At 44.7% G+C, this 72,089-nt stretch overlaps 1 protein-coding gene across 1 annotated transcript; it reads left to right on the plus strand.

The window, feature by feature from the left end:
* Positions 1-4,857: 4,857 nt before the first annotated feature.
* LOC139831479 (uncharacterized) lies at positions 4,858-27,445 on the plus strand. Its single transcript, XM_071820760.1, has 2 exons — positions 4,858-7,387; positions 26,730-27,445. The coding sequence occupies exons 1-2, from the start codon at positions 4,858-4,860 to the stop codon at positions 27,443-27,445; spliced, it is 3,246 nt and encodes a 1,081-aa protein (XP_071676861.1).
* Positions 27,446-72,089: the final 44,644 nt, after the last annotated feature.

Raw genomic sequence — 72,089 nt, forward strand, 5'->3', positions numbered from 1 at the left:
CCCCTGTGCAGCCCGTTTAGTTTCCCGCCTAAAGCCCAAGATTCAAACTAGGATTTTCGAATTTAATTAATTATTCCCTGATGCTGTTTTCAAAATGAAATAGAATAAAATCCACTAAACCAAATTTGACAAATTTTATATATTTGGAAGCTTGGTGAAAATATCTACAAAACTACACTGGTCCCAACCCTAGATTATTTGTAGAATAAATATGACAAAATAAACAAGGCAGGGCCTTTTTCCACTTCAATTAATTATTAAAAATTAAATAAAAATGCTTTTAAGTTGAAACCAACTCTCAAAAATCATATTTCACCATATCTATCTAAATATGTAAAAATATTGCATAGTTGTTTGTATGATCATGGCTTTGTTTAAAAATTGGCCCTATGGCTATTTCTAGTTCTTTTTAAATAAACCTATCATTTATTAATATGTATGAGAGCTTCTCTCTCATTTAAATCTTGTCTCAACTAAGTTAATATGAGGTAGAGACCATGGTCAATTTAAACTCATATTAAATTAGTTGATGATATTAAATCATTAATCATGAGTTATTAAAAGGCATGAGGTGATTTACCTCATTTAAATCATTTTCCCAAATAATACTTATGAAGAGGTTGACCTTGGTCAACCTAGGTCATATGATATTAATTGAGGAAATTAAATCTTAGTAAGATTCAATGAGAGGAAATTATTTTTCTCTCAAGAAATAAATAGAAACTCTAATTAATATTTACAATGAGAGGAAATTATTTTTCTTAAGAATAAACTTAAGCCAACTCACATAATAAGCATGTTGTGATGATAGCTTAGTAGGAGTGATTCATGTGTGTGCTTAGTCTAGTACTTAAGCTTTGTGTGGTGATTGTGTGTATTATATTCGTATTTAGACGCTAGTACCGAGGAGTACACCGAGGAGGAGGAGGTCTACTTCCAAGGAGAGGAAGACCACTTTGACCAGTACACCACCCAAGGCAAGCTAATACCCTTGCAAGTGCAAAGCTCTCCAAGAGCAAAGCACCCCCACACTTTACTTTATGTTTACTAAGCCTATCCCAGTTTTTATTACAAGCTTTTGGTTTCAAGTTTTATTGCTTTATTTTATCAAAGTACTTTTTGATTCATGATTCACTTGGTCTAGAGTAGAACAATATCATCAAAGTTAGTCTATGGCAATCAAGCTAGTTAGCACCCCTCATGACTAGTGGCTAGTGCTAAATAACTAAAATTGACTACTCTAGATGGGAACATTATGAAATGAAATGACTTGGAAGGTTTTGAAGGTGACTATGACTGGAATGAAATGAATGACTTGGTGAAATTGCTCAAAACTAATGGTTGGGTTCGGATGCGATACCTTTCCAATATACAAGTACCCCCACAATACCTGATTATGGGTAGGGTCTAACTAGAAGTTTATATGTCTTAGTATGGGTTCCCTCTAAACAAGCGTCATAGGGGTTATGCCGAGGCTGCCTCCGAGAAATGTGAAATGACGTGAATGAGGTGAATTGTCCGGCCCAAGCCATGTGCAGTTCCCGAGTTGACGGTTTGTTTTCACCGGGAGGCCAAGCTCATGGGGAGAGGTGCCTATACTAGGATGTGTAAGTGAACGGTTAGAGTTGATGATCCGCGTACTGAGTTACGATTATTCAGAGTTATCTCTGACGGATGAAATCAAATGTTGTGGCACAAGTGTGCAACCTCTGCAGAGTGTAAAACTATTCGAATAGCCGTGTCCACGGTTACGGACAATTGGAAAGGCCATACTGTTCCGTCATTAGAAATTTACTTGAGAAGGATGGTTGAATTTGAAGTGGTGACTTGAATTTGAAACACAACTAAGTTGTGGGAATGACACTAATGTTCTCCCTTGAGTTAGTTACATTATGATTAGTCTTTATGAAATGCTTATGAACTAAAACTGGCTTTATGCAAACAAAACTAGAGCTTAGCACCCCCTTATTAAAATTGATCATGGTTACATTAGTTTGCGAGTACTTCAAAGTACTCACGGCTGTGTCCCTGGCTATTCAAATGGCCAGAATATGAAGAAGAGCAGCAGTATGAGGACGACGGTCAGCAGGACGTCTACAACAACTAGGAGTCGCCTAACGTCAAGCGTTGGCCTGTGGAACTAGATAGTCCACTAGATAGTCCACTTCTTTGGGGGAGTTTGCTGGGCCAAGGGTGGCTCCGGTGCGATCGGTGGGCCTGGAGGAGGACCAAGGGACAGGCCCAAGGTGGCTGTGGATGCCCAGGGGTTGCACCACACCCTCTTTAGGGTTCCCGGCTCGGGCAAGTGAGGTAAATCGGCTTCACCACTTTGCTCGCACCCTTCATCGCATCCCTGAGCCGCCGCCTCTCACGCGCTCGTTTGCGGAGGTGCTGATGGAGAGGTACGGGGGAGACGGCAGTGGTGGGGACGGCAGGAACAAGCGGCGCTACGGCGATGGAGAGGGGCGGCGCCAAGGTGCGGGCCGCCAGGACGGAGGGCAGCTGGAGCAGGGCAGGCACGACGGCGGCCGGGCGGACCTGGGGCGCAGGGACGACGGCTGGAGAGAGGGCGGCAGGCGCGGCCGCTTCGACGAGGATCCTCGGCCGCGCTACGGGGAGCAGCGCGCGTCGGACCAGGAGCGGGGCGATTGGGGCCCCCCGCCTCCTTGGTGGGAATGGGAGCAACAGCGTCTCCGGGAGGAGGAGGCGACCCGGGCCAGGGGACAGCTACCCGCGGCTACTGGAGGTCGCGGTGGTGGCTCGGGCGGTGGCGGCGGCGGAGGGCTGCCCGGCCGGAGCAAGAAGGGGACGGGCCAGGGGCCCCCCCAACCCGAAGAGTAAGGGGAAGAACAAGGCAGCGGCCGGCGGCGCCGCCGGGGCGCTGAGGGGTGAGTGCTTCCGTTGTGGAAGAGAGGGGCACTTCCAATCGGAGTGCCCCAATGCGCCGGTGTGCGTGCTGTGCAGCCGGGAGGGTCACGCTTCCGCGAACTGTCCTACTCGTGGACGACCGATGCTGCAGCAGCAAATGGGACATGCCATTACCGGCGGCGGGTTCTACAATATCGAAGTGGAGCCGCTCGAGGGGTCGAGCCAGGAGGAGGTGTTTGAGGCGGTCATCCACTTCGATGTGGCGCCACTCTCGGCGCTTCAGCTCGCGGAGGAGCTCAAGAACCTCCTTGATGGCTCATGGGACTGGAAGGTGGCCAAGGTCTCCGAGAAGGAGTTCTCCGTGCGCTTCCCGTCTAGGGAGACGCTGCGCATGAGTACGCGAAGGGGCAAGATTTACCTCCCTCTGAGCAAGCTTGATGTGGACATTAGGGAGGCCTTCGTCAACCCCAGGCCGGGCAAGGCCATGCCTCCGGTCTGGGTGCAGCTCACAGGCCTGCCTGGGGACCTCATGGAGAGGGAGCGCCTCATGGCGGCGCTCACGATGGTGGGGAGGCCGATCGACGTCGACGAGCTGTCTGTCTAGAAGTGGAAGACCGAGCCGGTCCGCGTGAGGTTCCAGTGTCGCTTCCCAGAGCGGATCAAGGGGACGATCGCGCTCTGCGTCAACGGGGAGCCTTACACTGTGGGGGTGCAGGCCAAGCTGGGGGCTGCCGGGGCTGGGGGCTCCAACCCGCCTCGACCGCCGCCGCCGGGGGACGACGATGACGTGGATGATCTGGACTCGGAGGACCGGAGCACGGACGGGGAGAGGTGGAACCGCCACCGCAAGAACGATAAGGCCAAGGCTGCGGCTGCCTCGGCGGGACCTGGGGCTGGGAGCGGCGGCGGCGGCGGCGGCACGCAGCGCACGGCCGCGGCGGGCTCTCGCAGCGCCCCCGCGCTCGGGCGGTTTGAGGGACAGTACGGGTCCAATGTGGACCTCATGCCAGCACTTGCTAGGGGAAAGGCGGTGCTGGACACCGTGGTACAGGACCGCGGGTGCGCTGACGTACTGGGAGGATGCAGTGGCGTGGTCTTCGGCCCGGAGGAGCTCTCGGTGGCCTCGGGCGAGACTTCGTCGCAGGTCACTGACCCGGTGCACTCTTGGCTCCTGGACAGCCCGCTCAAGTCCGGGGGCCTGGAGGCGGGACGGGCAGCGTCCAAAGTGCTGCCCGTGCTGGAGGTGGAGATGGGGGTCGTGGAGGCTGGGGAGGCGACGCCGGAGCACAAGGGACAGCAGCCTCTGGCGGACCTTCGCTCGGCCGCCACCGCGGCGGCGCCGCTGGCGCAGGGCAGGAGGACCAGGACGGAGGTGCACATGGCGCCCATCAAGGTGATCAAGAAGAAGGTGCCGGCGGGCTCGGTGAGGAAGAGCGCACGGCACGGAGGCGCGGCGGCGTCCACGGCGATGGAGAAGGCGCAGAAGCTCGCGGCGGAACGGAACCTCGACCCGGCCACAGGTACGGACCCCGATCCCGATCCCGATGACTTCTCGATCCTCGATGCTAGGTCGGATTCACAGCTGGGCGCGGTCCTTAAGGATAGCTGCATCCTCTTTGTTCCATCGGCGGGGACACCGGTGGAGGCCATTTCCCTTCTTCGTGCGAAGGAGGAGGCGCAGGCGGCGCTCGCCAGGGTGGCGGCGTCCCAAGCAAAGGAAAGGGCGGAGCGGGAGGCCCGCGAGGTGACGGTGGAGACTAGGACGGCCGCCGGGGAGGCGGCCTCACCGGGGCACCAGCTTGGTCAGCCCGACAGAGAAGGGGGGACTTCGTCGCAGGTCGACGGGCGACCTGAGGCCCAGCCGGGCTCGTGTTCAGAGGACGGGGCCGGGGATGGCCCGCCTTGCACTTCTGGGAGGCCGTCACGAAGGAAAGGACGGCGGTCCACGCTCACGATGCGCAAAGGGAGAGGGCGACAGACGGTTACAAAATGAGGGCTCTGATTTACAATATCAGAGGGTTCGGTGAGCAGGGGCGCCGAACACAACTTAAATCCTACATCCGAGGGGAACGGGTGGACATCATTGGGCTTCAGGAGACCATCAAAGCAGATTTCTCAGCGACAGAGCTGCGGAGCCTGGAATTCGGGGGTCAGTTCGCTTGGAACTGGCTACCGGCGGAGGGCCATTCCGGGGGTATGCTTCTCGGTTTCCGTGATGAGTGCTTTGATGTTGGTGCTTGGAGGCAGGGGACCTTCTTCATCTCGGCTAACATACTCCAACGGAAGAACAATATGAAGTGGGGCTTCTTCCTGGTGTATGGGCCGGCGGATCATCGACGCACGGATGAGTTTCTGGGAGAACTTACCCACGCGGTGGCAGGGTGCCAATTTCCGGTGGTCATTGCTGGGGATTTTAACCTCATCCGGACAGCTGATGAGAAGAATAATGACAACATCAGCTGGCCGCGGGTGAGACGCTTTAATGAGGCTATCGCCGATATGGCCTTGCGCGAACTGGAGCGTACCGGGGCGCGCTTCACTTGGACCAACAAACGTCTCCGGCCGACACGGTGTGTTTTGGACCGGGTGCTCGTGGCGCCGGCCTGGGAGGCGGCGTTCCCTCTGTGCTCGCTTACGGCAATTACGAGGATTGGCTCGGATCATACGCCTCTCTTACTATCTACCGGGGAAGAGACAAGGCGCCCACCGCCGAGATTCTTCTTCCAGACTTGGTGGTTTGGCGTACCGGGCTTTGGGGACCTCCTCAAGGCCAAACTTGGCAGCTTTATCCTGGAGCGGGGAGCGCACAGGTGTAGCATTGACCAGTGGCAGTGCGTGGCGCGCAACACTCGTCAATTCCTCAAGGGATGGGGAGCCAATTTGGGGAAGGAGAAAAGGGACTTCAGGGCTAACCTGCTCCTGCAAGTCTCTGAGTTGGACAAGGTGGCGGACGCCACTGGCCTGGATGAGGACGGCTGGGCGCTTAGATATCACTTGGAAGACCAGCTCTCGGCCTTGGACAGGGCTGATGAGGAGTACTGGCGCCAGCGCAGCCGGGTGCAATGGACTCTCAGGGGAGATTCTTGCACGGCCTACTTCCATGCCATTGCGAATGGGCGTAGACGGAAGTGTTCGATACCGCGGCTGATCACGGAACAAGGGGAGGTCCATGAACAGCGAGAGCTCATGGAACACATATACGTGTTTTACCAGGGCCTCATGGGTTCGGTTGGGGAGACCAGGCGGTTTTCTCTGGGACACAACCTTTGGGAAGGGAACCAAAGGGTGTCCCAGGAGGAAAACCATGATCTGGAACTTACATTTACTGCGGACGAATTAGACGAAGTTCTGGCTAGCATGAAGCAAGACTCGGCGCCAGGTCCTGACGGTCTACCAGTCATTTTCTTCAAACGGTTCTGGGGAACTCTTCGAGGTCCACTCCTACAGCTTCTCAACGACTTTGCCCTAGGGAGGGTTGACGTTGCGCGGCTCAATTATGGGATCATCACTCTTATCCCCAAGGTTAAAGGGGCGGACCATATTAGACAGTTTAGGCCGATTACGCTTATTAACGTCATTTTCAAGTTTTTTGCGAAAGCCTACGCGATTAGACTAGCTCCCGTTGCGCATAGGGTCATCGACCGATGTCAGACGGCCTTTATTAAGGGGCGATGCCTACACGAGGGGGCGCTGGCCTTACATGAAATTGTGCACGAGCTGCACGTCAGGAAGCAAAAGGGTTTGCTCCTGAAGCTTGACTTCGAGAAGGCCTACGACAGGGTCGATTGGGATTTTCTCCAAGAGATCCTCCTGCGGAAAGGCTTCTCCGCCATGATGGTGCACAGATTGATGCAACTGGTCCGGGGTGGCCAGACTGCGATCAATGTTAACGGGGAAATAGGGCATTTCTTCCGTAACGCGCGTGGAGTGAGGCAAGGGGACCCACTCTCGCCGATCCTCTTCGATTTTATGGTGGACGGCCTGGCCGCGATCATCTGCAAGGCCAGCGCGGCAGGACACGTTAGGGGGCTAGTGTCACACCTGATTCCGGGAGGGGTTACTCACCTGCAGTACGCGGACGACACCATGATACTTTTGGAACCCACAGGGGTGGGTATCGCTAATCTGAAAACCCTGCTCCTTTGCTTCGAGAATATGTCGGGTTTGAAGATTAACTTCGACAAGAGCGAGGTGGTGGTGATGGGGGCCACCCCGGCTGCACAACAAAGGGTAGCCAACCTGCTCAACTGTCGACTTGGCAAATTCCCTATCACCTATCTGGGCTTGCCAATTAGTGATAAGCCGCTGAGGGTGTCAGATTGGGGATTTTTGCCAGAGGTCGTGGCTCATAGGGTTGAGCCATGGCAGGGCCTGTACTTGGGGGCTGCAGGAAGGCTGGAGCTCACAAACTCTTGCTTGTCGAGTCTGCCTTTGTTCGCCATGAGCAGGTACCTGCTACATGATGGCACCCACAAGGCGATGGACAAGCCGCGCTCGCGTTTTTTCTGGGAAGGCGTGGGTGACATAGGCATCCCAAATGGGCCTGCCGAAGATAGTACCCGGGGTTTATTGGAGGCCCGCTACCCGAAGAATAAGAAGATTCGGGAGTCCAAGATATATTAAGGAAGTTGTAATAGGAAGTGTTATTTGTAATCTGGCGGGGTGAGTTAGAAACCGTCCCGGACTCTGTAACTTGTACAAAACGAAACCCTCGGCTCCACCTCCTATATAAGGGGGAGTCGAGGGACAAAGAAAGGATCGAATCTACTGTCAACATAACCCTAGTTTTCACAATCGTCGAGTACTTTTCGCCTAAACCTTCGAGATCTACTTGCCCTCTACTTCTAGCAAAACCCTAGTCTACAATCTGTAGGCATTGACAAGTTAATCGTTTGTCAATTGGCGCCGTCTGTGGGAATTAGAGGTTGCAAGGAGCTGATCTCGATGGCACGTTCAAGATCTTCGACATCGTCAACAGCAAGCAACGCGATGGATCGAGGTAACAAGGGAAAAACTGATCTATTCAATTTTATTCCTCACCCGCCCTCCCGTATGGATGCATGTGCCTATCTGGAGGAGCCCATCACCATGACGTTCGGAGAATTCCGATTTGGCGTCAACAAGGAAGGATCCTACCGTCTCGAAGTTCCGATCTCGTCGGAATTTTCAGCGGTCGATTCTAACTTTTCGTCGAGTGACGAGGAGTTTTCGTCGCCATACTTCGTCGACAACAAGGCAAGCGGAAAGCTCGCCAAGATCTTCAGCAACACATCCTTCGAGTCGTCTGCGGACTCCTTTATAAGCAGCGACTCCGACAGCGTCGACAGCTTCAACTTCATCGACAAGTCTGCTGCCATCGGAAAGGTCTTCACCACTCTATATGATGGTGTCACCAATCCTGATAAAAATCAATGCGCAAAATAACATCAAATCTATGTGGTAGAAGGGGCAGGCACATCAGAACCGCAAACGTCAGAGGCTTTCGACGAATTGGGAAATCCATACTTTGATCCCGCTGATCTCAGACATGGCTTAGGCACTAAATATCCTGGATCCTCAACTCGCGCAAGAGTACAGCTCCCGCAAGAAGCGTGGGATAGGGCTGCGAAAGCGATGGACGGTTCAGAACCTATGACCACCACCGCTACTGTACAAGAACTACAAGCATATCAATATAGACTTGCTCGAGTAAGCAGAGAGTTGGAAAAACAGACAGCATCCTTGAACAGGAGGAAAGAAGCAGCTTCTGCATCAAGCAGACGCCGAGCAGATTTAAGTCGCCTTTCAGGAAATACGGGAGATAGTCACAGAGAAGCTCGGAGGAGAGCAATGTCTCGACTGCAAAACATACCCGAAGCAGAAAGAGGAAACATAATTCAAAATCTCGACATGTCCTTTATGTCGATTGATGAAAGAGGAAATATCATCCCAAAAACGCCAGAGGCAGGTTACATGGCAACACAAGCGTATATCCTTGCGTCGAGACCACCTCCTGGGGACCCGAGAGAACCATTGTTCAATATGGCGATGGCTGGAGTAGGAGTAATGGGAACAGCGTTTGCAGCAACGCCTCCCGAAGAAAATCCCAGGCAAAATAGTCCACGACCTAACACAGCAGTTCAAGATCCCCCAAGGACAAGTGGAGCGAGAGACACAGCAGTCCAAGTAAGGGTGGACAGAGCACGACAAGAAAGAAGGGAGCGTCAGCACTCGCCAGAGCTTGCCGACGAAGATATGTGTGGGCTCCCATGCTTTACGAGAAGAGTTCGAAAAACTCGAGTACCGAAAGGGTTCAAGTTACCCGAGAATTTCAAGAAGTTCGACGGCCTGCAAGATCCCGAGGATTGGCTCGTGGATTATCTCGAGATGGTAAAGCTGGTAGGAGGAACCAGAGCAACAGCTATGCAAAGTATCCAAGTTCACCTAAGTGGTGCCGCGAGATCTTGGATAAAGAAACTCCCCCTAAATTCCATCGACAGCTGGGACAACTTTGAGGATATCTTCGTGAAAAACTTCCGATCCACCTGCAAGAAACCTGCGTCGTTGGAAGAGCTGAGGGCATGTCGACAAAAACATGACGAATCGATGAGGAAATATATACAGCGGTGGAACATCATAAAGAATTCGGCAGAAGATATATCTGATGAGAGGGCAATAGATGCGTTCGTGGCAGGAGTTCGCCGAGCAGATTTCATCGAGGACTTAGGGAGAACTAACCCTAAGACCATATCAGCACTTATGGAGATAGCCAACAAATGGGCAGATGGAGAAGACGCAATATACAACAAGCGACACAGGTCGCCAGAAGAGGATCGTGGTCGAAATTATCAAAATAGAAGGCGATTTTCTCGCCAGTTCTACAACAACGATGCTCCCGGCCATATATCGGCTGGTTTTCGGGGAAATCCTGGAGGAAATAGTCGAGATGATTATCAAAGGAGCAACGAGCAACAAGGCGACAATAGAGGTGATTTTCGCGGCAACAGGCAAAATAGTGGACCAAGGATTCAAAGACCTTACGTGTCTCCCGAGGAGATGATGAACGGTCCATGTCAAATGCACTTTTACCTTGACAACAATGGAAAAAGCGAGTCAGGACATCTCCAGAAAGACTGCCGTAACTTTCAGGCAATGCTACGAGCCGCAGGAATTGCAAATGCTCAAGCAAACAACAGAAACCCCCGGGAGCCAAGGAGCGAGATCCACCTTCCACCTCCTCCCGCAATTACCGACGAAAATCGACATCAGCTCAGAATAGCGGCAGCACCACACCCACCTCCATATGTTGATCCTAACTCTAACGGCGTGGTCTCGATGATTCAGAAAGCTAGGCCATCCAACAGGGCGCAGAAGGTAATCTCTCGACAAGTGTTCATGGCAGAGAAGATGCCTCCACCAACAGTCGAGTACTTAAATTGGTCGGGGCAAGACATCGGCTTCACAATTGCAGATCATCCGCAGCAAGTCCCTCGACCAGGACAATCAGCACTCATCTTACCCGCAGTAATCGCTGGTTTTGATGTGTCGAGAGTTTTCATAGATGGCGGCAGCAGCTTAAACCTCATGTATGCAGATACATTGAGGAAAATGAACATATCCCTGGCAAACCTGAAGCCAACTGATACACGTTTCCATGGGATTACACCAGAGAAGCCAAGTTATCCATTGGGCAAAATCAACCTCGACGTTCAGTTTGGAACCCGAGAAAACTACAGGATAGAGAATCTGGAATTCGAAGTTGTGGATTTCCCGTCGCAATATCACGCTTTGTTGGGACGACCAGCGTATGCCAGGTTCATGGCAGTGCCACATTACACATATCTGTTGTGGAGGTTGCCTGGACCTAAGGGACCTATCACAATCAAAGGAAGTTTCGCGTTATCTGATAAATGCGACAAGGACTTTCATCGACTGTCAGAAACCTTCGGGATGCAAGCAGAATATGCGGCACCACGGTTCACCGATTATGATGTACTGCCAGAGGTAGGGAGATCTTCTAAGGAGCCAACTTTCAACACAAACAAGGATTCGAAAGAGGTACAGATTCACCCGACAGATCCTAAGAAAACGACGTCCATTGCCGCAAACATGGATGTCGCATAGGAAAGCGCGCTCGTCGAGTTCCTCCGTGAGCACTGGAAAATCTTCGCATGGTGCCCAGCTGACATGCCAGGAGTACCCAGGGAACTCGCCGAGCACCACCTCAATTTGGATCCTCTCGCACGACCAGTCAAGCAGCCTTTGCGGCGTTTTTCGGAACCTAGCCGCAAAGCCATGTTATCAGAAATAGATCGACTCAAAGACGCTGGTTTCATCAGAGAAATATCTACAGAAGCCACATGGGTAGCTAACCCAGTGATGGTGCCGAAGAAACACACAATAGTCCTTCGCATGTGCGTCGACTTCACGTGTCTCAATAAACATTGTCCTAAGGATCACTTTCCCCTCCCAAGGATCGATCAAATCATCGACTCCACGGCAGGATGCGAACGTCTTTCCTTTTTGGACGCATATTCTGGTTATAACCAGATCAGATTAAAAGAAGAAGACGAAGCCAAGACAGCGTTCATCACACCTTATGGCGTATTTTGCTACAAAACAATGCCCTTTGGTCTGAAAAACGCGGGAGCAACATATCAGCGGATGATGCAGAAGTGCCTAGCAACACAGATCGGAAAAAATGTACAAGTCTACATCGACGATGTCGTAATAACATCAAAGAAAGGGTCAACTCTGATCGAAGACTTAAAGGAAACCTTCGACAACCTCGACAAGTTCTGCCTCAAGCTAAACCCGACGAAATGCTCTTTTGGAGTTCCCGCAGGAGAACTTCTCGGGTTCTTAGTATCAGCAAGGGGGATTGAAGCTAATCCCGAAAAAATACAGGCCATCGTTACTATGAGAAAGCCAACAAATCTGAAAGAAATACAACAGTTAACGGGGCGAGTCGTAGCTTTAAGCAGATTCGTCGCCAGGCTAGGGGAAAAGGCGCTGCCGTTCTACGCATTGATAAAACAGGGGGAAAAATTTCAATGGAACGAGGAAGCAGACAGAGCCTTTGAGAACCTCAAGCGAACAATTTCGACACCACCGATATTGGTGGCGCCAAAAGAGAAAGAACCTCTCCTCTTGTATATTGCAGCTACACCTCAGGTGGTCAGCATGACCCTAGTGGTCGAGAGGGAAGAAGAAGGCAAGCTTCATGGAGTTCAAAGGCCAGTATATTTCATCAGCGAAGTACTGTCGCCGTCAAAACAGCGGTACCCGCAATATCAAAAACTAGCATATGGAGTATTCACGACAGCAAGAAATTTGCGACACTATTTTTCGGCGCACCCGATAATAGTAGTCAACGAGGCTCCTTTATCAAATATACTGAACAACCCAGAAGCTACGGGTCGTGTCTCCCTTTGGGGAATAGAACTTTCCCCTCGGGACATCACGTATGAAAAAAGAAAAGCAATAAAATCGCAGGTCTTACCAGATTTCATTGCAGAGTGGATGGAGCTACAAAACACGGGACCCCCAGATTTATCGAGAACTTGGACCATGAACTTCGACGGGTCCAAAAGACTGGAAGGTGCTGGAGCAGGCGTGATATTGGTATCACCTGAAGGCGACAAGTTGAAGTACGTTTTGCGGATGACGTTCCCAAACGCGTCTAACAATGAAGCAGAATATGAAGCTCTCATACACGGGATGAAGATGGCGAAAGCTTGCGGTGCAACCAAATTTTCGGCGACTCACAGTTGGTGGCACAATGATGTCTACGTTCCCCCTCCTTTCCTGTAGACAGTGTTGGGCCTCCAAGTGCAGAGGTTTGTAGAACAGCAGCAAGTTTTCCCTTAAGTGGATCACCCAAGGTTTATCGAACTCAGGGAGGAAGAGGTCAAAGATATCCCTCTCATGCAACCCTGCAACCACAAAGCAAGAAGTCTCTTGTGTCCCCAACACACCAAATAGGTGCACTAGTTCGGCGAAGAGATAGTGAAATACAGGTGGTATGAATATATATGAGCAGTAGCAACGGTGCCAGAAAATAGCTTGGTGGCGTGTAGTTGATGGTGGTAGTATTGCAGCAGTAGTAACACAGTAAAACAGTAAACAAGCAGTAGTAACTCAGCAGTATTTAGGAACAAGGCCTAGGGATTACACTTTCACTAGTGGACACTCTCAACATTGATCACATAACAGAATAGATAAATGCATACTCTACACTTTTGTTGGATGATGAACATATTGCGTAGGATTACACGAACCCTCAATGCCGGAGTTAACAAGCTCCACAATAATGCTCATGTTTAAGTAACCTTAAGTGTAAGATAGATCAAAACGACTAAACCAAGTACTAGCATAGCATGCACACTGTCACCTTCATGCATATGTAGGAGGAATAGATCACATCAATATTATCATAGCAATAGTTAACTTCGCAATCTACAAGAGATCATGATCATAGCATAAACCAAGTACTAACACGGTGCACGCACTGTCACCTTTGCACACATGCAGGAGGAATAAAACTACTTTAATAACACATCACTAGAGTAGCACATAGATAGTAGTGATACAAAACTCATATGAATCTCAATCATGTAAAGCAGCTCATGAGATCATTGTATTGAAGTACATAGTAGAGAGATTAACCACATAGCTACTGGTACAGCCCCGAGCCTCGATGGAGAACTACTCCCTCCTCATGGGAGCAGCAGCGGTGATGAAGATGGCGGTGGAGATGGCAGCGGTGTCGATGGAGAAGCCTTCCGGGGGCACTTCCCCGCTCCGGCAGGGTGCCGGAACAGAGACTCCTGTCCCCCAGATCTTGGCTTCGCGATGACGGCGGCTCTGGAACTTTTCTCGTATCGTGGGTTTCTCCGTAAGGGTTTTTAGGTCAGGGACCTTTATATAGGCGAAGAGGCGGCGTCAGAAGGTCGAAGAGGCGGCCAGGGGGTAAGGCGGCGCGGGCCAACCCTAGGCCGCGCCGGCCACCCTCCTGGTGGGCCTGTGGCCCCCCTCTGGTCCTTCCCGGGTGTTCTGGAAGCTTCGTGGAAAAATAGGAACCTGGGCGTTGATTTCGTCCAATTCCGAGAATATTTCGTTACTAGGATTTCTGAAACCAAAAACAGCAGAAAACAGGAACTGGCACTTCGGCATCTTGTTAATAGGTTAGTTCCAGAAAATGCACGAATATGACATAAAGTGTGCATAAAACATGTAGGTATCATCAATAAAGTAGCATGGAACATAAGAAATTATCGATACGTTGGAGACGTATCAGCATCCCCTGTTAGTTCTTCGTCATTCCAGCGAGGTAAAACGATAACAAAGATAATTTCTTAAGTGACATGCCATCATAACCTTGATCATACTATTGTAAGCATATGAGATGAATGCAGCGATCAAAACAATGGTAATGACATGAGTAAACAACTGAATCATAAAGCAAAGACTTTTCATGAATAGCACTTTCAAGACAGGCATCAATAAGTCTTGCATAAGAGTTAACTCATAAAGCAATAATTTAAAGTATAGACATTGAAGCAACATAATGGAAGATTAAGTTTCAGCGGTTGCTTTCAACTTGTAACATGTATATCTCATGGATAATTGTCAACATAGAGTAATATAAAAAATGCAATATGCAAGTATGTAGGAATCAATGCACAGTTCACACAAGTGTTTGCTTCTTGAGGTGGAGAGAAATAGGTAAACTGACTCAACATAAAATTAAAAGAAAGGTCCTTCAAAGAGGAAAGCATCGATTGCTATATTTGTGCTAGAGCTTTTATTTTGAAAACATATAGAGAGCATAAAAGTAAAGTTTTGAGAGGTGTTTGTTGTTGTCAACGAATGGTAGCGGGTACTCTAACCACCTCATCAACCAGACTTTCAAGAGCGGCTCCCATGAAGGACGTTATCTCTACCAGCAAGGTAGATCATCCCTCTTCTCTTTTGTTTACACATGTACTTTAGTTTAGTTTTTCTTTATTTATGGATGACACTCCTCCCAAACTTTTTCTTACACAAGCCATGGCTAACCGAATCCTTGGGTGCCTTCCAACATTCACATACCATGGAGGAGTGTCTATTTGCAAAATTAAGTTGCTTACTGATGAATCAGAGCAAAACATGTGAAGAGAATTATTAATGAAAGTTAATTAATTGAGGCTGGGAACCTCATTGCCAGCTCTTTTTGCAAAATTATTGGATAAGCGGATGAAGCCACTAGTCCATTGTGAAAGTCTGTCAAAAGTAAATGACAAGATCGAAAGATAAAACACCACATACTTCCTCATGAGCTATAAAACATTGACACAAATAAGAGGTAATAACTTTTGAATTGTTTAAAGGTAGCACTCAAGCAATTTACTTTGGAATGGCGGAGAAATACCATGTAGTAGGTAGGTATGGTGGACACAAATGGCATAGTAGTTGGCTCAAGGATTTTGGATGCATGAGAAGTATTCCCTCTCGATACAAGGTTTAGGCTAGCAAGGTTATTTGAAACAAACACAAGGATGAACCGGTGCAGCAAAACTCACATAAAAGACATATTGTAAACATTATAAGACTCTACACCGTCTTCCTTGTTGTTCAAAACTCAATACTAGAAATTATCTAGACTTTAGAGAGACCAATTATGCAAACCAAATTTTAGCAAGCTCTATGTATTTCTTAATTAATAGGTGCAAAGCATATGATGCAAGAGCTTAAACATGAGCACAACAATTGCCAAGTATCACATTATCCAAGACATTTTACCAATTACTACATGTAGCATTTTCCAATTCCAACCATATAACAATATAACGAAGAGGAAACTTCGCCATGAATATTATGAGCTAAGAACACATGTGTTCATACGAACCAGCGGAGCGTGTCTCTCTCCCACACAAGGATGAACTTATTCAGAGAACTAAGATAACAAAACAAAAATAAAAGCACACAGACGCTCCAAGTAAAGTACATAGGATGTGACCGAATAAAAATATAGTTTCACTAGAAGAAACCTGATAAGTTGTCGATGAAGAAGGGGATGCCTTGGGCATCCCCAAGCTTAGATGCTTGAGTCTTCTTAAAATATGCAGGGATGAACCACCGGGGCATCCCCAAGCTTAGACCTTTCACTCTTCTCGATCACATTATATCACCCTCTTCTATTGACCCTTGAAAACTTCCTTCACACCAAACTTCAAGCAAACTCGTTAGAGGGTTAGTGCATAATCAAAAATTCACATGTTCAGAGGTGACACAATCATTCTTAACACTTCTGGACATTGCACAAAACTTCTGAAAGTTAATGGAACAAAGAAACTCATTCAACTTAACAAAAGCGGCAATGCGAAATAAAAGGCAGAATCTGTCAAAAACAGAACAGTCCGTAAAAACGAATTTTAAGATGGCACCAGACTTGCTCAAATGGAAAAACTCAAAACTAATGAAAGTTGCGTACATATCTGAGGATCACGCTCGTAAATTGGCAGATTTTTTCGAATTTTCTACAGAGAACTGTGCCCAGATTCGTGACAGACAGAAATGCTGTTTCTGCGCAGCGATCCCAAATATAACATCAACTTTGACATAGAAACTTTACTTGGCACAAAAACATGATAAGGAGAGGTTGCTACAGTAGTAAACAACTTCCAAGACTCAACAAAACAAAAATTGCTGTAGTAAAATAAACACATGGGTTATCTCCCAAGAAGTTCTTTCTTTATAGCCATTAAGATGGGCTCAGCAGTTTTAATGGTGCACTCGCAAGAAATAGTAGTTGAAACAAAAGAGAGCATCAAGAGGCAAATTCAAAACACATTTAAGTCTAACATGCTTCCTATGCATAGGAATCTTGTAAATAAACAAGTTCATGAAGAGCAAAGTAACAAGCATAGGAAGATAAAACAAGTGTAGCTTCAAAAATTTCAGCACATAGAGAGGTGTTTTAGTAACATGAAAATTTCTACAACCATATTTTCCTCTCTCATAATAACTTTCAGTAGCATCATGAGCAAACTCAACAATATAACTTTCACATAAAGCATTCTTATCATGAGTCTCATGCATAAAATAATTACTACTCCCAACATAAGCATAATCAATTTTATTAGTTGTAGTGGGAGCAAATTCAACAAAGTAGCTATCAAATATAGGAGGTATATTGTAATCATAATCAAATTTATCCTCCATAACAGGTGGTAACAAAAGACTACTATCATTATAATCATCATAAATAGGAGGCAAAGTATTATCAAAGTAAATTTTCTCCTCAATGCTTGGGGGACTAAAAATATCATGCTCATCAAAGCCAGCTTCCCCAAGCTTAGAATTTTCCATATCATTAACAACAATAGTGTTCAAAGCATTCATATTAATATGTTCCATGGGTTTTTTAATTTTCGCATCAAACCATCCATGTCTTAAATCAGGAAATAGAATAAAAAGGTCATTGTTGTTCATTATGCCTAACTAGTGTAAACAAGAAACCAAATGTCGCAATTGCAGAGTCTAAAGGAAATAGCTTCGAGTACTTACAATGGCGCCGGAAAATAGCTTAGTAGCCGAGATCCGGAGTGTGAGTACCTTTTACCTTTCCTCCCCGGCAACGGCGCCAGAAAATTAGCTTGATGTCTACGTTCCCCCTCCTTTCCTGTAGACAGTGTTGGGCCTCCAAGTGCAGAGGTTTGTAGAACAACAGCAAGTTTTCCCTTAAGTGGATCACCCAAGGTTTATCGAACTCAGGGAGGAAGAGGTCAAAGATATCCCTCTCATGCAACCCTGCAACCACAAAGCAAGAAGTCTCTTGTGTCCCCAACACACCAAATAGGTGCACTAGTTCGGCGAAGAGATAGTGAAATACAGGTGGTATGAATATATATGAGCAAGAGTAGCAACGGTGCCGTAAAATAGCTTGGTGGCGTGTAGTTGATGGTGGTAGTATTGCAGCAGTAGTAACACAAGAAACAAAGAAACAAGCAGTAGTAACTCAGCAGTATTTAGGAACAAGGCCTAGGGATTACACTTTCACTAGTGGACACTCTCAACATTGATCACATAACAGAATAGATAAATGCATACTCTACACTTTTGTTGGATGATGAACATATTGCGTAGGATTACACGAACCCTCAATGCCGGAGTTAACAAGCTCCACAATAATGCTCATGTTTAAGTAACCTTAAGTGTAAGATAGATCAAAACGACTAAACCAAGTACTAGCATAGCATGCACACTGTCACCTTCATGCATATGTAGGAGGAATAGATCACATCAATATTATCATAGCAATAGTTAACTTCGCAATCTACAAGAGATCATGATCATAGCATAAACCAAGTACTAACACGGTGCACGCACTGTCACCTTTGCACACATGCAGGAGGAATAAAACTACTTTAATAACACATCACTAGAGTAGCACATAGATAGTAGTGATACAAAACTCATATGAATCTCAATCATGTAAAGCAGCTCATGAGATCATTGTATTGAAGTACATAGTAGAGAGATTAACCACATAGCTACTGGTACAGCCCCGAGCCTCGATGGAGAACTACTCCCTCCTCATGGGAGCAGCAGCGGTGATGAAGATGGCGGTGGAGATGGCAGCGGTGTCGATGGAGAAGCCTTCCGGGGGCACTTCCCCGCTCCGGCAGGGTGCCGGAACAGAGACTCCTGTCCCCCAGATCTTGGCTTCGCGATGACGGCGGCTCTGGAACTTTTCTCGTATCGTGGGTTTCTCCGTAAGGGTTTTTAGGTCAGGGACCTTTATATAGGCGAAGAGGCGGCGTCAGAAGGTCGAAGAGGCGGCCAGGGGGTAAGGCGGCGCGGGCCAACCCTAGGCCGCGCCGGCCACCCTCCTGGTGGGCCTGTGGCCCCCCTCTGGTCCTTCCCGGGTGTTCTGGAAGCTTCGTGGAAAAATAGGAACCTGGGCGTTGATTTCGTCCAATTCCGAGAATATTTCGTTACTAGGATTTCTGAAACCAAAAACAGCAGAAAACAGGAACTGGCACTTCGGCATCTTGTTAATAGGTTAGTTCCAGAAAATGCACGAATATGACATAAAGTGTGCATAAAACATGTAGGTATCATCAATAAAGTAGCATGGAACATAAGAAATTATCGATACGTTGGAGACGTATCACACAACAAGTCATGAATCAATGCGATGCAGTCAACGAAAGTATGATAGCATACAAAGAGGTGTACAATGAGCTGGAAAAACTATTTGATAGTTGTGAGGTAAACCACATCAGCAGGATGAGCAACGATGAAGCCGACGTTCTTGCAAACATCGGGTCGCAATGCCTCGCAATCCCTCCAGGCGTGTTCTGGGAAGAGATCAGTGAGAGATCAACAAAACCAGCAAAAACAAAGAAGGAGAAGAAGGAGAAACCCTCGAGTATCGCCAAAGACACAGCAGAAGAAGAAGAAGAGCAAGAGTTAGTCATGATGGTGCAAACTCCATGGATGCAGGTTTACATATCATACATCCTAAGGAAAACGATACCCGACGATCCAGTTGAAGCAAGGCGAATAATCAGGAGATCAAAAGCTTTCACTGTGGTTAAAGGGGAGTTGTACAAACGAAGTATTTCGGGCGTGCTACAGAGGTGCGTCACACCCGAAGAAGGAAGAATCATCCTGAAAGATGTGCACGAAGGGATATGCGGGCACCACGCGAGTAGCAGAGCTATCGCGGCTAAGGTTTTCAGAACAGGATTTTATTGGCTCACAGCAATCGAGGATGCAAAGGAAATAGTGCGCACTTGCGACGCGTGTCAAAGATTTGCGGCAAGACCTCACTCACCAGCAGCGGAACTTATGCCAATCCCACTGTCTTGGCCCTTTGCTCAATGGGGTCTCGACATGGTGGGTAAATTGCACAAAGCTTCGCCAGGAGGATATGAGTACTTGCTGGTGGCTGTCGACAAATTTACCAAGTGGATAGAGGCGAAGCCAATAAATTCACCAGATGCAGCATCCGCAATAAAGTTTGTGAAGAGCATTGTCTTTCGCTTTGGAGTACCTCACAGCATCGTCACAGATAACGGCAGTAACTTTACTTCCAAGGAGTTCAAAGCATATTGTGCAGAAGTGGGCATAAAACTAAGTTTTGCGTCTGTCGCACATCCACAGACCAATGGTCAAGTCGAAAAGGCCAATGGCATCATCTGCAATGGCATCAAGAAGCGCCTGCTAGGACCTTTAGAAAAAGCTAGGCATACTTGGCCAGAGGAGCTACCAAGTGTTTTGTGGAGTATCCGAACAACGCCAAATACAGCGATGCAGGAAATGCCGTTCTTTTTGGTCCACGGAGCTGAAGCAGTCTTGCCGATAGAAATAGAACACGATTCTCCACGAGTCGTAGAATATGACGAAGAAACTTCGAGAAAAGCTTTGGAGGATGATGTCGACGCACTCGATGAAGCTCGAGACGAAGTCCTGTCACGAGTTGCCAAATATCAGCAGGACCTGAAAAACTATCACAGTCGACGATTGCGGCCAAGATCTTTCCAAGTGGGTGACCTGGTTTTACGACTCAATCAAAAAAGCCATGAAAAACTCGAGTCACCGTGGCTAGGACCATACATCGTCACAGAGGTAATAGAAGGAGGAGCATACAGAATCAAAGACAAAAAGACAGGGATTGACGAGCCAAATTCCTGGAACGTGGCACAGCTCAGGCGTTTCTACGCCTAGATGTCGAAAATATAGTCCCCCTTTGTAAAGCTACAATGTACTGAAACGCCCGCGAGTTTTCAGACGCACTCTTTTCCTTTTTCGGGGCACCGAGTGGGGCCGGGAAAGGTTTTTAATGAGGCGGACTCGCGGTGCTGCAATATAATAAAGATAGTGGAATCATATATCTTCTTCCCAACAAGACCAGGGGTTTTCCCTACATGATACAATATATATATATAAACACAGTGTCGACAAACGCAAAAGAAGCATCTTGCCTTGGTAAAAATACCTCGCCAAAACAAAAAGAGATATAGACAAAATAGTGATCAACAAAAGGCTCGGGGGCTTGCACCCACAAAAATAGTACACAGTGTATATTATCTTGCCTTGGTTTAAAAACCTCGCATTATACAAATACAGCGAATAGCCACCGAAAATACTCGGGGGCCAGACAAATATAGAAATATGCTGTTTGCTTCACATTAGAATCATAATCATGATTTACAAAGGAGAATTATCTACCAAAGGAAAATATTTAGTCTTGATTCAATATATCATCAAGGGTCACTCTGTTCTCTTCAGGAGCAGCGCCAAGAAAATCAGCATAATGACCATCTGCAAAAAAGTCGGCATCCATCCGAAGAAGGTCTTCAATCATTTCTTCAGCTATAGGTGAAACCTTCGTGTTAATACGATCGACACCAACTCTTCGGCGCCGTACCTTCTCGTGAACTTTCTCAACAACTTGGGTCAGATCAAGCTTTGAGTGGCAGATCTGAAGCATTATAAGGGCAAATCTGGCGCCGGCCACCAGTTGAGCTCTGACAAAGTGATGGATCCTGTGGGCATCCTTAAATTTCTCCATTAACTCGGGAAGAGTTTTTGGTTGAATGTTCCGAGGAAACATAGAGTTATAAACCATTGAGAGGGTCTTGGTACAGAAGTCAAGATACCCGCGAACCTGAAGCGCGCGATCTTGAAATCTCACGATTTGGCGAGTCCGTTCAGGCGTGCCCCAAAAAGTCGACCCATGTTCACGGGCAAGCCGAAGAAGAACATTGGAACGAGCCTCGACACGTTCATCTTCAGTAGCAGTATCCAAAAAAGCACCTATTGTTTCTTACAACAGGTCAGTAGATAATGAGGAGGCAAGCAGCAAAGAAAAAAGAAGCGCGACAAAGATAATCAAACATACCCGCCATATCCAAGCTAGCATCTATTAGCAGCTGGAGCATGGAATTTTCCCGAGACACAGCAGCAGCAGCTTCAGCAACAGCAGAGTCCTTTTCAGCAAAGGCAGTTTGAGCTTGATGGAGTGCAGTTTTTTCTCTTTCAGAAGACTCTCGAGATTGTTCCATGAGTTTAAGCGATTGTTTCTTCGTGAACTGAAGTTGCTGTCGAAGTTCTTGCAAATCTTCCGACAAAGGTGTGCTTGAGGGACCTTCACGGAAATTGTCATCGGTTTCTACTTTCTTCGACAAGGAAGATGCAGGAGCAGCATTGGGAGAGCAAGGATTGGTCGAATAATTGTCAAATATTAACTGGAAAATAAAATCTTTGGATCAATGACAGCACCAAGAGGAATTTCATTACTTCTAAAAAGTTTACACCGTCATTACAAAAGAAGTTCTCCTAAGGGACTAGCAGGGTAATTGTCGCCAAGGCTACAGTGACGACAATAGCAAAAGAAGTAAAGAAAGCAAAAAAATAGAAAAGACAGAGGCATGCAACTAGACCTCCGGCCTCGATGAACTAGGAGTCGAAGCTGGCTTGACCCCAAGATACGCCAGGATTTTCTTCGTGTTGGGTTTCGCCGCCTTGACCAAGGATCGCCACTTGAGTTGCTCAATTTGATCCGTGTCGCCAACTTTGGTCCAGTCAATAGTTTGTTGACTGTCAGCAACCAGGGCAACAGTGCTCTCAACAGCAACCTTCTGGTTTTCATGGCGCATCTTCAGCCCAAGATCTTCGGGAGGATTAAAGCACTTGGCTAGCTTAAGGAAAGTTGCGGGTGCCTCTTTCTTTGGGAAGAAATAGGGGAAGAGCCGCAACAGTCCTGCTTTAGCTTCGTCGATACCTTCACGTGCTTCCGTCCCGTGAAACTCGAGGAATGAAACGGCGTCAAGCAGAGGATCATTATCGGGATCCTCAAGCTCATATTCTTGAGCCGTTCTAGCTAAAACAATGAACATCCATTTAGCAACAAACGAGTAATGGAAAGAAGATCCAAAAGATTTGAATTGGGGCAGATACTTACTGACAAAGCGACGATTTTGGGTCCTTATGCGCTTAAGGATGGCTTCTTCGCGAGCAGATTGAGCAGTTATATGTTCACTCAGCGAAGTTTCGGCATTGTGAAGTTTCTTCCGGAGATCTTCGGCACCAGCAGCATCAGCCTTGGCCTTATCAGCCTCTGCTCGAGCGCCAACAGCATCCGACTCAGCCTTTTTGCGAGCCTTTTCACTTTGCTCTAATTGTTGAGCAAGTGTGTTGGCACGTTCATTGGCTTCCGCTAGTTTTTCTACCAAGGAAGATAAATATAGTTAAAAATCTCGACAACAAAGGAGCAAAAGAAAAGAAGCAAAAGGAGTAAAGCATTACCTTCAGCTTTACTAGCATATTCACGGTACCCGACAAATTGGGTACCGATGCGAAGAAGATCCTTTATCATAGGCTGTTAAAAAAAGGGGATAGAAGGAAATGGCGGTATGAGAAAAATATAATGGTACATAGAAATCAACAAAGAAAACATAAACAATGACAAGGAAGTTAAGAACATACATCCTCCAAGAGAGGGTTAGAGGAGCTACTCAATTGGAGAGTAGGCTCCGGGATGATCTCCGTCCTCGCCCTTTTCGACAAAGGGGCTCGGGGGCTTGAAGGAGGAGTAGCAGTGTCGACGTTCTGTCGAGGAGGCGAAGTTTCTTCTCCTTCAACTGGCGTCTCCGAGGCAACTAATGTATGTGACGTACTCGTTCGAGCAGCCACATCAGCGGTTGGTACCTCTTCTTCCTCATCACTACAAGTAAAATGTCGACAATATAAACAGCAAGATAGACACGAATGTTCAAATACAAAAAAAAGATAGAAAAAGGACTTACGAACTGATGAGGGTCCCGAGATACGGATCATAAGCTGCCTTCTGCGACGAAGGATCAGCTTCTTCGGGTTTAGAAGTCCCGGAATCTTCGACATCATCCCTCTTCCTTTTGTTCTTTGGAGAAACAGCAAGAGGAGGAGATTGGGCCGATGCAGTGCCTTCAGAGGCAGCGTCCTTTTCAGCAGATCCCGCAGATTTTCGAGAATATGCGGGTTCATTCACAAAAGAGGGGGCCTCTTGGTTATCATCAGAGATAACGGCCCTTTCTTCGACTTCCCCACCTTCAGGAAGAGGAGGAAGTGAAACAAGATTTGGGTGGTCCTGTATAAAAAGAGGGAAGGATATCAGGAAGGAGCACACAATGCAAAAAGCAAGGCAATAAGAAATTACGCGACAATGTTTACCTTAGGAAGTGCATGGGCTGCGCTGTATGGTTTCACGCGACAAGAAGAAGGGATAGAATCTTTTTTGCTGAGGGAGGTGATTTTTCGGACAAGTTTTTCCAAGTCCTTCACCTCCAAATCTGTCGACAGCCGATCCATGTCTTCGTCGCCAGTATATTTCCAAAGAGGAAATTTGCGAGCTTGAAGAGGCTGAACTCTACTCTTAAGGAAATACACTATAATCTGGATACCTGACAATTCTTTGCCGCGAGTATTTTGCAACTCGCGGATGCGAGTCATCAAGGCCTCAGTTGAAGCTCTTTCTTCTTCGGTAGCCTCTGCATCCCAAGAACGGCGATGAAGAATTCTTTCGTCACCATCGAACGGAGGGATGTTGTCCTCTGCGCATCCATGGTTTTCCTCACGAATGTACAACCACCTCTTACGCCACCCTTGAACGGAGTCAGGGAGTTTGACGTCGAAGTAATTGGCAGTGGAGCGGATAGAGATAACAACGCCGCCTATATTATAGGCGACATTGTGAGAGCCATTGCGGCGACAGAAGAAAATGTGCTTCCATAGCGCCCAATTGGGCGAGACGCCAAGGAAGGCCTCGCAGAGAGTAATGAAAATGGAAATATGGAGGATTGAGTTTGGCGTGAGGTGGTGAAGTTGAAGACCGTAGACAAAAAGCAATCCACGGAGAAAAGGATGAATGGGGGCGGATAAACCGCGGATGAGATGGTCGACAAAACTTACCCGGTACCCCATTGGAGGGGCTGGGTAGCTTTCTTCACTAGGGAAGCAAACCGCTTTGGGTTTCTTGGTGATCCCCAGCTTCTTCAGGAGATTCAGGTCCTGGTTCGTGACCTTGGACCTCTCCCACTCCACGGCTCCTAGATCCGCGGCGGCCATTGATGAATCAGGCGTGCTGTGGCGAGTGAGACGCGTGCGTGGTGGCATCAACGGCAATGGACAAAGCAATGCTTGGGCGTACGGAAGATCAAACAGAGTTGGGCGCAGGGGAAATTTTTGCAGAGGGGAACAGATGTGCGGCGCAAGCGAAGGACTGGACCGAGGTTGAAGAAAGGTTTATATAGGATTCGGACGAAGCAGTGCACCGTTGGATGAAGAAATCGTGTGGTGAAAAAGGATCTCGTAGATACAAGGGTAAAAAGGTATTTTTACTGGGAAGGAATGGAACAGGCATTACTGTACGTGCGCCAGGAAAAGCGGAGGACGTGTGTCCCCCACTTGCACGACGTGTCAACGTGGTGGGAACAATGGACCCACAAGGCAGAAAAAATCCCAATTATTGATAGAGATGAAGAGAATTTGACAAAGGAAAATATGTCGACAAGAAAAAGAGAATGGCGACAGGGTAAATCATTTGAATACTTTTGGAGCCTTTGATCAAATACAAGTTTTTGCCCAAACGCTCGGGGGCTACTTTGGAAAAATAGAAAATTTCGAGTATGACAATATAGAAATGGCGAGAGCCTATGACCAAATCCAAGAATTTGTTCATAGCCTCGGGGGCTACTCCCATCGGGAGCGCTGGTCGCGCACCCGATAAATATAAAAATATCGAGAAGGATTATAAATATAGCGGCAAAGGATACTAATCTGTGGAGCCTACACCCAAGCACAAGTTCTTGGCTGTAGCCTCGGGGGCTACTCCCATCGGGAACGTTGTTCGCGTGCCGAATGAATTTTTTCAAAAATAGAGAAACAGAAGTGAGTATATTTCGAGTTACACAGATAACTCTACATATACTCCCATCGGGAAGACAAAATAAAGTCATCAAATATGACTCGATAAAATGTGCTATTCCAAAGGCGAAAAGCACTCGACAATATATTCTCAGAACGCCAAAGTTGCGATCAATTTCTGAATGCCGCAAATTTGCGAAGGTAAGACCCCAGATCCGTTCTGCTGGGCGTGGCATCGCCAAAAACTGCGCTCTGCTACTTTTATCCGTATCAACAGATACGAAGAAAAATCCTAACGGACGCGTTAGGTACCCGATAAATTTGACTGGGACTCGACAGAATGGTAAGACCTTAAGCGGCACCTGTCGAAGTTTGCACCAGTATCCCGAGATCATGTCCAGGGACGTGATCTTGAAGTAGGTTTTTGCGGATTGCCACTAGAGCAGTTAACTAGTACCTGATCCGTCAGATGAACTAGCCCCAACTACCATTATCCCTGTACAATATAGAATTTTGTGTGAAGGAGTATGGATAAAAGTTCTCGAATAAAAATAAACAGTAGAGATTTTCCCTGACTCTACGATTCAAGCAAAATCTCGGGGGCTACTGACATAGGCATCCCAAATGGGCCTGCCGAAGATAGTACCCGGGGTTTATTGGAGGCCCGCTACCCGAAGAATAAGAAGATTCGGGAGTCCAAGATATATTAAGGAAGTTGTAATAGGAAGTGTTATTTGTAATCTGGCGGGGTGAGTTAGAAACCGTCCCGGACTCTGTAACTTGTACAAAACGAAACCCTCGGCTCCACCTCCTATATAAGGGGGAGTCGAGGGACAAAGAAAGGATCGAATCTACTGTCAACATAACCCTAGTTTTCACAATCGTCGAGTACTTTTCGCCTAAACCTTCGAGATCTACTTGCCCTCTACTTCTAGCAAAACCCTAGTCTACAATCTGTAGGCATTGACAAGTTAATCCTTTGTCAGTGGGGGACAAGCGCAAGTACCACATGGTGGATTGGGCCACGGTGTGTAAACCCAAGGCGTTGGGGGGCCTAGGGGTCATGAATACCAAGGCCATGAACATCGCTCTCATGGTCAAATGGATCTGGAAGCTGTATCAAGGTGCTGAAGGTCTATGGGCAGACCTGATTAGGGCTAAGTACCTGCGGGGCAGGGACCTCTATGCGGGAGGGGTCCCAACTCATGGCTCCCAATTTTGGAATGCAATACAAAAGATTAAGTGGCATTTCAAAATGGGGGCCAAACATAGGGTGCGGAACGGGAGGAGGACTTACTTCTGGACGGACTGGTGGACGGGCAACGGTCCACTAAGGACGAGATTCCCTAGGTTGTTTAGTTGCTGTGAGTCCCCGTTCATCACCGTCGAGGGGGCGAGGGTGCACGCCGGGGCGCCAGGGGAATGGCGCCTCCGCTTCCGACGCCAATTGGGTCTTGCAGAGCGGGTCGAGTGGGATAATCTCTCTAGGGAAGTACAGGGGCTTCCCACGGACCAGACTGAAGACGAGGTGTCTTGGGCCTTAGAGCCTTCGGGCGCTTTCTCGACTAGCTCAATCTATGTTCGCCTGGCGCAAGGGGCGGCTATTGCATCGTTCAAGGATGTATGGCGGACCAGAGTTCCACCTAAGATCAAGGTGTTCCTCTGGCAACTGATTAGGGGGCGGCTGCCCTCGGGGGAGTAGCTGCTAAAGCGCCATGGACCGTCCAATGGACGGTGTGCGTTGTGTGGTGCCTGGGAGCACTGCAACCACATTTTCTTCACCTGCCCAACCGCGAGACTGATGTGGGCTGGGGTGAGGGAGCTCCTTGCGTGCAATTGGAACCCGGCGGGGGCCGGGGACTTCATTGCACTTGCTCAGGGCTTGAGCAACCCCCTCCGAAGGCTGGCTTGGTACACGTTTGCGGCGCAATGCTTGACGCTGTGGAACATTCGCAATAAGCTAGCTATAGAGGGAAAGATGATCGGCAACCCGGCTGACGTGTTCTATCAAATGTCTATTCATATGCAGTGCTGGAGGGTTCTGGTCAGACCGAGGGACAGGGACTTGCTGGACTTGGTGGTGGGAGACGTCAGGAGGCTCTACTCGCGGACGCGGTCTGAGGAGACCTGAGGACTACATCTACACCTTGAGCGGCTACATCGAGCTTTCAGGACATTAGGAGTCTCGTGGTGTGTGTTAGGTCCTGTCGTCAGGAGTTGGGAGCTTTGTATGAACTTGTATGCGAACTTATCCTCTTGGGTGTGTGGCTGGGGTTGTGTTGTATCGTAACTTATGCTTGTGTGGCTTTATCTATAAAGCTGGGCCGAGGGGCCTTCTATTTAAAATTACGCTTCCGCTACTATGTTGTTCGTTGATCAATAGATCAACTATTTGTGTAATATTGGATCATGTGATCCCCTTTTGTAAGACAATGACGGTTTGTAATGAATGATGACTTATGGTATCAACTGTTATGTCTCGCAACAACAATATTCCTGGGATTGCGATGAATGACATAATAGGCATCCGGACTTAAAAATTCGGGTGTTGACAAGTTGGTATCAGAGCCATTGTTTGACCTTAGGAGACCTTAGTTTAGAATGGACGTTCTGAAAAACTTTAGTTTCTAAAACAATGGAAGTAAATATTTGTGAAAAACTTACTCATGTTCTTCTCTATAAGATCTTTTCAAAAATGATAAGTCATGCTCCTCCTTATAAATCCATCTAAAATTTTGCCACACTTGTTCACATCTCTAACTTACTTATCTATTTCACTTTCAGATGGAGCATTACGCCCAGACAGAGTCCTACCAGCTGGGGAATGGAGGAAGTTTGGTTTTCGAGCGAGACTTGGACATGGTGTCCGAGAAGCTTGAACGCCCACCTCCCGAGTTTCACGGAGTCCGGATCCACAACACTCCCGGAGGGGAACAGGAGTGGATGATTACCGCTGACTTGAAGGGAAGTACGGAGCCTCCCATGTCGGAGAGGATCCTTTTCTCCTTCAAGGCAAGCAACTGGGTGGACGGGCTTGCTCATGCCCTTCAGGAGGGACTTGCTCGGGTGTGCGGACAGAACATCGCTACACTCCAGGGGACCCGCTTCGCCCACTTCGCGAGGCATGACACCATGGGAGAGCCCATGGCACTCTCTTCACACCCGGTGCTCAAGCATCATGTGAAGCATCTGGACTTTATGCTTCACGAGACCCGGAAGGATCTGGAGCTTACGCGTGTCCACGCCCATCGTGCTCAGATGGCTTTGGCTCATCATGCCGACACCATCAGGCTACTCGCCAAGGACCGCAGGTCACTCCGCCTGCAGCGCGCCAAGAAGGACGCTACTATCGCGCGTCTTCGCGAGAAGATACACACCTTGGAGGTAACTGTCTGGACCCAGCAGGACCAGATCCAGGAGATGGAGGAGGATGGAGAGGACATCCAGGGAGGCGAGGACATCCTGAGTGACGACAACGACTTTGAGGAGGATGAGTTCACTTAAGAGGAGGACTATGAGTTTCTGGAGTCTGAGGAGGATGGGATCATTCCCATCGATGTGGATGAAGACGATGAGGAGTAGTTGCACTAGCTTCACTTATGTAGGTGTGAGTGTATCCCGCACCATGTATCGTAGCTTGGGGAAGAAGGGTTCTTAAAACCCTTAGTGTTTTAACTTGTAATGTGTGATGTTTGTCATGAATAAATAAATGTGTGTTATGTTCATCATCAAAAGACTTCAAGTTTTAAGTTTAAACTTAAACTCAAAATAAGCCATAGAAAATTCCCTCTTATCTCATGATCTATCTACCTGTTCAGATGGCCCCTCCGAATCGCAATCAAGATGCAATGATGCAATTGCTGCAAACACTTTTGGCCGACAGAGAAGATGAAAGGGCTGAAAGGCAAGCCAACATAGCAGCACTGCAGCAGATCGCCAATCAGGGCCATGGAAACCATGATCATCCGGGATCCAAACTTAAGAATTTCCAAAACACCAACCCACCTGTCTTCAGCAAGACGGAAGAGCCCTTAGATGCAGATGATTGGCTGCAAACGATGGAAAACAACTTGGAAGTAGCTGGAGTGGATGAGAATGAGAAGGTGCTGTTTGCTACGCACTACCTTGCCGGACCAGCAAGAGCTTGGTGGACAAGCGCCCGTGCATTAAATGCCGGACAAATGATGACTTGGGCTGACTTCAAGCTCAAGTTTAGCAAGTACCATGTGCCACCAGGTTTGATCAAGAAAATGAGGGATGAATTCCGTGAACTGAAGCAAGGACGGATGTCGGTGGTAGAATACCGCGACAGGTTCCTCACCCTGTCAAGGTACGCCCCCGATGAAACTGACACCACCGAGAAAAGGAAGGAGAGATTCCTCAACGGTCTGCACGATGAGATGCAGACAGTCTTAGTCAACATCCCCTTTGTCGATCTCGAAGCCCTAGTGGACTCTGCCATTCAGATGGAAGGCAAACTGCACCAGGCAAATGAAAACCGCAAACGCCGCATGATGCATCAAAGTGGGCCCAGCAATACCCCACGGTATCGCCCTAGCTCAAGCGGTGGTTTCAACCCCAGAAACACCAAGCCCCAGAACCAGATGTCGCGCCCCGGTTTTCAGAACCGGAGTGGAGGAAACCCAAGGCCCGGAGGCCCCCACCACAACAACAACAACAACAACAACAGCAACTACAACCGCGCTCCGCAGAGAGCCCCTGCCAACAACAACCCCAATAACTCCAACACAGCCCCGAGGACCGGGAGCAATGCTATCACCGTCACTCCCAAGGACAAGGCCACTATCACCTGTTATGAATGCGGCATAGTGGGACACTACTCCAATGAGTGCCCCAAAAGGCTGGCCAAGCTCGCCGGAAACACCTCTGCACCAGCTCAGCAGCAGCGCCGTGTCTCCACCGGCAAGAAGTTCGCCCCCAACAACCCGAACAACCGCGGAGGTCGCCTCTACCACATGAACGCCGAGGAAGCCCAGGAAGCACCAGATGTGGTGCTGGGTATGTTCTTTGTTAACTCAATACCAGCAAGAGTGTTGTTTGATTCAGGAGCATCGCATTCATTTGTTACTGAAGATTTTGTGTGCACTAGTAAGATTCAACCAATCAGCTTGAAACATGTCATGATAGTTCAAATACCTGGATCAACAACTAAAGCTAGAAAATTTTGCAAAGAAGTACCCATCAGAATTCAAGAAATAGTTTTTTATGCAAACTTGATTGTTCTGGGAACAAAAGGATTGGAAGTAGTACTGGGTATGGATTGGATGGCGAAACATCATGGATTGATAGACTACGCCAAGAAGGCCATCACCATGACTAGTAGCACCGGAATAACAATAGAACATGTGTCTGAGAAACTGCCCAGAAATTTCACCTGCAACCAAAGTATAGCCAAACCAACCTTGGATCAGATCAGGGTCGTCTGTCGATACCCTGATGTGTTTCCAGATGATCTACCCGGTATGCCCCCAGATCGGGATATCGAGTTTATCATCGAGTTAATCCCTGGAACAGGACCTATAGCCCAGAGAGCATATAGTATGAACCCAGCGGAGTTAGTGGAGCTGAAGAAGCAACTGGATGATATGTTGTTCAAAGGTCTGATTCGACCAAGTGCGTCGCCTTGGAGATCACCAGTTTTGTTTGTGGATAAGAAGGATGGTGCCAATCGGTTATGTACGGATTATCGTAAACTTAACAATGTCACCATCAAAAACAAATACCCCTTGCCAAAAATAGAAGACCTGTTTGACCAGTTGACCGGTGCCACCGTATTCTCTAAGATTGATCTTAGAACTTGTTATCATCAACTGAAGATCCGTGCATCGGATATCCCCAAGACTTCCTTTACCACCAGATATGGGTTGTATGAGTACAATGTCATGTCGTTTGGATTAACCAATGCCCCGGCTTATTTCATGAACCTCATGAATAAGATTTTCATGAACTTCCTGGACAAGTTTGTCGTTGTCTTCATCGACAACATCCTTATCTACTCCAAAACCGAAGAGGAACATGAGCAACATTTGGAGGTTATCCTAGAAACCCTTAGACAACACAAGTTGTATGCCAAGTTCAGCAAGTGCGAGTTTTGGTTGAAAGAGGTAGGATTCCTGGGACACATCTTGTCTGCAGGAGGAATTGATGTAGATCCCGCCAAAATCAAAACCGTCGAAGAATGGAAAACCCCAACCACACAGACCGAGGTCCGTGCATTTCTTGGATTAGCAGGATATTACCGCAGATTTGTTGAAGGATTTTCCAGCATTGCCAGGCCAATGACACAACTGTTGAAGAAGGACAAGCAGTTTGAATGGACTGATAAGTGTGAAGCAAGCTTCCAACAGCTTAAGACAAGACTAACCACAGCCCCCATCCTAATCATGCCGGACATCACCAAGCCCTTTGACGTCTATTGTGACGCATCTAAGATTGGTCTTGGATGTGTGTTGATGCAAGAAGGAAAGGTGATATCTGATACGTCTCCAACGTATCGATAATTTCTTATGTTCCATGCTACTTTATTGATGATACCTACATGTTTTATGCACACTTTATGTCATATTCGTGCATTTTCTGGAACTAACCTATTAACAAGATGCCGAAGTGCCAGTTCCTGTTTTCTGCTGTTTTTGGTTTCAGAAATCCTAGTAATGAAATATTCTCGGAATCGGACGAAATCAACGCCCAGGTTCCTATTTTTCCCGGAACCATCCAGAACACCCGAGAGCCGCCAGAGGGAAGCCCTGGGGGCCCCACACCACACCCTGGCGCGGCCAAAGGGGGGGCCACGCCGCCCTATGGTGTGGTGGCCCCAGGCCCCCTCCGAGGCTGCCCTTTCGCCTATATAAAGCCCCTGCATCGAAAACCCTTACGGAGGAAGCCACGGTACGCGAAACCTTCCAGAGCCGCCGCCATCGCGAAGCCAAGATCTGGGGGACAGGAGTCTCTGTTCTGGCACCCTGCCGGAGCGGGGAAGTGCCCCCGGAAGGCTTCTCCATCGACACCGCTGCCATCTCCACCGCCATCTTCATCACCGCTGCTGCTCCCATGAGGAGGGAGTAGTTCTCCATCGAGGCTCGGGGCTGTACCGGTAGCTATGTGGTTAATCTCTCTCCTATGTACTTCAATACAATGATCTCATGAGCTGCCTTACATGATTGAGATTCATATGAGTTTTGTATCACTATTCATCTATGTGCTACTCTAGTGATGTTATTAAAGTACTCTATTCCTCCTCCACGTGTGTAAAGGTGACAGTGTGTGCACCGTGTGAGTACTTGGCGTAGGCTATTATTATGATCTCTTGTAGATTATGAAGTTAACTATTGCTATGATGGTATTGATGTGTATTATTCCTCCTACATAAGCATGAAGGTGACAGTGTGCATGCTATGTTAGTACTTGGTTTAGTCGTTTCGATCTTTCATGCACTCTAAGGTTATTTAAATATGAACATCTAATTGTGGAGCTTGTTAACTCCGGCATTGAGGATTCGTGTAATCCTACGCAATGTGTTCATCATCCAACAAGAGAGTGTAGAGTATGCATTTATCTATTCTGTTATGTGATCAATGTTGAGAGTGTCCACTAGTGAAAGTCTATTCCCTAGGCCTTGTTCCTAAATACTGCTATCACTGCTTGTTACTGTTTTACTGTGTTACTACTGCATGTTTACTTCCCGCAATATTACTACCATCAACTGCACACCAGCGAGCTATTTTCTGGCGCCGTACTACTGCTCATATTCATTCATACCACTTGTATTTCACTATCTCTTCGCCGAACTAGTGCACCTATTAGGTGTGTTGGGGACACAAGAGACTTCTTGCTTCGTGGTTGCAGGGTTGCATGAGAGGGATATCTTTGACCTCTTCCTCCCTGAGTTCGATAAACCTTGGGTAATCCACTTAAGGGAAACTTGCTGCTGTTCTACAAACCTCTGCTCTTGGAGGCCCAACACTGTCTACAAGAATAGAAGCACCCGTAGACATCAAGCACTTTTCTGGCGCCGTTGCCGGGGAGGAAAGGTAAAAGGCATTCATACTTCGGTTCCAGGTAACAGTACTTTTCTGGCGCCATTGTGTGTGTGCTCGAAGCTATTTCCTTTAGACTCTGCAATTGCGACATTTGGTTTCTTGTTTACACTAGTTAGGCATAATGAACAACAATGAGCTTTTTATTCTATTTCCTGATTTAAGACATGGATGGTTTGATGCGAAAATTAAAAAACCCATGGAACATATTAATATGAATGCTTTGGACACTATTGTTGCTAATGCTATGGAAAATTCTAAGCTTGGGGAAGCTGGCTTTGATGAGCATGATATTTTTAGTCCCCCAAGCATTGAGGAGAAAATTTACTTTGATGATACTTTGCCTCCCATTTATGATGATTATAATGATAGTAGTCTTTTGTTACCACCTGTTATGGAGGATAAATTTGATTATGATTACAATATACCTCCTATATTTGATAGCTACTTTGTTGAATTTGCTCCCACTACAATTAATAAGAATGACTATGCTTATGTTGGGAGTAGTAATTATTTTATGCATGAGACTCATGATAAGAATGCTTTATGTGATAGTTATATTGTTGAGTTTGCTCATGTTGCTACTGAAAGTTATTATGAGAGAGGAAAATATGGTTGTAAAAATTTTCATGTTACTAAAATGCCTCTCTATGTGCTGAAATTTTTGAAACTACACTTGTTTTATCTTCCTATGCTTGTTACTTTGCTCTTCATGAACTTGTTTATTTACAAGATTTCTATGCATAGGAAGCATGTTAGACTTAAATGTGTTTTGAATTTGCCTCTTGATGCTCTCTTTTGCTTCAAATACTATTTCTTGCGAGTGCATCATTAAAACTGTTGAGCCCATCTTAATGGCTATAAAGAAAGAACTTCTTGGGAGATAACCCATGTGTTTATTTTACTACAGCAATTTTTGTTTTGTTGAGTCTTGGAAGTTGTTTACTACTGTAGCAACCTCTCCTTATCATGTTTTTGTGCCAAGTAAAGTTTCTATGTCAAAGTTGATGTTATATTTGGGATCGCTGCGCAGAAACAGCATTGCTGTCTGTCACGAATCTGGGCACAGTTCTCTGTAGAAAATTCGAAAAAATCTGCCAATTTACGAGCGTGATCCTCAGATATGTACGCAACTTTCATTAGTTTTGTGTTTTTCCATTTGAGCAAGTTTGGTGACAGCTTTAAATTCGTCTTTACGAACTGTTCTGTTTTTGACAGATTCTGCCTTTTATTTCGCATTGCCTCTTTTGCTATGTTGGATTCATTTCTTTGATCCATTAATGTTCAGTAGCTTTATGCAATGTCCAGAAGTAAAAAGAATGTTTGTGTCACCTCTGAACATGTGAATTTTTGATTATGCACTAACCCTCTAATGAGTTTGCTTGAAGTTTGGTGTGAAGGAAGTTTTCAAGGGTCAAGAGAGGAGTATGATATACTATGATCGAGAAGAGTGAAAGGTCTAAGCTTGGGGATGCCCCGGTGGTTCATCCCTGCATATTTCAAGAAGACTCAAGCGTCTAAGCTTGGGGATGCCCAAGGCATCCCCTTCTTCATCGACAAAGTATCAGGTTCCTTCTCTTGAAACTATATTTTTATTCGGTCACATCTTATGTACTTTACTTGGAGCGTCTGTATGTTTTTGTTTTTGTTTTTGTTTGAATAAATGATTGTTTGGGGGAGAGACACGCTCCGCTGGTTCGTATGAACACATGTGTTCTTAGCTCATAATATTCATGGCGAAGTTTCCTCTTCGTTAAATTGTTATATGGTTGGAAACAGAAAATGCTACATGTAGTAATTGCTAAAATGTCTTGGATAATGTGATACTTGGCAATTGTTGTGCTCATTTTTAAGCTCTTGCATCATATACTTTGCACCTATTAGTGAAGAAATACATAGAGCATGCTAAAATTTGGTTTGCATATTTGGTCTCTCTAAGGTCTAGATAATATCTAGTATTGAGTTTTGAACAACAAGGAAGACGGTGTAGAGTCTTATAATGTTTACAATATGTCTTTTATGTGAGTTTTGCTGCACCGGTTCATCCTTGTGTTTGTTTCAAATAACCTTGCTAGCCTAAACCTTGTATCGAGAGGGAATACTTCTCATGCATCCAAATCCTTGAGCCAACCACTATGCCATTTGTGTCCACCATACCTACCTACTACATGGTATTTCTCCGCCATTCCAAAGTAAATTGCTTGAGTGCTACCTTTAAACAATTCAAAATTTATCACCTCTTATTTGTGTCAATGTTTTATAGCTCATGAGGAAGTATGTGGTGTTTATCTTTCAATCTTGTTGGGCAACTTTCACCAATGGACTAGTGGCTTCATCCGCTTATCCAATAATTTTGCAAAAAGAGCTGGCAATGGGATTCCCAGTCCCAAATTAATTAACAAAAATAGACACTCCTCCATGGTATGTGATTGTTGGACGGCACCCGAAGGATTCGGTTAGCCATGGCTTGAGAAAGCAAAGGTGGGGAGGAGTGTCATCTAAATAAAACTAAAATAAAAAGGCACTCCTTCATGGTATGAGATTGTTGGCAGGCACCCGAGGATTCGGTTAGCCATGGTTTGTGAAAGAAAGGTTGGAAGGAGTGCCACCCAAAAATAAAATAATTCATGGGAGCCTCTCTTTGAAGGTTTGTCTAGCAAGGGGGTTAGAGTACCCGCTACCATTCGTTGACAACAACAAACACCTCTCAAAACTTTATTTTTATGCTCTCTTTATGTTTTTAAAATAAAAGCTCTAGCACAAATATAGCAATCGATGCTTTCCTCTTTGAAGGACCTTTCTTTTACTTTTATGTTGAGTCAGTTCACCTATCTTTCTCCACCTCAAGAAGCAAACACTTGTGTGAACTGTGCATTGATTCCTACATACTTGCATATTGCACTTGTTATATTACTCTATGTTGACAATATCCATGAGATATACATGTTATAAGTTGAAAGCAACCGCTGAAACTTAATCTTCCTTTGTGTTGCTTCAATGTCTATACTTTAAATTATTGCTTTATGAGTTAACTCTTATGCAAGACTTATTGATGCCTGTCTTGAAAGTGCTATTCATGAAAAGTCATTGCTTTATGATTCAGTTGTTTACTCATGTCATTACCATTGTTTTTGATCGCTGCATTCATTACATATGTTTACAAATAGTATGATCAAGATTATGATGGCATGTCACTTCAGAAATTATCTTTGTTATCGTTTTACCTGCTCGGGACGAGCAGAACTAAGCTTGGGGATGCTGATACGTCTCCAACGTATCGATAATTTCTTATTTTCCATGCTACTTTATTGATGATACCTACATGTTTTATGCACACTTTATGTCATATTCGTGCATTTTCTGGAACTAACCTATTAACAAGATGCCGAAGTGCCAGTTCCTGTTTTCTGCTGTTTTTGGTTTCAGAAATCCTAGTAACGAATTATTCTCGGAATCGGACGAAATCAACGCCCAGGTTCCTATTTTTCCCGGAACCATCCAGAACACCCGAGAGCCGCCAGAGGGAAGCCCTGGGGGCCCCACACCACACCCTGGCGCGGCCAGAGGGGGGGCCGCGCCGCCCTATGGTGTGGTGGCCCCAGGCCCCCTCCGAGGCTGCCCTTTCGCCTATATAAAGCCCCTGCATCGAAAACCCTTACGGAGGAAGCCACGGTACGCGAAACCTTCCAGAGCCGCCGCCATCGCGAAGCCAAGATCTGGGGGACAGGAGTCTCTGTTCCGGCACCCTGCCGGAGCGGGGAAGTGCCCCCAGAAGGCTTCTCCATCGACACCGCTGCCATCTCCACCGCCATCTTCATCACCGCTGCTGCTCCCATGAGGAGGGAGTAGTTCTCCATCGAGGCTCGGGGCTGTACCGGTAGCTATGTGGTTAATCTCTCTCCTATATACTTCAATACAATGATCTCATGAGTTGCCTTACATGATTGAGATTCATATGAGTTTTGTATCACTATTCATCTATGTGCTACTCTAGTGATGTTATTAAAGTATTCTATTCCTCCTCCACGTGTGTAAAGGTGACAGTGTGTGCACCGTGTGAGTACTTGGCGTAGGCTATGATTATGATCTCTTGTAGATTATGAAGTTAACTATTGCTATGATGGTATTGATGTGTATTATTCCTCCTACATAAGCATGAAGGTGACAGTGTGCATGCTATGTTAGTACTTGGTTTAGTCGTTTCGATCTTTCATGCACTCTAAGGTTATTTAAATATGAACATCTAATTGTGGAGCTTGTTAACTCCGGCATTGAGGATTCGTGTAATCCTACGCAATGTGTTCATCATCCAACAAGAGAGTGTAGAGTATGCATTTATCTATTCTGTTATGTGATCAATGTTGAGAGTGTCCACTAGTGAAAGTCTATTCCCTAGGCCTTGTTCCTAAATACTGCTATCACTGCTTGTTACTGTTTTACTGCGTTACTACTGCTGCGTTACTACTGCATGTTTACTTCCCGCAATATTACTACCATCAACTGCACGCCAGCGAGCTATTTTCTGGCGCCGTACTACTGCTCATATTCATTCATACCACTTGTATTTCACTATCTCTTCGCCGAACTAGTGCACCTATTAGGTGTGTTGGGGACACAAGAGACTTCTTTCTTCGTGGTTGCAGGGTTGCATGAGAGGGATATCTTTGACCTCTTCCTCCCTGAGTTCGATAAACCTTGGGTAATCCACTTAAGGGAAACTTGCTGCTGTTCTACAAACCTCTGCTCTTGGAGGCCCAACACTGTCTACAAGAATAGAAGCACCCGTAGACATCAATATCTTATCTGTCCCGGCAGTTGAAGCAGCATGAGCAGAACTACCCAACCCATGACCTCGAACTTGCAGCCGTAGTGTTAGCCTTGAAAGTTTGGCGTCATTACCTCATGGGTAATCGATGCGAGATCTATTCGGATCACAAGAGCCTGAAGTATATCTTCACACAGAAGGAGCTGAATATGCGGCAAAGAAGATGGTTAGAACTAATCAAGGACTACGATATGGAAATTCACTACCACCCCGGGAAGGCCAATGTGGTAGCGGATGCTTTGAGTAGATAGCCGTGTCAGCTGAACTCCATGATAGCAGCAGAACAGCCTAGCCTGCATGAAGAGTTTGAACAGTTTCGATTGGAGCTAGTTAGTGAAGGATATCTAGCCAGCATAGAGCTGCAACCTACTTTGATTAGCCAAATCAAGGAAGCCCAGAAGGGAAATGCCAGCATTGACAGAATCAAGAGTCAAATAGCAGCAGGAAAGGCACCGGAATTCGCCGAAGATGAAGAAGGAGTACTTTGGTACAACGGTCGCCTATGTGTGCCGTCAGATTCAGAATTGAAGCAAGTCATACTGAAGGAGGCCCACGACACCCTATACTCTATCCACCCCGGAGGTACCAAGATGTACCAAGATTTGAAGGAACAATTTTGGTGGCATGGAATGAAGCGAGAAATCGGGAGCTACATCGCCAAGTGTGATATCTGTCAGAGAGTCAAGGCAGAACATCAACGACCCGCCAGGCTGTTGCAACCCTTACAGATTCCGGAATGGAAGTGGGACTCAGTCGGAATGGACTTAATCACTAGACTGCCCAAATCTAGCAAAGGAAATGATTCTATTTGGGTAGTGGTAGACAGATTAACCAAGGTAGCCCATTTTATCCCTATCAAGACCACCTATCAAGGCCCGAAGCTAGCAGAGTTGTACATCTCAAGAATAGTCGCTCTGCACGGAACCCCGAAGTCAATAGTGTCAGATAGAGGATCACAGTTCACCTCAAGATTCTGGCAGAAGGTACATGAAGGACTTGGAACCCGACTGAATTTCAGCACCGCCTATCACCCTCAGGCTGACGGACAGACTGAAAGAGTCAACCAGATACTCGAGGACATGCTGAGAGCCTATGTACTGGAATATGGATCCAAGTGGGAAGACTGCTTGCCTTACGCAGAATTCTCGTACAACAACAGTTACCAAGCCAGCTTACAGATGGCCCCCTTTGAAGCCCTGTACGGAAGGAAGTGCCGTACCCCTCTGAATTGGTCGGAAGTCGGAGAAAGCCAAGTCTTTGGACCGGATGTTCGTCGAGAAGCCGAAGAGAAGGTGCACAAGATCCGCGAGTACCTCAAGACTGCGCAATCAAGACAGAAGAGCTACGCCGACAAGAGACGCCGATAATTGACCTTCGAGATTGGAGATTTCGTTTATCTCAAGGTGTCACCCCTCAAAGGAATGCAAAGATTCCAGCTGAAAGGAAAGCTCGCGCCCCGATATGTCGGACCCTTCAAAGTTCTAAGTCGCCGAGGAGAAGTATCTTATCAACTGGAACTACCGGAAGAAATGGCGGCTGTGCACAATGTGTTTCACATCTCACTGCTCCGGAAATGCCTGGAAGTACCGGAGAAGACGGAAGTGTTCAAGAATATTGATCACAGATCGGTGGACATCAACTCAGATTTGACATATCGCGAAGTGCCTATTCGCATCCTGGAAGAAGCATACAGAACCACCCGCACCCGGAGTATCAAGTTCCTGAAGGTTCAATGGAGCAATCACACCGAAGAGGAAGCCACCTGGGAGCGAGAAGAGGACATGAAGAAGGAATACCCAGATCTCTTTAGTACCTAGTTTTCTTTAAGATCTCGGGACGAGATCTTTTGTAAGGGGGAAGGGTTTGTAACATCCCAAAAATTCAATAAAGAGATAAAGAGAGAAATTCCCAAAACCCAAATTTGAGAACCAACAAAAACTTTTTCACAACACCAGTGCTTTGCATATACCCATATTTTATTTTGTGCTAAGTGTGCATATTGCCATGATGATTGTTGATGTGTGTGCCAATGTGCCCAAAACCCTAATCACATGATCACTTGATCACCCCAACTCAAGAAAAAGAAAATAAGAAATAAAAGAGAAAAACCCCACACACTCACATAAGGTTTTGGCTAATTATGCAAACACTTGATCTAGGCCATAATGGCTTGCACCATTAGTTGTAGATGGTTACTAACAACAATTAAACACCTTTGGAATCAAAGAAACTCAAATTGAATCAAATTTGAATTCAAAAACAACTCACATGCAATGATGGTCAAATTGACCAATTATAACCTGATGCCTACTTTGAGCCCTGTGTTCTCAAGTTTTCAAAACTAAACTTTGCCCAACCTTTGCACCTCATCCAAGACAACATAAAAGTGAACAACTTTGGTAAAGCAACCACATACAAATTCCTTCTGGATTCAAAGATAGGATCAAGCAAAGTAAGGACCTTGAAACAAATTTAAGATCATATGCATTTTGGATTTTTGCACAACACTTCAAAATTGACCACCACCACTACCAATCTACTGCAAATAATGTATGATTCAAACCCACCAAAATTCATCCAAAAATTTGCAAAAAAGCTTCTTGCGGCCATTTGGTCGAACCGGTGGTGAGCACCAATCTGCCAACCCCATGCATCAAAGAAACCAGTGGTTCTTTGCCTCTCTCTTCAACCCTAGGTCATCCTCTATACCCTTCTGACCCTTCTATACTTTGCCAAGCACAATGGACAAGAATTGGTACACAGGGATGTCACCATGGTGACCAAGACATGCCATGCCGTGGCATGGCATGGCCTCTCCATGCCATCCCTCTCTCTGGTCAACCCCTGCTTGCACCACCATGTCCAGCGTGTGCTCCTCACTCCCCTGCATCGATTGGTACACGCCCACGATCGATCAGTGCATCACATCCCCCGAACCAGGCGCGCCCAGACACACCCAGATCATGCACGCGCGCAACAGAGCGTGCACGGGCGCGCTCCAGAACGCGCCCGGCCACGTCGACGCCAGGACGCCTCCGTTGACCCCTGCCCTTGCTCCCTGCGCCAAACGCTTCACGACGACACCGTGAGCCGCCCAGACACGGCCATTGGCCCGCGGGAACGCCGTATGCCCCGCCCACACCGACGACGTCCGCCACGGACATCCAGCTCGCGAGGACGATGACGAGCTCGCCTGTGCCTCGTTTTCAACGCAATCATGCTTCACGTCATCGCCAGGACATCGCCTGCACGCCTGCGTCATCGCCAGTCCATCCCCACCGATGTAGCGCCGTCGTCGACGACGACCTCATCCGAGCGCTCCGGCCACCTCCCGCCACTATAAAAGGAGACCTCCCCGTGCCCAACTCTCCACACCAATCTTGCTCTCCTCCCTCTTCTCAAGCTCCTCGACCTCACCCCTTGCTCGATTCACCACCATAGCCAGTCAATTTGATCATCGGAGCCGCGGAGGTGCTGAGAAGGGCGCCGTCGATCCAGGCCGCCGTTGGAGCCGCCACTGCTACCAGGAGGTTCATCGTCATCGACAACGTCGCAGCGCACCCCTCCGACGATCGCCGGAGCTCCGACGTGCTCTCCGACCCCCTACTGCCGCTGCCCGTAAGCTCCCTTCTCGCCGGAGACGACAACGCCTTTCGTCCGTTCGATCTCGCTCTGATCCTACGGCTCACCATCAGCGTACCGTTTCGCTGGGTTAAAACCCACTGACGCATGGCCCCCACGCTGTCAGGCGGCCCGCTGCGCTGGACGCACTGCTGGGCCGGCCCATTTTTCCTTCCCCTCTGCAGCCCGTTTAGTTTCCCGCCTAAAGCCCAAGATTCAAACTAGGATTTTCGAATTTAATTAATTATTCCCTGATGCTGTTTTCAAAATGAAATAGAATAAAATCCACTAAACCAAATTTGACAAATTTTATATATTTGGAAACCTGGTGAAAATATCTACAAAACTACACTGATCCCAACCCTAGATTATTTGTAGAATAAATATGACAAAATAAACAAGGCAGGGCCTTTTTCCACTTCAATTAATTATTAAAAATTAAATAAAAATGCTTTTAAGTTGAAACCAACTCTCAAAAATCATATTTCACCATATCTATCTAAATATGTAAAAATATTGCATAGTTGTTTGTATGATCATGGCTTTGTTTAAAAATTGGCCCTATGGCTATTTCTAGTTCTTTTTAAATAAACCTATCATTTATTAATATGTATGAGAGCTTCTCTCTCATTTAAATCTTGTCTCAACTAAGTTAATATGAGGTAGAGACCATGGTCAATTTAAACTCATATTAAATTAGTTGATGATATTAAATCATTAATCATGAGTTATTAAAAGGCATGAGGTGATTTACCTCATTTAAATCATTTTCCCAAATAATACTTATGAAGAGGTTGACCTTGGTCAATGTAATATCCCAGGTTTAGAGGCTATAAAATGAGAGAACACCAAAGTGTGCATTGCATTCATGCATAGAAAATCCGGGGAATTTTCGCGCTTTCAAATAAAACTTACCACAGTAACTGAAGTTTCACTTGACTTGCTGGAATTGAAGTAGATCATCAAGTCAAGCGCTATAAACTTCACTGTGATCTTTGCTAAAACCTTGTTTTGGGTAGAGATGATTTGATCTATGGGCTAGATCAAATGTAATTAGTTTTACAACAAACAACACCTTATGTAAGGGTCAACTAAAAGATCATATAAAAGATCTCAACATGACATTCCTTACAACAACACATGAATAATTATTCAACCATAAATCAAAGAACATGAATAATTAAGAAACTACTCTTTACTTATCTTTTCCATGTATTTTACTAAATAAATGTTTCTACCATGATTCTCATGGTGTACCTTCAACTACTTTTGTGTGTAATATAATTCAATGCTAAACTTATTAATAAATAAGGTAAATCATAGGGTCTAAAGTGCATAAAGGCCACACATTCTTATTTAAATCATAACTTATTAAATATATGGAATATCATAAAACTGAATCCATTTACATTACAAATTATAGTTCAAACTATTTGAATAAAACTACTCATGAGTATTTTGAAACTCATATGATCATGCCTTGGTGCAATCAAACACCAACTATTCAAAATTGAGGAATAACCTTCAACCTTGACCTTTTGACCAATATTATAATGTAAATTAAATCAAATATGATATAGTGACTCATCCACCATAATAAAACCATCCACAAGATATTTAGTAACAAATGCCACTTGGCTATCTGAAGATAAATCATATGAGAGGATAATGATCATGCCACATAGGATGAAAATATCTACATGACTTGCATCCCAAGACTTGCCACCTCATGCTCAAAGGATTGCTATGGATGAGGGCATGACAACCAAGCACCTTACTCATCAAACCAAAACAAGAGTCACCCACCTATGTGTCATGACACTAGAGCTTGCCCAAGCCTATAAAAGGAGCCACACCCTTCATCCATTTGATCACCTTGTAGCATGATACAAGGAAACAAACACATAGAGCCACTCCATACATTAGCTAGGATTAAGATGAAGAAGCTAGGAGGTGGAGGCATACCACAAGATGCAGGTTTATCAGATTTCCAGAAGAACAAGCTACATAAAATACCAAGGTAGAATTCCTAGGCAAACCATATATTTAGAGGATCATATCATCATCTCCTGAGTAGGACCTTAGGTTATTAAAAGACATTGAGAAGTGAGAGAGATTATAGATGCTAACCATATCCATGTCTATCCTAGAGAATATTAGAGTAGTATTAAATCCTACTTGTTCAAACCAACCTTTAATCTTGGAAGTGAGAGCCATCTTCTATTAGTGAAACATAACCAAAACTTTAGACCACATTTGGATTTCAATCCAAGTACCACTTGTGATTATAAGTAGAACCCTGCCATGCCTCATGCCTATTTTATACTCCAATTAGTGAAGCATCACCAAAGCTCTAAACCTTTCACATAGGATCCACCCCACATAGAATATTATGCCCTACCTTGTGTATCATGGATCACAAGTAATAAGCCAATCCATATATACCTAATGACTTAATTTCATTTGGGTGAGTAGAAGGAAACCAATATCCTATTCTACTTTGCAATTCAAATACTTTGCCTAAGTAAACCAAATGAATAGTATTTTATAAAATAGCATCACCTCAACAAGAGAGTTAATCATGCTGCGTTTAGGATTCATTTTAAATAATTCAAGCAAGAGTTTGCTAAGCAAGATTATTTAACATAGAGTTAAGTCAACCATTTTCCTAAACCTTGGAAACAATTCCCTACATAAAATCATGCACCAATCCCATTCTCATTACCACTTATTTTAAACTCTAGCCATAATTAAACTACATGTGAATAACCACTATTGTTAGCACTAGAAAAATATAATGTGTTCATCATGCCTAGGTTATAAAATTCAAATCACCTAAATACATTTGGTTCCTAAATTAAAAGGAACTAAAATAAAACAACATAGGTCTATGTCTATTTTAATTAACCTTCACAAAGTGTCACTCTAATAAAAATTTCAATATTTGTTTAAACAACAAAACCATGCAGTAAACATGACTATCAAATTGTTTTGATATTCAAATAATTTAGAACCTGCAAAATCCAACAGAATTTAAATTTGAATTCAAATAACAAAATAGAAAACAGAAATATAAAACAGAATTTGAAAAGAAAGAAAAGAGAGGGAAACTTACCTGTTCTGGACCGAAGCAGCCCAGCAACAGCCTGTGTCGCCAGCCCAGCCCACGAGTGAAGCCAGCCCAAATCACCTCGGACCGTTTCGTCGCTGTCAAGATACAAAGGAGGGGCGTCGTCTTCCTCTTCTTCCCTGCAGACGACACGACGCCGGCGAGCACCTTTGCCACGTCCTCGTTGGAGATGAGCACGCTCTGGACGTCGCAGGCGACTTCTGAACCTCGTACAATCATCTTCGCGTCCGCCTTATCCTCGGTGCGTCCCGATTCGTGCCCAAGTCGTGCAAACCACGCACCGACGCATCCCGGCCGTCTCCGGTGAGCTGTCGTCGTTCCCGACCTCGCCACAGCCTATAAAGGCACGAGGAGGATCTCCTGGAAACCCTAATCCTCCTCCACCCTTCCATTTCCGACCAGAACCCCTCTACCTCTCATATTCTTCCACAGCACTTCGCCGGGGTCGAGGACGAGTTCGACGGAGGAGACCACCCCGGAGTCCATGGAGTAGCTCGTTGGATGCGCCCGACGCCGTGGACCCTTCTGGCGGAAGTAATCGAGAGGGGAAGCTCGGAGCGGTGCTAATTTTGCCGTTCCCTTTCTTCGGCCATCGTCGGGAATGGCGAGATAGGGCTCGCTCTCGTCCACAATCGACGAAACCAAGCACTCCAGTCGCATCTGGGTGAGAGTGCGCACCTATACACTCCTCTATTTCTTCCTGGCATCATCTGTAGCTCCCGATTGGGTTCTCGCCGGAGTGCACCCCCACGGGACCTGCTCTCCGACGTGTTTCCGGCGACCCTTAGTTGATTCCGCCACCACCAGATGGTTCACCATCGTCTCCTGGTCCGTGCGGTAGAAACCGCGTGTCCGCGGAGGCCCTGTAGCGGCGGCGACGCCCTCAGCAGACCGCCGGCGGTTAAACGCCGGTGAGGTCAAACACGCGGTCAAGGTTGACCGGTCTTTGCCGCGTGGCTGCTGAGGTGGACACGCAGGTCCCACCTGTCTGTCCCTCAGACTAGAAACGAACCGGTATGTTTAGTAATTATCATCTGAATTAAAAACCAGTAAATAGTGGAAACTTTGCAAAATTCTAGAAAATTCATATCAACTCAGAAAATTATGAATAATATATCAAAATGTTCACAAAAATAAACTCTATTCAAATAAAATATAAAACAAAAATGTGTGTCAAAATAAAAATTCATTTATTTTTAACTTCTTTAATTATGCTCTTTCATTTATTTAAAATGCAAATTGAATTCAATAAATAATTAAGTTCCAAACTTAAATTTTAACTATTCAGTAACTAAGTAAAATGTTAAGATTAATTTTATTTACCATATTTGCATTAAGTTAATAATTAGTGGTAATTCATAAACCCTAATTTGCAAATTACTATATTTATTTTCTTTAAATAGTAATAACTCAAGAAAATAGTAAAAGCCAATATCATTTTGGTAGCTCAACAATTATTTACTTAAACATTCTTAAGTTAACAAGTTAAATACTTTAAACCTAACAATAACTAGGAAACCCTGATTTCTAATTAAACCCTAATTAGTAATTATTTTAATTCTTAAACCCTCTAAAAATTAATAGCATGTTAAAATTATGAATAACTCTATTTCAAGTACTTAATCACATTAGTTCTAGTACCAAGTATTACTTTAAGAATTGGATCATAATTTAGAAACCTTAGTTTTATTCTAAGTTAGAAACTGGATTCCATTATTTTATGTGTTCATCCTAAATAGTTGCAATCCTAAAACCCTAGGGGTTTAGCTCATGTAATCATATAAGCTTCATCTATACCTATAGAACCCTAGTAAGAAACAAATGAATGCATGCTTATGATCCACTAGCATAAACCAAGTTACATGGGATTACCATTTCATGTTCCTATTCTTAATTAAAACCTATATGAATAACTAGTATCACCTAGGTATAAACCCTAACTTGCTAATTGGATTAGTACCATTGATCACCACTCCTATATACCATACCATTAGGATCAATCTCAACCATCAAAACCTAGTAGAACTATAATGATGAACCCTAGTATCAACCTTGTGTAGTAATTCACATTACATGCTCCTATCCAACTAAACCCTATTAAAGAAATGATAAATCATTTAGTTTAGAAACCATTAGTGATTACTAATGAAGCAGTTGTGAAACCATAGTAAACCTTAATAGCTAATTTATAGAACCATCTTGACCATCATCCTTTTATATGATGCTTAGAAGAAACCATAGCAATAAACCTACCAATACTTGCTATATAGAAACCCATTCCAAGTTAAGAACCAACTAGTTCCTATTAGTGAAATTAAATGAACCCAATAGTAAACCCTAGAGTTACATAGCTCCTATGTATAGTAGTTCATATCCTTATTTAACCTGTTCTTCAAAAGTTATTCTTTTGAAGTACAAATGTCAATCAAACCTTAGAAGCCCTAATCCTTCTTTGAAATACTAAATATTTCTTAAACAACATGTTCTTCAAAAGTTATTCTTTTGAAGTATAGTAGAAGTAATCATCAACCATGTTGTGTAGAACTTAAAATTGACGATTGTTCTTTACATATTATTCCACCACTATTCTTTATGTGTATGATTGTTATGATGTCTTATATCACTTGGTTATGATGCTAATATAACCAAACCTAATACGAACCTTGTTTGAGAACCATTCTAAAAGTGCAACCAACCCTAAAGAAATCTTTACAACTCATACATCCTAAATCATCGAGGTTAGGTTACGCTCGGGACGATTGCATCTCATACTATGTATTATAGCATTTTTGCCAGTTCTTTAAACATTGTCCTTACCGGACGATGATGGTATTTCAGCATTTGGAGTTCTCACGTATCGAAGCTTTTGCCTGCATAATCTTGCAGTCAAGAAAGGCAAGTTCATCGCTTGCTCATGTCATTTGATTAATTTTATCAAACTATATGCAAAGTACTATACTTATCACTCCTGCATTGAAAAGCAAAGTATTATTTTACAATTATGAATATGACTATGTGGTGGGCAATGGAACCATGGTATGTGTTGATACGGTGGAGGTTCCATTGAAAGGGTACTATTCATCTAGGACTAAGTACCAATGCCGTCCAGTGATTCTAGCGCCGTACATATCGCGTTGACCATAAGATCTATAATGGCTCTGGGGAAGCCAGCTGTATCTTTTCCCTCCTGCACGCCAACGGACTTGATAGAGCCTGGCGGGGTGCTGGAGGCACTGCCGTAGGTTGGGATAGCCTTTAAAATCCCCATCCGGACGTTTGGATGAGAGGCTCTACCGTCTATGAAGGATTGTCCGACGTACACCGTGGGTAAAGCCGTATGATCGGGAGATGTCTACCGGGGGTGTATGGATGGACAAAAGGGTGGGTTTGCAGGGTCGCGGAGAAGGCGGTGTGGGCTTGGTTCTTATACCTGACCTCACACCAAAGGAAGTGTGAACGGGAACGATCGCCCGGTTGGCAACAAGGTTAAGTTCTCTTATGGGAAAAGTAACGCACCTCTGCAGAGGATACTGAATTGTGACTGTCACTCCCTGTTCCGGGAAGGGAACTGCGAACGCAGCAGGAAAGGAACTCCATGAAGTTCTAGTCAACCTGTGAAGACTGACGGGCATAGTTTTCAGAATAAAATAAACCTTTTGAAGAAATGTTTATGAAAACTTGCATTTGCCTATGACTTTCTGGTCTGTGGCTGTAGCTAGTGCATGATACACCTATTTCCCTAATATGAACTTGCTGAGTACGCTCGTACTCATCCCACTCTTAAATCCCCTGCTTAGCTATGGAGGCACCGAAGGAGAATCTACCGTGGAACTCGAAGACAAAGGAGTCAACTGCAACAAGATGAAGAATCCGAGCAAAGAAGTAAATGAAGTCAACTGCTGCAGCAACTATAGTGGAAACTTAGACTAGTAATAGAAGGGAGCCTTTCCCTAATCCTAGCACCTAAGTAGCTAGATTTCTATAGAAAGCCTAGTAGCTCTTAAGCTTGAGTTAGCAATAAGTTAGACTACGAGTCGTTCTTCTGGAGCTTTATTTGAAGTTTTACCTCACTGTAAAGTAGGAGGCTGTGTGATCTTCTGTAAACATGTTATGTATCCTTCTATAGACATACCTTGGACTCGCATATGTTTCTGTTGTACCACTCTGAGGGATGTAATATGAGTGGAACAGTGTTTCACTTGTGTTATGTCAACGACTTGTGTACTACACCATGCAGTGGTACGCTGGGTCACCACAGCTGGTATCAGAGCAAATGCTTTGACCCTAGGATTAAACCCCTTTAAAGGATACCTATAGGTTTGGTAGTGTCTATAGGAAGTTGTATTAGCTAAGACAACTATGCTAAACAAACTATTCTTATGACTTGAGATGGGTATTCACTTGAGAATAATCCTGACACACTTGAGTCAATCTTTCTTATCTATCTTTCTTAAGTAAACTTATTTAGTTATCTTGCTTCATTCCAAATTAGTAGAACACCATTGGAGCTTAAGATAATGGGTGGTAGTAGATCACAGTTGGTATATAATACATGGTAGTCCAAAGAGAGGATACAACCACAAGGAAGATATCCTATTGGAAGAAGTATACCAACGCAAGTTATGGTTAAGTAAGAGCCATTCAAAATGTCAAATGACTGATGTTAAGTAATGTAGATAAGTAATATGAGGTAGTATATGTCTATGATGAGTCAATCATAGTAGGTAAGGAAGAGTGATAGGAGTATTTAAGTCTACTTTTCATGGTAAAGTTGGTAATCATATATGATTCACTTGAGAATCATGATGTGAGGAAATAGAACATCATAAGTTAGTTAACAGAAGTATAATGAGGAGTAGGATTTAAGGAATAGTTCGAAAACTTAGGCCTTAAAATCCTGGAAACTGTGCCAAGTATGCTCGAACCAAAGATGATAGTCGGAAGAAGGTTTTATTAGAGCATAGCTTATAGAGAAATCTTGGAGTTATAGGTAGTATATTCCCACAATCATGTGTCGAGAGTAGCCATGTTATGGTCTCAAGAGATCATGTGAGGTTAGTTTTCAATTAAATGGAAGGTAAGTTAGTACTTCCCAAGGAAATTAGGTCAACCACAACTATTTTGGACCAATTTGCTCAAGTTTATTTGATTGCAAGTGAGCAATTGAAGTAAATATTGAGACAAATAGTAGAAATTCACGTATTTGTGCTAAGTATCACAACCTAAACCTATCTTATGTGGTGTTATATACTACACATCTGAGCCTGATGTTTAGGGATGTCTTACCCAACTTTTATATTCAGGCATATAAGGATGTGTATTATGAACACAAAGCCGAATCTTCTTGGATTTTATTGGAATTTCATTGATTGACTAGATCCATACATGAAGTTTGACTTTGATATGCAAATGCATGTTGCAATATCAAGCTCCTACTTGATGTTATAGGTCTAGAGGGTAAAGGTATTCGTGTGAGGAAGTGACGAATTCTGAAGATTGTGGAAGACAAGATGAAGGTTCACTGGAAGAAGGAAGTCAAATTGTGGGAAGCAACCACAATACACTAAAGGAAGGACCAATCCAAACTCATTTCTATCCTTAATCAAGGAGTACTTCAACATGGAAGTACCATGAAAGTGAGAAAATAGTGAATATGGAGCAGTAGAAGTGGGGCCATATTCATTATGAAAGAAGGGAATGCAAGTGAAGTCACTTACAATACTATTTTCATAGTGTCAACAAGTGGTTATCTTGCAAAACAAACCCTGGATGAAGGAAAATAGACAAGTGAAGTCGCAGCTGGCATAATAAGACCGCAGCTGATATAGGATAATCATGAAGAGAAAGTATGTGAAGTGAGGTATATTTTAACTAAAACTATGTAAGAAGCCACAGCTGGTAGGTAGATATTGCCTAAAAACATAACATAGCCACAGCTGGTATCCAATAAGCCACATCTTGTGTTAGATAGTCTGCAGCTGGTAACAAATAGTCCACAGCTTAATCGTTCTTTCACTCTAAAGGAAAGAGGGATTCCGTAGCTGGTATTACGTAGCTAATAAATATTTAGTCGGAGGATTCACATCGGATACCCACAACTGTGTGGATACACCGCAAAGAATTCTTCGTGGGACTTTAGAAAGGTACAAAATATAAACCAGACTTAAACCAATCTTCTACCTTGGAGTTTAATGATTAGAAGAAAAGGAGTTTGAAGATCATTAGTAAACTCCAAGGGGGAGAGGAAGATTGAATGAGAAGTATCAATATATAATATTTGGAGTATGAATGATGAAGCAGAAGGTCTGAACTGAGAGGAAGTCCGATCCTATTTGCATAAGATTGGTGGAAGTATCCATATAATAGTACTCTCAGGAGGTTGTCAGACCAGAAGTCGAGGTTCATATCTTGAGGAAGTAAGGGTTATACCTTAACTTGAGTGGGTAATTGATAATTACTCAGAAGCAGAAGAGCTCAAGTAAGTCTAAGCTAATGAAGTTGGATGAAGAAGATGTCGGAGGACAATCAAAGTCTAAGAAAAACAAAAGACCGAAGGGTTTGACCATACCAAAACATAAGCCTATTAGAAAGATTCCTTTCATGGAACCTAAAGAAATCAAAATGAAGATAACTAGTATGAACTAGAAGCCATGATTGGATGGACTAAATGAGTCTAATCCATTCGTAGGACTAAACAACCAGGACCATGCCTATTATAAATACCTTACGAAGTACCAGTACATTCGTTATGGTAGTAAGGGAAAAACAATACCTTACTTTAAACCAATCCTTTAGACTTAAGGTTTGGGCACCGCAGCTGGATTACCGCAGCTGGTAGAACCAAGCTTTGAGTACCCAAATAGGAAGATGTCACCACAACCATTAGTAAAGTCCATTAGCATAAGAAGATGTCCTAATCCAAGAATCTTTGGAGAGTAAGCCTATAAGCTTAGAGTGTTGGAAGAAATCATAGAATTGAAGAAAGTATCAGTGCCAGACATCGGAAGACTTCCAGAAGGATCTGAACAACGGATATATCCAATTATATCTAATGAGATCACCATGGAGTTTGAAGGATCGTGATCTGTTCAGGTCAGTTCCACATTTCGAAACATGAGAGCGTTCGAACTTCGGGACGAAGAAGTTCAGTTTAAGGGGGAGAGGCTGTAATATCCCAGGTTTAGAGGCTATAAAATGAGAGAACACCAAAGTGTGCATTGCATTCATGCATAGAAAATCCGGGGAATTTTCGCGCTTTCAAATAAAACTTACCACAGTAACTGAAGTTTCACTTGACTTGCTGGAATTGAAGTAGATCATCAAGTCAAGCGCTATAAACTTCACTATGATCTTTGCTAAAACCTTGTTTTGGGTAGAGATGATTTGATCTATGGGCTAGATCAAATGTAATTAGTTTTACAACAAACAACACCTTATGTAAGGGTCAACTAAAAGATCATATAAAAGATCTCAACATGACATTCCTTACAACAACACATGAATAATTATTCAACCATAAATCAAAGAACATGAATAATTAAGAAACTACTCTTTACTTATCTTTTCCATGTATTTTACTAAATAAATGTTTCTACCATGATTCTCATGGTGTACCTTCAACTACTTTTGTGTGTAATATAATTCAATGCTAAACTTATTAATAAATAAGGTAAATCATAGGGTCTAAAGTGCATAAAGGCCACACATTCTTATTTAAATCATAACTTATTAAATATATGGAATATCATAAAACTGAATCCATTTACATTACAAATTATAGTTCAAACTATTTGAATAAAACTACTCATGAGTATTTTGAAACTCATATGATCATGCCTTGGTGCAATCAAACACCAACTATTCAAAATTGAGGAATAACCTTCAACCTTGACCTTTTGACCAATATTATAATGTAAATTAAATCAAATATGATATAGTGACTCATCCACCATAATAAAACCATCCACAAGATATTTAGTAACAAATGCCACTTGGCTATCCAAAGATAAATCATATGAGAGGATAATGATCATGCCACATAGGATGAAAATATCTACATGACTTGCATCCCAAGACTTGCCACCTCATGCTCAAAGGATTGCTATGGATGAGGGCATGACAACCAAGCACCTTACTCATCAAACCAAAACAAGAGTCACCCACCTATGTGTCATGACACTAGAGCTTGCCCAAGCCTATAAAAGGAGCCACACCCTTCATCCATTTGATCACCTTGTAGCATGATACAAGGAAACAAACACATAGAGCCACTCCATACATTAGCTAGGATTAAGATGAAGAAGCTAGGAGGTGGAGGCATACCACAAGATGCAGGTTTATCAGATTTCCGGAAAGAACAAGCTACATAAAATACCAAGGTAGAATTCCTAGGCAAACCATATATTTAGAGGATCATATCATCATCTCCTGAGTAGGACCTTAGGTTATTAAAAGACATTGAGAAGTGAGAGAGATTATAGATGCTAACCATATCCATGTCTATCCTAGAGAATATTAGAGTAGTATTAAATCCTACTTGTTCAAACCAACCTTTAATCTTGGAAGTGAGAGCCATCTTCTATTAGTGAAACATAACCAAAACTTTAGACCACATTTGGATTTCAATCCAAGTACCACTTGTGATTATAAGTAGAACCCTGCCATGCCTCATGCCTATTTTATACTCCAATTAGTGAAGCATCACCAAAGCTCTAAACCTTTCACATAGGATCCACCCCACATAGAATATTATGCCCTACCTTGTGTATCATGGATCACAAGTAATAAGCCAATCCATATATACCTAATGACTTAATTTCATTTGGGTGAGTAGAAGGAAACCAATATCCTATTCTACTTTGCAATTCAAATACTTTGCCTAAGTAAACCAAATGAATAGTATTTTATAAAATAGCATCACCTCAACAAGAGAGTTAATCATGCTGCGTTTAGGATTCATTTTAAATAATTCAAGCAAGAGTTTGCTAAGCAAGATTATTTAACATAGAGTTAAGTCAACCATTTTCCTAAACCTTGGAAACAATTCCCTACATAAAATCATGCACCAATCCCATTCTCATTACCACTTATTTTAAACTCTAGCCATAATTAAACTACATGTGAATAACCACTATTGTTAGCACTAGAAAAATATAATGTGTTCATCATGCCTAGGTTATAAAATTCAAATCACCTAAATACATTTGGTTCCTAAATTAAAAGGAACTAAAATAAAACAACATAGGTCTATGTCTATTTTAATTAACCTTCACAAAGTGTCACTCTAATAAAAATTTCAATATTTGTTTAAACAACAAAACCATGCAGTAAACATGACTATCAAATTGTTTTGATATTCAAATAATTTAGAACCTGCAAAATCCAACAGAATTTAAATATGAATTCAAATAACAAAATAGAAAACAGAAATATAAAACAGAATTTGAAAAGAAAGAAAAGAGAGGGAAACTTACCTGTTCTGGACCGAAGCAGCCCAAAGAACAGTCTCGTGTCGCCAGCCCAGCCCACGAGTGAAGCCAGCCCAAATCACCTCGGACCGTTTCGTCGCTGTCAAGATACAAAGGAGGGGCGTCGTCTTCCTCTTCTTCCCTGCAGATGACACGACGCCGGCGAGCACCTTTGCCACGTCCTCGTTGGAGATGAGCACGCTCTGGACGTCGCAGGCGACTTCTGAACCTCGTACAATCATCTTCGCGTCCGCCTTATCCTCGGTGCGTCCCGATTCGTGCCCAAGTCGTGCAAACCACGCACCGACGCATCCCGGCCGTCTCCGGTGAGCTGTCGTCGTTCCCGACCTCGCCACAGCATATAAAGGCACGAGGAGGATCTCCTGGAAACCCTAATCCTCCTCCACCCTTCCATTTCCGCCCAGAACCCCTCTACCTCTCATATTCTTCCACAGCACTTCGCCGGGGTCGAGGACGAGTTCGACGGAGGAGACCACCCCGGAGTCCGTGGAGTAGCTCGTTGGATGCGCCCGACGCCGTGGACCCTTCTGGCGGAAGTAATCGAGAGGGGAAGCTCGGAGCGGTGCTAATTTTGCCGTTCCCTTTCTTCGGCCATCGTCGGGAATGGCGAGATAGGGCTCGCTCTCGTCCACAATCGACGAAACCAAGCACTCCAATCGCATCTGGGTGAGATTGCGCACCTATACACTCCTCTATTTCTTCCTGGCATCATCTGTAGCTCCCGATTGGGTTCTCGCCGGAGTGCACCACCGCGGGACCTGCTCTCCGACGTGTTTCCGGCGACCCTTAGTTGATTCCGCCACCACCAGATGGTTCACCATCGTCTCCTGGTCCGTGCGGTAGAAACCGCGTGTCCGCGGAGGCCCTGTAGCGGCGGCGACGCCCTCAGCAGACCGCCGGCGGTTAAACGCCGGTGAGGTCAAACACGCGGTCAAGGTTGACCGGTCTTTGCCGCGTGGCTGCTGAGGTGGACACGCAGGTCCCACCTGTCTGTCCCTCAGACTAGAAACGAACCGGTATGTTTAGTAATTATCATCTGAATTAAAAACCAGTAAATAGTGGAAACTTTGCAAAATTCTAGAAAATTCATATCAACTCAGAAAATTATGAATAATATATCAAAATGTTCACAAAAATAAACTCTATTCAAATAAAATATAAAACAAAAATGTGTGTCAAAATAAAAATTCATTTATTTTTAACTTCTTTAATTATGCTCTTTCATTTATTTAAAATGCAAATTGAATTCAATAAATAATTAAGTTCCAAACTTAAATTTTAACTATTCAGTAACTAAGTAAAATGTTAAGATTAATTTTATTTACCATATTTGCATTAAGTTAATAATTAGTGGTAATTCATAAACCCTAATTTGCAAATTACTATATTTATTTTCTTTAAATAGTAATAACTCAAGAAAATAGTAAAAGCCAATATCATTTTGGTAGCTCAACAATTATTTACTTAAACATTCTTAAGTTAACAAGTTAAATACTTTAAACCTAACAATAACTAGGAAACCCTGATTTCTAATTAAACCCTAATTAGTAATTATTTTAATTCTTAAACCCTCTAAAAATTAATAGCATGTTAAAATTATGAATAACTCTATTTCAAGTACTTAATCACATTAGTTCTAGTACCAAGTATTACTTTAAGAATTGGATCATAATTTAGAAACCTTAGTTTTATTCTAAGTTAGAAACTGGATTCCATTATTTTATGTGTTCATCCTAAATAGTTGCAATCCTAAAACCCTAGGGGTTTAGCTCATGTAATCATATAAGCTTCATCTATACCTATAGAACCCTAGTAAGAAACAAATGAATGCATGCTTATGATCCACTAGCATAAACCAAGTTACATGGGATTACCATTTCATGTTCCTATTCTTAATTAAAACCTATATGAATAACTAGTATCACCTAGGTATAAACCCTAACTTGCTAATTGGATTAGTACCATTGATCACCACTCCTATATACCATACCATTAGGATCAATCTCAACCATCAAAACCTAGTAGAACTATAATGATGAACCCTAGTATCAACCCTGTGTAGTAATTCACATTACATGCTCCTATCCAACTAAACCCTATTAAAGAAATGATAAATCATTTAGTTTAGAAACCATTAGTGATTACTTAATGAAGCAGTTGTGAAACCATAGTAAACCTTAATAGCTAATTTATAGAACCATCTTGACCATCATCCTTTGATATGATGCTTAGAAGAAACCATAGCAATAAACCTACCAATACTTGCTATATAGAAACCCATTCCAAGTTAAGAACCAACTAGTTCCTATTAGTGAAATTAAATGAACCCAATAGTAAACCCTAGAGTTACATAGCTCCTATGTATAGTAGTTCATATCCTTATTTAACCTGTTCTTCAAAAGTTATTCTTTTGAAGTACAAATGTCAATCAAACCTTAGAAGCCCTAATCCTTCTTTGAAATACTAAATATTTCTTAAACAACATGTTCTTCAAAAGTTATTCTTTTGAAGTATAGTAGAAGTAATCATCAACCATGTTGTGTAGAACTTAAAATTGACGATTGTTCTTTACATATTATTCCACCACTATTCTTTATGTGTATGATTGTTATGATGTCTTATATCACTTGGTTATGATGCTAATATAACCAAACCTAATACGAACCTTGTTTGAGAACCATTCTAAAAGTGCAACCAACCCTAAAGAAATCTTTACAACTCATACATCCTAAATCATCGAGGTTAGGTTACGCTCGGGACGATTGCATCTCATACTATGTATTATAGCATTTTTGCCAGTTCTTTAAACATTGTCCTTACCGGACGATGATGGTATTTCAGCATTTGGAGTTCTCACGTATCGAAGCTTTTGCCTGCATAATCTTGCAGTCAAGAAAGGCAAGTTCATCGCTTGCTCATGTCATTTGATTAATTTTATCAAACTATATGCAAAGTACTATACTTATCACTCCTGCATTGAAAAGCAAAGTATTATTTTACAATTATGAATATGACTATGTGGTGGGCAATGGAACCATGGTATGTGTTGATACGGTGGAGGTTCCATTGAAAGGGTACTATTCATCTAGGACTAAGTACCAATGCCGTCCAAAGTGATTCTAGCGCCGTACATATCGCGTTGACCATAAGATCTATAATGGCTCGGGGAAGCCACTGTATCTTTTCCCTCCTGCACGCCAACGGACTTGATAGAGCACGGCGGGGTCTTTGGAGGCACCTGCGTAGGTTGGGATAGCCTTTAAAATCCCCATCCGGACGTTTGGATGAGAGGCTCTACCGTCTATGAAGGATTGTCCGACGTACACCGTGGGTAAAGCCGTATGATCGGGAGATGTCTACCGGGGGTGTATGGATGGACAAAAGGGTGGGTTTGCAGGGTCGCGGAGAAGGCGGTGTGGGCTTGGTTCTTATACCTGACCTCACACCAAAGGAAGTGTGAACGGGAACGATCGCCCGGTTGGCAACAAGGTTAAGTTCTCTTATGGGAAAAGTAACGCACCTCTGCAGAGGATACTGAATTGTGACTATCACTCCCTGTTCCGGGAAGGGAACTGCGAACGCAGCAGGAAAGGAACTCCATGAAGTTCTAGTCAACCTGTGAAGACTGACGGGCATAGTTTTCAGAATAAAATAAACCTTTTGAAGAAATGTTTATGAAAACTTGCATTTGCCTATGACTTTCTGGTCTGTGGCTGTAGCTAGTGCATGATACACCTATTTCCCTAATATGAACTTGCTGAGTACGCTCGTACTCATCCCACTCTTAAATCCCCTGCTTAGCTATGGAGGCACCGAAGGAGAATCTACCGTGGAACTCGAAGACAAAGGAGTCAACTGCAACAAGATGAAGAATCCGAGCAAAGAAGTAAATGAAGTCAACTGCTGCAGCAACTATAGTGGAAACTTAGACTAGTAATAGAAGGGAGCCTTTCCCTAATCCTAGCACCTAAGTAGCTAGATTTCTATAGAAAGCCTAGTAGCTCTTAAGCTTGAGTTAGCAATAAGTTAGACTACGAGTCGTTCTTCTGGAGCTTTATTTGAAGTTTTACCTCACTGTAAAGTAGGAGGCTGTGTGATCTTCTGTAAACATGTTATGTATCCTTCTATAGACATACCTTGGACTCGCATATGTTTCTGTTGTACCACTCTGAGGGATGTAATATGAGTGGAACAGTGTTTCACTTGTGTTATGTCAACGACTTGTGTACTACACCATGCAGTGGTACGCTGGGTCACCACAGTCAACCAGGTCATATGATATTAATTGAGGAAATTAAATCTTAGTAAGATTCAATGAGAGGAAATTATTTTTCTCTCAAGAAATAAATAGAAACTCTAATTAATATTTACAATGAGAGGAAATTATTTTTCTTAAGAATAAACTTAAGCCAACTCACATAATAAGCATGTTGTGATGATAGCTTAGTAGGAGTGATTCATGTGTGTGCTTAGTCTAGTACTTAAGCTTTGTGTGGTGATTGTGTGTATTATATTCGTATTTAGACGCTAGTACCGAGGAGTACACCGAGGAGGAGGAGGTCTACTTCCAAGGAGAGGAAGACCACTTTGACCAGTACACCACCCAAGGCAAGCTAATACCCTTGCAAGTGCAAAGCTCTCCAAAAGCAAAGCACCCCCACACTTTACTTTATGTTTACTAAGCCTATCCCAGTTTTTATTACAAGCTTTTGCTTTCAAGTTTTATTGCTTTATTTTATCAAAGTACTTTTTGATTCATGATTCACTTGGTCTAGAGTAGAACAATATCATCAAAGTTAGTCTATGGCAATCAAGCTAGTTAGCACCCCTCATGACTAGTGGCTAGTGCTAAATAACTAAAATTGACTACTCTAGATGGGAACATTATGAAATGAAATGACTTGGAAGGTTTTGAAGGTGACTATGAATGGAATGAAATGAATGACTTGGTGAAATTGCTCAAAACTAATGGTTGGGTTCGGATGCGATACCTTTCCAATATACAAGTACCCCCACAATACCTGATTATGGGTAGGGTCTAACTAGAAGTTTATATGTCTTAGTATGGGTTCCCTCTAAACAAGCGTCATAGGGGTTATGCCGAGGCTGCCTCCGAGAAATGTGAAATGACGTGAATGAGGTGAATTGTCCGGCCCAAGCCATGTGCAGTTCCCGGGTTGACGGTTTGTTTTCACCGGGAGGCCAAGCTCATGGGGAGAGGTGCCTATACTAGGATGTGTAAGTGAACGGTTAGAGTTGATGATCCGCGTACTGAGTTACGATTATTCAGAGTTATCTCTGACGGATGAAATCAAATGTTGTGGCACAAGAGTGCAACCTCTGCAGAGTGTAAAACTATTCGAATAGCCGTGTCCACGGTTACGGACAATTGGAAAGGCCATACTGTTCCGTCATTAGAAATTTACTTGAGAAGGATGGTTGAATTTGAAGTGGTGACTTGAATTTGAAACACAACTAAGTTGTGGGAATGACACTAATGTTCCCCCTTGAGTTAGTTACATTATGATTAGTCTTTATGAAATGCTTATGAACTAAAACTGGCTTTATGCAAACAAAACTAGAGCTTAGCACCCCCTTATTAAAATTGATCATGGTTACATTAGTTTGCGAGTACTTCAAAGTACTCACGGCTGTGTCCCTGGCTATTCAAATGGCCAGAATATGAAGAAGAGCAGCAGTATGAGGACGACGGTCAGCAGGACGTCTACAACAACTAGGAGTCGCCTAACGTCAAGCGTTGGGCTGTGGAACTAGATAGTCCACTTCTATTACGCTTCCGCTACTATGTTGTTCGTTGATCAATAGATCAACTATTTGTGTAATATTGGATCATGTGATCCCCTTTTGTAAGACAATGACGGTTTGTAATGAATGATGACTTATGGTATCAACTGTTATGTCTCGCAACAACAATATTCCTGGGATTGCGATGAATGACATAATAGGCATCCAGACTTAAAAATTCGGGTGTTGACAGAGCGTCAGCGCGTTTGTTGGACTCCGCAAGAGTTTCTGCCACAATAGAAGACAAGTGAAAAATTGTGGCAAAAAATAGCGACGGAATATACTAGCTAAGGAAAGACAGATAAGGAAAAAAGGGGGTACCTTCAAGTTTAGCGGCATACTCACGGTACCCGACAAATTGGGTACCAAAGCGGATAAGCTCCTTCATGAAAGGCTGAAGAGAAAACCATAAAAAAGAGGATCAATATAGGAAGCGAAAAGTTCGACATCACCAAGAAATAAAGAGAGGGAAGTTCAAAGCATTGAAATCAGTACAGGGAAAAGAAACAACTTACTTCTTCCATTAAAGAAGCGTAGAACAACCAATTAACATGGTAGGTTCCTTGGCTGGATCCACCCTAGCCCTCTTTGGCGAAGAAGCTCGGGGGCTTGCAATGGGAGTTAGATGCTCTATGTCCTGTTGTTGAGGCGAAGTTTCGTCCCCATCAGGTTGCGCTTCAGAGACAACTAAAGTACGGGACGTACTCGTTCGAGCAGTCGCGTCAATAGGTGGATTCTCATCCTCGTCGCCACTTCAATAAACAAGGCGACAAAATAAGAAACAATATAGACAAAACATCGAGAACAAACAACAAAGAGCAACAGGCACTTACGAGCTCACAAGAGCATCTTCATAAGGATCAAAAAATTTCTTCCCAGCATCGGGAATAACTTCTTCGGCGGGGGATGCGCCGGTCTTGGAGGTGCCGGAGTCAGCAATTTCCCCACTCTTTATTTTATTCCTCGGCGAAACAGCTGAGGGGGGATAATGCGTTGAGGCGGTAGCCTCGGTTTCAATCTCCTTTTCAGAGGATACCGCGGATTTTCGAGAACCCGCGATCTCACTCTCAGGGCGAGAAGTACCCTGGTTGTCGTCAGTGACAACGGCCCGTTCTTCGACTTCCCCACCTTCGGGAAGGGGAGGAAGAGGTGACGTAGTGTCATGATTCTGAGCAAAAATAGAAAAAATATCGACATGGAGTTATATCAGTAAAAGCAGTTGAAAAAATAGCAGTGCTAAAGGAGAAAAGACAAGAGTGCATGAATAAAAAGATGGCAAAAAATACCACCTGCGGGAGCGCGTTGGTGGCGCTATATGGCGTCACACGGCAAGATGACAGGACGGCGTCCTTCTTGCTGAGCGATGAGATCTTTCGGGGAAGTTTTTCTAGGTCATTGACCGATAAACTTGTCGATAGGCGATCCACATCTTCATCGCTAGCATACATCCAAAGGGGATTCTTGCGAGCCTGCAGAGGCTGCACTCTAATCCTAAGGAAGTACGCCGTGATTTGGATACCCGACAATTCCTGCCCTCGGGTATTTTGGAGCTGGCGGATGCGTGTCATCAGCGCCTCTGTCGCCCCTTTTTCTTCGTCGCTAGCCTCTGCATCCCAGGAACGACGGCGACAGATTTTTTCGGTACCATCGAAAGGAGGAATGTTGTCTTCAGCAGACCCATGATTCTCCTCATGGATGTACAACCATTTTTTGCGCCACCCTTGTACTGAGTCAGGGAATTTGACGTCAAAGTACTCGACGTCAGGGCGGACGCAGATAACAACGCCACCTATGTTATAGGAAGCATTGGAAGAGCCATTACGGCGACAGAGGAAAATGCGTTTCCAAAGAGACCAGTTAGGCTGGACTCGAAGGAAAGCTTCACAAAGCGTGATGAAGATGGAGATGTCGAGGATGGAGTTGGGCGTGAGATGGTGAAGTTGCAATCCATACATGAACAGCAACCCCCGTAAGAATTGTGAATGGGGGCAGAAAGACCACGGATGAGGTGGTCGACGAAACTAACCCGATACTCCATTGGAGGGGTTGGGTAGCTTTCTTCGCTGGGGAAGCGCAGCGCGTCTTGCTTCTTGCTGATCCCCAGTTTCTTCAGCAAGTTGATGTCCTGAGGGGAGATTTTGGATCTCTCCCACTCCAGGTTCACCAGATCTTCGGTCGCCATCTTCGATTCCGGAGTGTTGTGCCTGGTGAGTTTGCGCGGTGGCATCAACAATGGCGTAGGAGCAAGGGGCGAGCGTGGTTGAGCACAAGAACTGTGGGGCGCAGTGGAGGATTTTTGGCAGAGAAAGGAGAGGAGCGGCGCGAGCGAAAGTGAGGAAGGAGGAAGATGATGACCTTAAATAGAGGTGCGGCGGATCGACGCACCGTTGCATGGAGAAAATATGGGATAGATGGCGTACACGTGGACAAGGGGTAAAAATGCAATTTCACTGAGAAGGGAACGAACATGCGCTACAGTGCGTGCGTCAGGAAAAGTGGAGGGCGTGTGTCCCCCACTTGCACAACGTGTCAACTTGATAAGAAATTTGGGCCCACAAGGCAGAGAGGGAGCGTTGCTCAAACCTTCCCAATACAAGAGGACGTGGCCAACGTCAGCAATGATGTCATGTTACCAATGGAGAAACATCGGCAGAGGTGATGAGAAAAATGGCGACAAGAAAGAACGGCTGATAATTTTGAGAGCTTTTGATCAAATACAAGTTTTTGATCAAACGCTCGGGGGCTACTTTGGAAAAAAGGAAAATTCGAGTATGACAAAATAGAAATGGCGAGAGCCTATGACCAAATGCAAGCATTTGTTCATAGCCTCGGGGGCTACTCCCATCGGGAGCGCTGATCGTGCACCCGATAGATGTGAAAAGTTCGAGAAGGAATAACAATATAGCGACAGAAGATATTAATTTGTTGAGCCTACAACCAAGCACAAATCCTTGGCTGTAGCCTCGGGGGCTACTCCCATCGGGAACGCTGTTCGCGTGCCCGATGAAATGATACAAAAATATAGAGAAAGAAAAAAGAAGTGAGCATATTTCGAGTTATACAAAAAACTCTACATATACTCCCATCGGGAAGGCGAAGTAAGTCATCAAATATGACTCGATAGAATGTGCTATTCCAACAGCCGAAAAACACTCGACAATATATTCTCAGAGCGCTAAAAAGTCGTGAATAATCTTTGAATGCCGCAGAACTTTACGAAGGTAAGACCCTAGATCCGTTCTGAGCGGCGTGGCACTGTCTCTGACGGCGGTTTGCTACTTTTTTCCGTATCAACAGATACGAAGAAAAATCCTAACGGACGCGTTAGGTACCCAATAAAATATGACTGGGACTCGGCAGAATGGTAAGACCTTAAGCGGCACCTGTGGAAGTTTACACCAGTATCCCGAGATCATGTCCAGGGACGTGATCTTGAAGTAGGTTTTTGCGGATTGCCACTAGAGCAGTTAACTAGTACTTGATCCGTCAGATGAACTAGCCCCAACTACCATTATCCATGTACAATATAGTATTTGTGTATCCAAAAGATATGCGATAAATTCGACAAGATTATTGAATGATTAAAGTTGGAGATTTTTCTTGATTCTTCAATTCAAGCAATATCTCGGGGGCTACTGACATAGGCATCCCCAATGGGCCTGCCGAAGATGGTACCTGGGGTTTACTGAAGGCCCACAAGTCGAAGAATACAAAGCTCGGAAGCCCAATTGGTGTTAAGGAAAGTTAGAGATGTATTAGGAAATATAGAGACTTGTAATTTCACGGGACGGGTTAGAAACCCTCCCGGACTCTGTAGCTTGTGTATTACGAATCCCTCGGCTCCACCTCCTATATAAAGGGGAGTCGAGGGACAAAGAAAGGATCGAATCTACTGTCAACACAACCCTAGTTTTACAATCGTCGAGTACTTTTCGGCTGAAACCTTCGAGATCTACTTGCCCTCTACTTCTAACAAAACCCTAGTCTACAATACATAGGCATTGACAAGTTAATCCCTTGTCAGTACCTTCTTGCAAAGGAAGGGAACACGGGAATATATCCTCGTCTCCGCGTGCCTCGGTTATTTCTATATCCGAGCTCTCTTTCCTTGTGATAGTCATCGTGCTTGAAGTACATATATCTTGCTATCAATTGTGCTACATATATCTTGTGCCTATCTTGCTTAGCTCTAGTTGTTATTGTTACACTTAGTTGAGCTTAGCATATTTAGGGTTTGTGCTTGTAAACTAAACGTTAGTTTAATTTCGCATTCTTACAAGACAAATCCGTAAGAGTTTTTAAACGCCTATTCACCCCCCCCCCCTAGGCGACATCTCGTCATTTCAATTGGTATCAGAGCAAGGTCTCTCCTTGTTTAAGGCTTCACCGCCTTGAGAGTAAAGATGTCGGCTAGTAATATAGTGCACAATGACAAAATTATCTTTGATGGCACAAATTATCTTTTGTCGAGAAATTGCTTGCTTTATAACTGATGTGGGCATTACCCTTCGGGTAACTGTTATTGCCCTATCCTATATAGCCCAACTGGAGGCCCATGAAGACAGCCGATGGCGAGGTGGGCCACTAGAGCGGAGCCGAAGAGGATTCCTTGAAGAACAAGACAAAGAGGAACCGAACAAGGAAGGTTTAGAGCTAGGTCTTTTGTAAACCTAGTCGTACCCGGACAGATCTCCTGGGACCTGGCCCCCTATATAATGGCCAGGAGAGGGGCTGCCGAGGGACACAATCAATCTTAGCAACTTTAGTCACCATAAGTCCAGAGCTAGGTCACCGTAGCACTTAGCCTCTCGACGAGAACACAGGCGAAACCTTCGGCACCCCATTGTAACTCGATATTTTCATAAATCAAGATCAGACAGGCAGGACGTAAGGGTTTTACCTCATCGAGGGCCCCAGACCTAGGTAAATTGCTCTCCCCGCTTGTCTGTTAACCGATGTCTCGTGTCAGCCTACAGGATTCCATCAACCCTAATCCCCAATCGGAGGGCATTGCCGAGGAGTACCCTCGACAATTGGCGCAATCTGTGGGAAACCTGTTGGCACAAGATCCGTCATCGGCAGATCCAGACATGTCGTCGGCAGCTTCATCGACGCCATCATCATCATCGCCAATCATGGGAAGCCCGATCCGATTCGGTTCCTGTGAGTTCACCCCGCACAACGACTCTTCTCGCCCGACTTTTTCGGATTTGCAAGGAAACATGGAGATGACGTTCGGGAGCGTCCACTACAATGTCAACGCGGAAGGAGTCCTTCGACTGCTAGAGCCGTACGCCCCTAGATCAGCGAGAAAATCGCCCCCATCGGCCACAGGATCGATCATGTCATCATCAATCGATCTTTCGGCTGGGCTGACAGACTCGACGAATTCATCCTCGCCATCAACCCCTCGATCGACATCTTCGATGTCGGTTGGATCCGATAACCCCGTACCATCAGAGATGACCTCGTACTACTGTTTGAACTGCGACACCAGGCACGGGTTGGGGTCGAGTGACACACCGTTCATCTGCAGTGCCCAGTATTCATCGGGAGAGGACAGTGTCGACAGCGTTGTCAAGGAAGGCACCTGGAGAACGGCGCGCCACCAAGTTTATGCTGCCAACAACACAGGAAACGCAAGGAACGGGGGAGGTGGAGAGCACACTCCTCGTTCCAGCAGACGACGAAGCTTTGAAAACAGTGCCAGTAACAATAGTAGCGATTACACCATCGCGGAGGAAGAATGGGCAGCCGCCAGGGCAGCCGTGCTTAACAACACACCGCTCCCCGCCGGAACTTCGGTCGGCACCCTCAATGCCTATCGCTCAATATTGGACAAGAATCGGGAGCGACTGTCGCATTTGCAAGCCACCCGAAGGGGCTCGCAAGGAAGCGCTTCCCGAAGCAGCCAAGGTGCGGGGCAGCACCGTTCAAGGCTATCCAGACTTTCAGAAGACGATGCTAGGGAAATAACGTCGAATTTATCTAGGTCATTCATGACCACGGACACCGCAGGAATGCTAAGGCCAAAAACCGTCGAGGGAGCAACTGCCAACCTCGCGGCGTACCTCGTCAATCAACGACCCGAAGGTTCTATGGTTCAAGCTCATCGGGGTGCCCTGGAAAGCCTCGCAATCCTGGGAGACAAACTAGTTCCACGAAAAGAAAAGACCGCGCTACAAGCCAGCGATTCAAAGCACCGCTCAAGGGATGCCCGAGATGAGATTACCCAGAGCAGAATCGACAAAGCCAGGCCACGGCGAGCCGCGAGGGTGGAATACGATAGCGACGCCTCAGAAGAAAGTGAGGAGTACGACGGCGAGTTGAGGGGGGCTGACTGCTTGAGCTACAAGATCCGTGAGACAATGCCACCCAAGAAGTTTAAACATGCCCCTACTGACGCTGCTAAGTATGACGGACAGCAGGAGCCAAGATCATGGATAGACGATTATCTGCATACTGTGATCCTACACAAAGGAAATCAGATAGCAGCAATGCAGTGCTTACAGCTTTACCTGAAAGATTTGGCACGGGCCTGGCTGAGGGCCTGTCGAAGGGATTCATCAAATCATGGGACGACCTGGTGGACGCTTTTGTCGCTAACTTTCAAGCAACATACAAGAGACCTGTTGGAATCGAAGAGTTACGGCATTGCCAGCAGAAGCCGAAGGAGTCAATGCGTGCATATATCGGGAGATTCACGAAACTCCTGAACACTGCCGAAGATGTCTCCGTCGACAGAGCAATCGATGCCTTTAGCGATGGCATCCGACGTGAAACCTACATAGAAGAACTTGGGCGCAAAAAGCCGAAGACCATAACCAAGTTAATGGAAATTGCCAACAGCTGGGCTGATGGCGAAGATAACGTACGGAGACCACGACAACGCAGTGACGACGAAGACGACGATCAGCCGAAGAACGATTCGGGTTGTCGCAGAGATCGCCGCAAGAAAAGGAAAGACCGCAGTTATGATGATAGCAACCTGGTAGCCACTGGATATTCCGATAGACAAGATGATCGGTATGATGACAGGCGAGATGATCGATAGGATGGCAACCGGAGCAATTCTGGGAACCGTAGCAACTACAAACCACGACCTCAGAGGACCCCCGAGTTACCCTTCGCTGAGCAGATAAACGCTCCTTGCTACCTGCACGCGTACATCGACTCTAAAGACAATAAGAAGAAGGCAAGTCACTTGCTCAGAGATTGTCGACAGTTCATCGAGATGCAGAAGCTCATTCAGCAGCAGCAGCCGCCACCACCACCGCCACCACCTCAGCACCAAGTCCAGCAAGTTCAGCCTCACAACCTGACGAGGGATCGCCTCGCCAATGCCTACGTATTGTAGACTTGGGTTTCGGGAGAGAGCGGCGATGGAGATTCCGGGAGCGAGATTAGGCACACGACGTACCCAGCTTCGGGTCCCCTCGGTGGAGGATCCCTACGTGCTGCTAGCAATCCACTATATGATCATATGTATGTTTACAGGGTGCCGCCATAAGCGGAGCTATATTGTCTATCTGTTGGCCTCTTCTCTATCGGGTACCCTGGCTAGCTTTATATATGCAACCACTACAAGAAAAGTTGCCATGGCCGACGAAGTTGAAGTCGCGCCGTGGTTGCTGGTGTACCATGGCCGACGATTTTGGTCCCTCCGTGGTGCATGTCAAAACTTTTTTTTTTCTCGTTTTTGAGGCCACCTAGCCCGACGAAAGCGGCCAAAACGTGGCGTATGGTGGCCCGGGACGTGGTGCATCTCGAAATCTCGGGTTCGCCGGCCGAGTCAACGCAAATCCGCACCGCCGAGGGATGTAGGGCCCAGATGGCAGCCTCTCTGGCATTGTTTTTTTTCTACATCGCGCCATCTCGTTCAACGAGCCGTTTACGATGCAGGATCATGGGTCCCGCATGTCATCCTCTATGAACCAAAATTCTTTCTATTCTTGGATTTTTTTTGACCCCCTGATTTCTGGCTACTTCCTTTTTCTTTTGATCCCTTGCCGCCTTGGAAACGTTGAGACCGCTGCTGCTAAATGGGACCCGCATGTCATCCTCTATGTGCAATCAACTTTCTTTTCTTGGAGTTTTTTTTGGCACCTCAAATTTGGTCACTTGCCTTTTTCTTTCGATCCCCTGCCGCCTCTCAAACGGTGATACCGCTGCTGCTAACTGGGACCCGCATGTCATCCTCTATGTACTATAAAACTTTCTTTTCATGGATTATTTTTGGCACCTCAAATTTGGTCACTTGCCTTTTTCTTTCGATCCCCTGCCGCCTCTCAAACGGTGATACCGCTGCTGCTAACTGGGACCCGCATGTCATCCTCTATGTACTATAAAACTTTCTTTTCCTGGATTATTTTTGGCACCTCAAATTTGGTCACTTGCCTTTTTCTTTCGATCCCCTGCCGCCTCTCAAACGGTGATACCGCTGCCGCTAATCAACCCGCATGTCATCCTCTATGTACTATAAAACTTTCTTTTCTTGAATTATTTTTGGCACCTCATATTTGGTCACTTACCTTTTTCTTTCGATCACCGCCGCCTCTCAAACGGTGATACCGCTGTCGCTAAATGGGACCCGCATGTCATCCTCTATGTACTATAAAACTTTCTTTTCTTGGATTTTTTTGGCACCTCATATTTGGTCACTTGACTTTTTCTTTCGATCCCCTCGCCGCCTCTCAAATGTTGATACCGCTGCAGCTAATCGGGACCCGCATGTCATCCTCTATGTACTATAAAACTTTCTTTTCTTGGATTTTTTTGTCACCTCTTATTTTGTCAATTTACTTTTTCTTTTGATCCCTTGCCGCCTTGGAAACGTTGATACCGCTGCTGCTAAATGGGACCCGCATGTCATCCTCTATGTACTATAAAACTTTCTTTTCTTAAATTATTTTTGGCTCCTGATATTTTTTCACTTGCCTTTTTCTTTCGATCTCATGCCACGTTTGAAACGTTGAGGAACCTGCAGGCTCATGGGACCCGCATGTCATCCTCTATGTACAATAAAAGTTCTTTTTCTAGGTTTTTTTTCACCATCTGATTTTTGGCAATTTCTTTTTTTTCTTTTGATCCCCTGCCACCTCTCAAACGCCGACACCGCCGCTAAATGGGACCCGCATGTCATCCTCTATGTACTATAAAACTTTCTTTTCTTGAATTATTTTTGGCTCCTGATATTTTTTCACTTGCCTTTTTCTTTCGATCTCATGCCACGTTTGAAACGTTGAGGAACCTGCAGGCTCATGGGACCCGCATGTCATCCTCTATGTACTATAAAAGTTCTTTTTGTTGGTTTTTTTTCACCATATGATTTTTGGGAATTTCTTTTTTCTTTTGATCCCCTGCCACCTCTCAAACGCCGATACCGCCGCCGCTAAATGGGACCCGCATGTCATCCTCTATGTACTATAAAACTTTCTTTTCTTGAATTATTTTTGGCTCCTCATATTTGGGCACTTGCCTTTTTCTTTCGATCTCATGCCACGTTTGAAACGTTGAGGAACCTGCTGGCTCATGGGACCCGCATGTCATCCTCTATGTGCTATAAAAGTTTCCTTTGTTGGATTTTTTTTTCACCCTCTGATTTTTGGCTTGCCTTTTTCTTTTGATCCCCTGCCCCCTTTGAAACGTTGAGTAAGCTGTTGGCTCAAGGGACCCGCATGTCATCCTCTATGTCCATCAACTTTCCTTTCTTGGATTTTTTTTCACCCCCTAATTACTAGCTACTTTCTTTTTCTTTTGATCTCAAGCCGCATTACAAACATTGAGACCGCTGCTGCAAAATGGGACCCACATGTCATCCTCTATGTACAATAAAGTTTTTTTCTTGGATTATCTTTTGCTCCTGATATTTTGTCACTTGCCTTTTTCTTTCGATCTCATGCCGCCTTTGAAACGTTGAGTAAGCTGCTGGCTCATGGGTCCCGCATGTCATCCTCTACGAACAATAAAAGTTTCCTTTCTTGGAGTTATTTTTGACCCCTAATTTCTGGCTATTTGCCTTTTTCTTTGGATCTCCCGCCCCTTTGAAACGATGAGGACGTCGTTGGCAGGTCGGTCCCACAAGTCATCCTCTATGAACAATAAAAGTTTCCTTTGATGGATTTTTTTTGAACCCCTAATTAATTTCTCGGATATTTCCTTTTTTTCTTTGATCCCCTGCGCCTTGGAATCGTTGAGGATGCTGCTGCCTCATGGGTCCCGCATGTCATCCTCTCAGAACGGTAAATGTTTCTTTTCTTGGATATTGTTTAGCAAATGATTTTTGGCTTATTTTTTCTTTCGATATCCTTCTGCCTTTAAAACGTTGAGGACGCTGCTGGCTCACGGGTCCCACATGTCAGCCTCTATGAACAATAAGCGCTGAGGACGCTGCTGCCTCATGGGTCCCGCATGTCATCCTCTCGAACGAAAATGTTTCTTTTCTTGGATTTTTTACCAACAGATTTTTGGTTTATTTTTTCTTTCCATCCCCCGCCGCCTTTAAAACGACGCCGCTGCTCATGGGTCCACGATGTCAGCCTCCCGTACAAGAAACATGTGATATCTTGATTATTTTGCACAATAAACAAAGTGTATTGCGCTCTGAGCTATTGCAAACGGATAAATTAAATCTTTATTTTTACAACATATATCTTGAATCTCCTTGTTTTTTGTTTTGGCGAAGCATAGGACTTTCCTGTTTTTTTTTTTGAGAAAAATCCGAACTATCATGTTCTGGAGTGGGCTGAAATTGTACGTGTCCAAAGGCCCGTAAGGATAGTTCGAAGGCCCGTATGTCTAGATGTAGCCCAATTGAAATCTTTCTTTTCTTGGATTTTTTCACCCCCGATTTCTCGGCTACTTCATTTTTCTTTTGGTCCCGTGCCGCCTTGGAAACGTTCGTACCGCTGCTGCAAAATGGGACCCGCATGTCATCCTCTATGTACAATAAAGTTTCTTTTCTTGGATTATTTTTGGCTCCTCGATATTTGGTCACTTGCCTTTTTCTTTCGATCTCATGCCACGTTTGAAACGTTGAGGAATCACGGCTCATGGGACCCGCATGTCATCCTCTATGTACAATAAAAGTTTGATTTCTTGGATTTTTTCACCCTCTGATTTTTGGCTATTTCCTTTTTCTTTTGATCCCCTCGTCGCCTTTGAAACGTTCAGTCAGCTGCTGGCTCATAGGTCCCACATGTCACCTGTATGAACGATAAAGCTTTCCTTTCTTGGAGTTTTTTTGACCCCCTAATTTCTCGGCTACTTTCTTTTTCTTTTGATCTCAAGCCGCATTTGAAACGTTGGGACCGTCTGCAAAATGGGACCCGCATGTCATCCTCTATGTACAATAAAGTTTCTTTTCTTGGATTATTTTTGGCTCCGATATTTGGTCACTTGCCTTTTTCCTTCGATCCCAT

Source organism: Lolium perenne, chromosome 5 (genome assembly GCF_019359855.2).
Source record: "Lolium perenne isolate Kyuss_39 chromosome 5, Kyuss_2.0, whole genome shotgun sequence".
NCBI classification, from domain to species: Eukaryota; Viridiplantae; Streptophyta; class Magnoliopsida; order Poales; family Poaceae; genus Lolium; species Lolium perenne.

Coding starts and splice junctions, on each gene's coding strand:
- LOC139831479 (XM_071820760.1), top strand. CDS start 4,858: ATGAGGGCTCTGATTTACAATATCAGAGGGTTCGGTGAGCAGGGGCGC. Junction 7,388..26,729: donor TTTTTTCTGGGAAGGCGTGG/GTGACATAGGCA, acceptor ATCCTTTGTCAG/TGGGGGACAAGCGCAAGTAC.